The following is a 72,089-nucleotide window of genomic DNA, read 5'->3' as shown; positions in this document are numbered from 1 at the left end:
TGAATACACCTCTTCAAAAATGGACTCAGGCCTACAGGTCGATTGCATTTTTACTGATTTCAGTAAAGCTTTTGATCATATAGATCACCTGTTGCTCCTCGAGAAACTGTATAAAGCCGGTATACCTACATGGCAACTTATTTAGATGGTTTACTTCTTATATCAGTAATAGATCCCAGGCGCTTGCAATAAATGGTTTTACGTCTTCGTGGCTATCGATTCCTTCTGGCGTGCCTCAAGGCTCTTTGTTAGGGCCTTTGCTTTTCATCATATTTATTAACGACATCGCTTTATGTTTCAAATCTGCCAAAGTTTTATTATATGCGGACGACACTAAAATTTTTATGGCCACTAACACTTCTGGTGATCTTAATAATTTTGTGCAGTATTGCACTCAAAACAAGCTTGATTTGAATGTTTCCAAGTGTTTTGCTATGACTTTTTCTGGAAAATATAACACTATAAATTATCTGTATAAAAATCAACACTAAGCCGCTTAACAAAGTTACATCTATGAAGGGCTTGGGGCTCATTCAAGATTCTAAACTTTTATTTGATAAGCACATTGATTACGCAGTGAAAAAGGCCTCCAAGGCTCTTGGTTTCATTATAAGGTCTACACATGAATTTAAATCTATTAAATCGATTAAAATACTTTATTGTGCTTACATGCGCACTATCCTTGAGTATGCCTCTATGGTTTGGAATCCACAATATAACGTGTATATTTCCCTTGTTGAGTCAGTACAGAAAAGGTTCTTGAGGTATCTACAATACAAGTGTGAGCAATCGGATCGCGGTTATGAGGCGAGATGCAATAGATACCACTTCTTACCCTTGGAAAAGAGACGGCGACTTTTTGATATTACGTATCTCTTAAAAATTGTCGATGTCATCATTGATTGCCCTGCTTTGCTGGAAAAAGTTAGCATCTGGGTTCCTCGCAGATTGCCAACTACACGTACCCAAACGCTGGCAATTCCTAAAGTTAATACTAATTACCGCCGCAATTCATTCATTATTCGAGTGAGTGAGTTTTTTAACAAACTGTCAAAAATAATGACGAATTAGAATTGTTCCGTACTAAGCCTCAGAATGTGAGTAGATTGTTTGCTTTGGAGTTCTTTGGCCCCCGCGTCGGGGGTGCAACAAATTCTTAAATACTGAAACATTCCTCATCTTCAGGGATTTTTGTTCTGTTTTGTAGATTTATTGTCATTATTTGATGGTCTCATCATTTAAATAACCATATGCGAATACCTGTAAATGGCTTAGTCCAAATGTACAATTTGTACTCATATAATGTTTTATGTGCTGTTGGTGTACCAAATAAAATAAAATAAAAGAATAAAAACAATAAATAAATAGTATCCGGACTAGGACTGCAATTGCTGCTTTGCGATAGTACTGACAATAATTCGTGCATAGAAGTTTCTTTGTTAATTGGATCGGTATTAGTACTTAATTCATAATTTGTTTTATTTTCTTCAGTGAATTTATATATCTTGAATTGGTAATTAATTTTGACTACTTGAATTTGCTGCAAAGTTATTAGCAAGTAGGTTAGAGGTTTCTTTTGGATTGGCTGTAAGCGAATCATCGCTGTTGTTAAGCACAATTGAGTACAAAAAGAAACTATACTTGGAATCAGGGTTGGCTTTAGCATGTTTCTTAAAATTTCTGAAGGCTTTTTTAGATTCTTTTACAGCTATTTTACAGTCATCATTCCACCAGGGCACGTTATTAGTTTTGAAGCTTTCTGAAGTTTTTGGTATCGATTTATTTGCTGCATCAATTATTAAATTATTTAATCTAGAACTACTTCGTCTATAGAAGTCATATTACAATTTAAATTATCTAAGTCAAATAAGTTGAAAATATTTTTATTAACTTCATCCTGAAATAAAGACCAGTCTGCTTTATCAAAAATCCATTTTTTGGGGACTTGAATCTTTTTTGGAATTGTTTGTCGTGAATAGGTTTGTGTGAAAATAGGAAAATGGTCACTATCGTATAAATCGTCTAAAGCATTCCATTCAAAATATGTTGCAATATTTTGTGAAGCTAAAGTCAAATCTATGTTATTGGTGCGGCCAGTGTTATTGTCAAAATGTGTTGGTTTACCGGTATTTAAGATTATTATGTCATGGCCTTCTAGCCAATCTACTATTATTTTGCCCCGAGTATCACATTTTTCAGAGCCTCAGTAATAATGATAACTGTTAAAGTCGCCCAGAATAAGAAACGGTGCTGGTAATTGTTTAATAAGATCATTAAGGTCGTTTTTAGTAATTGAGGTACTATTTGGAAGATAAACGTTACATAATGTTAATGTAAACGGAAATTTTATTTTCATGGCTATTATATTATATTTTATATTTGATTTATTTTTTGTTGCGTACGTATGTGTATAATGTATGCATATTGTTATATATTCTATCTTTTTACTTATTTATATTTATATACCACCTGCCCATCTGAAAAGTAATATCCCTTTCTTTATCAGGTTGTCTGGAAGGGATTGCTTTTTAGCAATAAGATCGCCTGGTTGCACAATTTGTTACTATATAGCTTGTAATGTAAATTTTGTTCTTTATTTAAATGTGCAATAAAGTATATTATTATTATTATTATTATTATTAATTAGTCCAAGAAGAGTATATGGTTTAATATAAATAGCAACGCTACCAGCGCGCGCCAGCTCTGTTATTATGTGTACGATTTTTATAAAAGCAGTTAAATCCCTTTATGGCAGCATTGTAATTAGCAGAAAAATTTGTTTCCTGTATACAAATGCAGGTTGGATCTAACTCATTCATAAGTAGTTTAATATTTTCTAATCTTTTGAATTAACTATTTACATTCCATTGCAAAATATTCATCTGAATTCATCCTCAGTCTTTCATCCACTATTACAAAATCAATCATACTTCTAGACTCACCCTCAACTATTGTATTCAAATGGATCTTTTTGTGGTCAAACATTGTGTTGGCCACGCAAAGATTCCATTCCAAGCATACTTCAAGCAGGCTTCTCCCATTGTCATTCACTCTCTCATCCCCAAACGTACCCAGGACTCTTTCATACCCATCACGCTTCACTCCAACCCATCCATTAAAGTCCCCTAACATCATTCATAACATTATTATATAAACCAATAATAAACCAGAATTTAATGTATAATGTATTTAAATGATAAATTTCAGAATATTTCTTTATTATGAAAGAGATTTGATGAAAACGAAATTTATAAAACAATAAATAAACTACTAGATCGTTCAATAAGTCCCGAGACTAACCTGGAAATGGCGCATATATTAAAAACTCTTTTGATTTTTAAAAAGTACTGGCTATCAATACAAGAATATGTGTCAAATTTTTAAAAATGGAACAATAAAATTAGGAAAAAACGAGCGGGAAACTTAAACGCGCGCGGTTGTGTTTTTTCTTGCTACTGCTAAAATTATTTTAAATATAGTTCAGATCAGGTGTAAAGTGTATATATTTAGTTATTTAGTTTAAGTTTTGTATTTAGTTTGTTTTTCTTCTATTTTTGGTAAGTCTATGTAAATATTTATAGAATGAACGAACCTCCGGACCCGGGTGGCGGGAATGATTTTAATGCACAATATATTCCGCAACCTAGCAATTTTATTACCATTGATTACGATGAATCGAGTATTGAAACTGATCATTCTATGACTAAAAAGCCACTTAAGAGATCTCGTCTTCATAAAATTTGCAAACAATGTAATAAAAAAGTTAGAAAAAACGCGGGAAACCAAAAAGTTGGTTGTCATTGTTCGGAGTCTGAGAAATCAGATGAGACGAATAAAAATGAAATTAATAAAAATGTCCCCGTTTCGGTACCACAATCACAGCTCCAATCTGATAACACTGTCTCTAAAAATCCCATAGGCAGAAATATTTATAATGAAAATGACGTGTCTCCATATTTAATTCATGTTCAAAAAATTACAAAAGGTGATAACGATGGAACGATTTTACACCCAATCACATTCGGAGATTTCCTTATGAAAAATAAAATATATAATATTATTAACGGCAGCTTGAAAAAGATAGGACGAAACCGAATTTCTGTAGCATTTAATAATTTTAAAGATGCGAATTCTTTTTTAAATAATAGCCTGCTTCTTGAAAATGGTTATCACGCTTTTATACCATCTTTTAATGTTATTAGAATCGGTATCGTTAGGGGTGTGCCAATAGAATGGTCCCCAGAAGAAATTATAAAAAATATTTCTACACCTATTGGTTGTGGTAAAGTTGTAAAGGTTAGACGTTTAAATTACAAAACTGTTGTTGAAGGCGCTACTGTGTGGAAGCCCACACAATCAGTAGTAATTTATTTTGATGGTAGGGTCCTCCCAAAAAGAATTTTTATATGTTACAATTCTCTTCCAGTCGAGCTTTACATCTTTCCCACAATCCAATGCTACAAATGTTGTCGTTATGGACACACAAAATTGCAGTGCAGGTCTAAGCCTAGGTGTTTAAAGTGTGGTCAGGAGCACACATCAGAGTCATGCAATGCCAATGATGATAATTATTTTTGCTGTTTATGTTCTGGCAACCATATGGCAAATAGTAAAGCGTGCCCTGAATTCAATAGGCAAAAATCTATTAAAGTACATATGGCTGAAAAGTGTGTATCATATGCAGAGGCTAATAAAGAGATACCAACGTCATACAAATCTTATTCAGAAGTTAGTAAAGAAGTAAATATTAGCCAAAATCCTAATAAATCATACAAAAAAACATTTATATCTAGACCTCGGGATCCTATTAAGCCTAATATAGGTTATGATAAAATTGCTCATAAAAATATAATAAAAGAATTTTCATTCAATGAATTTGAAAAAAATTCAACTCCAATAGATATTATTAACTCTAAAAATAATTTTGCCAAAATTTCAGATGTGCTTTCACTATTACAGAGTTATTTACAAAACAACAAAAGTTTACCGTCCATCGTTGCCCCTTTAATACAGTGTATCGTAAATATAATTCAAAATGGACAGTTCCCAGATAATTATACAGTGGAACGCCAGAAGTGTAATTAATAAAAAAAACGACATAATTTATTTATTAAATAATTATAAACCTTTTTTATTTAGTATTTCAGAAACTTGGCTTAGGCCAAGTAATAATCTTAGGTTTCAAAATTACAATACCATCAGAGAAGATAGACTAGATGGTTTTGGCGGAGTAGCCTTTCTCATTGAGAAAAACCTTCCTTTTAGTTTAATTAATATTCCTGTACATAGTTCTGAACTTTCTATTTTAGCTATAAGTGTACATAACATATGTTTTGTGTCTGTATATATTTCTCATATTTCTAATAATATTTTAAACGAAATAAATAATATTTTAGCATCACTTCCAAAGCCGTTAATAATAACAGGGGATTTTAACTGCCAGCATCAGTCCTGGGGTAGTTCAGTTAGTAACAGTTATGGTAATAAGCTTTTAGATATTCTTGATGTAAATAATTTGTGTATTATAAATTCTGGAGAGCCTACAAGGCGGACTCTGCCTTTTGAAGGTAAAAGCGTGGTGGACCTAACTATTTGTTCACCACAGTTTGTGCCACAATTAACTTGTTCTGTATTAAGTTCAACCTATGGAAGTGATCATTTTCCTGTAATCACTTCTTGTGCTTTTAATAATGTAAATGTACCAAAACAGAACATAAAACTGCTCCCTAGATATAATCTTAATAATGTTACATCAGAAACATGGGAGCAATTTAGTAATAAAGTAGATACAAAATTGCTACAATTATTGTCTAATGATGCACTTATTGATGCTCCTGTTTTCACGGATGTCTTGATTGAAAGTGCTAATGAAATCTTTCCAGTGAAAAATGAACCTTCTCATATTCCTAGTCCACCTTGGTGGGATAAAGATTGTACGGAAGCTATAAAAAAAAGAAAACAGGCTGAAAAAAAATATAATAACAATATGTGTTTGGAAAACTATCTGTCATTAAAAAATATTGTAAATAGTACTACATTACTTTTCAAAAGAAAAAAATGTGATGGTTGGAGAAATTTCTGCTCCTCCTTATCTCCTCATACTCCTCCATCAGATGTATGGAAAAAGATAAGAAGATTCAAGTCAGCATATAATACAACCCATTCTGTATCACTCCCCAGTAGTATAGCAAATGATTTTCTTGATAAACTTGCTCCTCCAACAGTTAACATAAATATTAACCTATTAGACAAAAATAGCATAGCAGACGAACATGACAAATCTCCAGGATTAAATTCTTCCTTTAGCAAAACGGAATTAAAAAATGTATTATCTTATGTCTCAGACTCTGCCCCTGGACCTGATGGTATATATTACTCATTTATTTCCCATCTTAATGACAATAGTTTGACAATATACCTAAAAATAATAAACATTATTTTTCAGTCTGGCAATATCCCATCAGAATGGAAATGTCAACTTATTATCCCTATATTAAAAACAAACAAGGATCCTCTCCTCCCATCCTCATATCGCCCCATAGCTCTTTCATCAGTCCTTTTAAAAATAATTGAACATTTAGTTAAAAATCGCCTTGAGTGGTTCGTAGAAAGTAACTCTCTTCTTTCTTCGTCCAATTCGACAATATAGGTATATATACTTCGGATATAAGATTAGCTTTTTCTGTAAATAAATTTGTGCTTTCAGCCTTCCTAGATCTGTCGAATGCCTATGATAATGTCATTGTATCAATACTAAGACAAAAATTATTCAGTCTTAAAATCCCCAGCAAAATTATTTCATTTATAATAAATATGCTTACTGATAGATCAATTATTTTTTACAACAATAACCAAAAATATTTAAGAATCCTCACCAACGGTTTACCTCAAGGGTCAGTTTTAAGCCCCTTGTTGTTCAATTTGTATACCCATGATTTAGACTTAGCAATTGACAAGAATGTTGATGTTTTGCAATATGCGGATGACTTACTTTTATACATAAAAGGAAATAATATTGATGATGCGTCTTCGAAATTAACGGAATCTCTGTGTTATCTTAAACGGTGGTTAGATAATCATGGTCTCGATTTATCACCATCAAAAAGCTCCGTCGTTCTTTTTCATCGAATGCGTAGAGCTCCATTACTTCAAGTGACTTATGACAACAGTATTATACCGCAAAAAAACCATCATAAATTTCTAGGTATTATTTTAGACGAAAAGCTTTCAGGAACTCCTCACTTTAATTTTATTATAAATAGATGTGAGAGAAATTTAAATATTATGAGATGTCTTGCAGGTGTATGGTGGGGTGCCCATCCTTTTTACTTAAAATTGATATATAACGCATTAATACGTAGCATATTAGAATATGGCACCTTCTTGCTAGAACCTGGGTCTATGTCGGGATTTAAAGCATTGGACAAAATTCAAAGTAAATGTCTTAGGATCATCTGTGGGGCCATGAAAACTAGCCCTATTAATGCTTTACAGGCTGAATGCTGTGACCCTCCTTTGCATTTACGTCGTCAATATTTGGCAGACAAATACCTTTTTCGCTGCCTTCAAGTCACTGATCATCCAATTATTGCAAAGCTCCAACAACTTGCTTACTTTGTTTCTAATAGTTCGTATTGGACAAATAAACCAAACCCGTGTTTAGTTACAAGTTATTTTAAATTGAAATCTCTTTCCGCTCCAATTCAAAGCTCTTGTAATTTACCAATTTTCTCTTGTTCATACAATGCCCTTATTTCTATTCCTAATGTTGTAAACTTTGACATAGAAAAAACAAATTCTTTTAGGGCTGATGAAAAATTTAAAAGAATAATTAAAACACGATTTAGCGATTATCATTATATTTTCACAGATGCGTCAAAACATTTTGCCAATAGTAATGTCGGAGTAGGAGTTTTTCACTTTCAATATAATATTGTTCAAAAAATCAAACTTCCTCCTGAATGTACAGTATTCTCTGGGGAATGCTTAGGCATTTTAAAAGCTTTAGAATATATAAGGTTAGCTAAACTTAAAAAATCCATAGTTTTCACAGATTCATTAAGTTCTATTCAAGCTCTTGTCAAGAATCCTTTTAAAATTAAACAACAGCATCCTTATATATTTGGCATTAGACAATTATTAACGGAGTGCACTGAGAAAGGCATTTTAATAACGTTTGCTTGGATCCCTAGCCATTGTGGAATAGAGGGAAATGTTAGAGCAGATACTCTGGCTAGAGAAGCTACAATAAGTGGTGACCTTTTTCCATATAAAATTTCCTACCCAGATTTATTAACTTTGCCCAAACTTTGTAGGGATAAGTCGTGGCAAGAGTCTTATGATCATAGTAGTAGGCAAAAAGGAACGTATTATTATAGTTTACAATCTGAAATTTTGGTAAAACCATGGTTTTATAATATGGATTTTAATAGAAAAGGCTGTAGCATAATATCGAGACTAAGGCTTGGTCACACTTGTTCTCCACACCATCTGGCTAGATTTAAAATTATTTCCAGTCCGTTCTGTTTTTGTGGTTATGAAACGGGGGATATTAACCATCTTTTATTCTCTTGTCCACTTTTCAACCGCTCCCGTTTCCTAGAGTCACTGATTGAATATAAAATTCCTTTTCCTACATCTATAAATTGTTTATTGTCTTCTAGAAAGTATGATATATATAAAATTGTATTGGATTATATATTTCTTAATAATATAGACATTTAATATAATGTATATGTTTTTTATTTATTTTTATTTTTTCCTTTTCATCATAAAATATATTATTTTGTTTCTTCCTATCCTGTTCTGAATCCTCTCATAAATTCCTCTTGTCCGTTATCCACAATTTTTGAACATTTTTCTTAATTCCTGCTCGTCATTGGCAATGCACTAACGTGCAGTCCATAAAAAAAAAAAAAAAAAACAATAAAATTATTGATTTTGAAACATTTAAGTGACGCTACGGTTGTAATTTCGATACAATGGAAAAAAACGAGTTTCGCGTGTTAATAAAACATTGTTTTTTAATGGGAAAAAATACCGTTGAAGCACAGCAATGGCTTATAAAATGTTATGCAGGATCAGCTCCCTCTAAAGCAACCATTTGTCGGTGGTATGCCGACTTCAAACGCGGTTGCATGGACACCGATGATGGGGAACGCTCAGGTCGTCCAAGTGACTCAACAAAGTATTAACCAAGTCCTCAAAATCGTATTGGAAGATCGGAAGGTAAAAGTGCGAGAGATAGCCGAGATAGTGAAGATTTCAGCTGGTAGTGTTTTCACTATTTTACATAAAAATTTGGCCATGAAAAAGCTTTTTTCTAAGTGGGTGCCGCGTTTGCTTACAACTAATCAAAAGGAACAACGTATTAATGATTCAGAGCGATGTTTGGCGCTGATGAATTATAATAAAAAGGATTTTTTACGTCGGTATGTAACAATGGATGAAACCTGGATATACCATTTCACTCCGGAATCTAATCGGCAGGCAGCGGAGTGGAGAGCGGCTGGTGAAAGCCGCCCGAAGCGTTCAAAGACTTGTGGCGTACACACAAACTTTATTTTTATATACAGTCTTTAAATTAAAACCTTCATGTTGATTTATATAATTATTTTATATGGAAGAAGAAATTTGACATGTCACTAGAATTATTTAATTTGATTGTCATTCTGTAATTTCTTAACTTACTGAAGAATAAAAGATAGTGGATTTATATAAGATTTTTATTTAATCGATAAATAATAACAAGACTTAATTGCCACTACACTGGTGACCCCGTATTGAAAAATAGGAACGGACTAAAAAGTAAGCATTTAAACTTTATACAAAATGGAAAGAAAAAATGTCGAACCTGTGGTCGAACCTACAGAAACTGACGTTTTTCGTATCGGCGTAAAACCACCTCCATTTTGGGCCGAAGAACCTACAGTTTGGTTCTCACAGCTGGAAGGAAATTTCACATTATCTGGTATCAAAGATGACGATACTAAATTTTACTATGTTATTTCTACTTTGGAACAAAGATATGCTGCTGAAGTTAAAGATATAATTGTATCACCCCCAAAAACAGGCAAGTACGAATTATTAAAATCCGAATTAATTAAACGACTATCTGCGTCTCGCGAGAAAGAAGTCAAGCAGCTACTCATTCATGAGGAACTGGGTGACCGTCGACCTAGCAATTTCTTACGTCATCTACAGCGCTTAGCAGGACCTTCAATTCCAGACGACTTTACAAAAACGATTTGGATTAGTCGCCTACCTATAGCACTTCAACCCATTATTGCGGCCCAGAAAACATTAGATCTACAATCTCTCGCTGATTTGGCTGACAGTTTGCATGAGATAGTACCACGTACACCACAAGTTGCGTCGACGTCTACGTCTCAATCCGTATTAGAATCCATGGCTAAACAGATCGATGAGCTGTCTATGCAAGTTAACGCACTTAATACATATAGTTATACAACAAGATCAGGACGTAGACGTCATCGTAGTCATACTCGCGATACAAGCAGTACCAGATCACAATCCAACCATCAGAAGTTTCCAGTTTGTTGGTATCATTACACTTTTGGAAAAAATGCGAATAAATGTATTAAACCATGCGACTTTAAGTCGGAAAACTGCAAGGGCAGTCGGTAATGGCGACATCCGACAGCCAAAATAACATTCCAGGTCGCCTTTTTGTCACAGATCAACGCACAAAAATGCAATTTCTTGTCGATACTGGTAGTGATCTATGCGTTTTTCCTCGTACGTGTCTTAAAGAACGACGCTCGCCAACAAATTACCAACTATATGCTGCCAATGGATCAACAATAGCTACATATGGTTTTGCTCACCTGGAATTAAACTTAGGGCTTCGTCGAGACTACAGCTGGCGTTTTATCGTGGCGGATGTAACCAAAGCTATAATTGGAGTGGATTTCTTATCACATTATGGTCTTATAGTCGACTGTCGTAACCAGCGTCTCATCGATAGCACTACGACGTTGACAACACAAGCTCATTCGGTATCATCAAGCACGATTTCATCAGTCAAGATTTTTCTGGGTAACTCGCAATACCATGAACTACTACATGAGTTTCTTGACATCACCAAGCCAGCGGGAATCGAACGTGTTCCTAAGCATAACACTGTTCATTATATTAAAACTACTCCCGGACCGCCAGTTTCTAGTTCACCACGTCGCTTGGCTCCAGACAAACTACTCATTGCTAAGAAAGAGTTTGAAGCCATGATCAAGAATGGAACAGCGCAACCGTCAAAGAGCCCATGGGCGTCACCGCTACATCTAGCACCAAAGAAAGATAACGGTTGGCGGCCATGTGGTGATTATAGAATGTTAAATGCAAGAACCATTCCTGACCGGTACCCGATCCGCAACATACACGATTTCACGCACAACATATCTGGTTGCCATATCTTCTCCAAAATCGATTTAGTAAAAGCATATAACCAAATACCAGTATATACTGAGGACGTTGCGAAAACTGCTATAACTACTCCTTTCGGCCTATTTGAGTTTCCATACATGACATTTGGACTCAGAAATGCCGGTCAAACCTTTCAAAGTTTTGTCGATGAAATGACCAGAGGTATGGACTTCGTTTTTGCATATTTAGACGATTTTCTTATATTTTCACCTGACGAAACAACTCACAAGAAACACTTACGAGATATTTTTAACAAATTTCGAGATTATGGAATAGTTATAAATACTTCCAAATGTATCTTCGGAGCAACAGAACTATCATTTCTAGGATACCACGTCTCGTCGAAGGGAATCAAGCCTCTGGAATCAAAAGTAGATGCAATTAAACAATTTCCTGTGCCAAAAAACGTTAAAGAGCTGCGTAGGTTTTTAGGCATGGTAAATTTTTACCGTAAATTTCTTCCTAATGCAGCATCTATTCAAGCACCACTTCATGCCTTACTTACTGACAATGTGAAAGGCGCAAAACCTATAGATATATCAGGCAAGTCATTAGAGGCATTCCAGAATTGTAAAGAAAGTTTGTGCCGCGCCGCTCTTTTAGCGCACCCAGACTTCAATGCAAAAATCGCAATGGTAACTGATGCCTCTGAAAACGCAATTGGCGCAGCGATACACCAGCGCAGGGGAGATTATTGGGAACCTCTTGGTTTTTTTTCACGAAAACTTAGTCCATCTCAATGTAAATACTCTCCATATGATAGAGAGCTTCTAGCGATTTACGAAGGAATCCGTTATTTTCGCTACATGTTAGAAGCTCGACATTTCACCGTTTTCACGGATCATAAACCACTATGCTACGCGTTTGCTACGCAGAAAGAAAAATGTTCACCACGACAATTTCGCCATCTTGATTATATTGCTCAGTTTACTACAGATATACGACACATTTCTGGAAAGGACAATGTTGTTGCAGACACGCTGTCACGCATTGAGGAAATCTCACAACCAATCGACTTAACACTTCTGGCGCAGTCACAGAAGAACGATTTAGAATTGAATCAATTGATTCAAGGCAAAACATCGTTGAACTTACGGAAAATAGATATTCCTGGAACTCAGCTGCAATTATACTGTGATGATCATAACAACACATTAAGACCTTTCGTTACAAAGTTGTTTCGCTACGACGTATTCAAAAGTTTACATTCCCTAAGTCACCCAGGAACGAATGCGACAGCCAAGCTGGTTTCACAACGTTTTGTATGGCCCGGAATAAGAAGAGATTGTCGTAAATGGGCAAAATCTTGTCAGGCTTGCCAGCGGTCAAAAATAACCCGTCATGTAACAACAACCCCTGGGACATTTTCCTTACCACGTTCGCGATTTACGACAGTCCACTTAGACCTGATAGGACCCATGCCTATTTCTAACGGCTACAAATACTGCCTTACAGCCGTGGACCGTTTCACAAGATGGCCAGAAGCTTTACCTATAATGGACATTGCAGCAGAGACGGTGGCAAAAGCCTTTATATCTGGCTGGATATCTCGTTTCGGTTGCCCTACCACTATTATAACAGATAGAGGAAGACAATTTGAATCAGCTCTTTTTAAGCATCTATCTGACATGGCTGGTTTTGAACACAAACATACAACTGCATATCACCCTGCATGTAACGGCATGGTTGAAAGGTTTCATCGACAGTTAAAAACAGCTATTATTTGCCATTCCAATGCTAGTTGGACGGAATCACTACCATTAGTACTGCTTGGTATTCGAAGTGCACTTAAAGAAGATATCGGAGCATCCTCTGCCGAATTACTATATGGCGAAAGTCTTAGACTTCCTGGAGAGCTATTTCAATCTTCTTCAAATAATACTCAAGACGTAACGGAATTTATAACACGATTAAAATCTATCACTAAAAGCGTCAGACCTCAACCAGCTTCCAGACATTGTAACAAGTCTGTCTTCATTTTCAAAGACCTTTTTCGGACGAGTCATGTTTATCTTAGAGAAGAAGGCACAAAGGGAGCTCTTCAACCTGCTTATACCGGACCACACGAAGTGTTAGAAAGAAGCAGCAAAGTTTTTAAGATCATCATAAAAGATAGACCAGTTACTGTATCAATCGAAAGACTCCAACCTGCTTATATTTTAACAGAAGATTTCGAGCACAGAGACGATAAACAGCCCATTCCTACTCCACCTCAGATAAAAAACAGTGAAGAGGATAAATGCCAAAACGTGAAATCACGTTCAGGAAGAACAGTGCGCATACCTAAGTATCTAAGTATTTATACCTAAGTATCGCCCGTAACGGTCTCTGGAGGGGGGTGGTGTGGCGTACACACAAACTTTATTTTTATATACAGTCTTTAAATTAAAACCTTCATGTTGATTTATATAATTATTTTATATGGAAGAAGAAATTTGACATGTCACTAGAATTATTTAATTTGATTGTCATTCTGTAATTTCTTAACTTACTGAAGAATAAAAGATAGTGGATTTATATAAGATTTTTATTTAATCGATAAATAATAACAAGACTTAATTGCCACTACAGACTCAGAAATCGGCCGGTAAGGTTATGGCGTCTATATTTTGGGATGCGCATGGAATACTTTTCATCGACTACCTTGAAAAGGGGCAAAATATAAATAGTGACTATTACATGTGCTTATTGGAGCGATTGAAGTACGAAATTGCGGATAAACGGCCTCACATGAACAAAAAGAAAGTGGTGTTTCACCAGGACAACGCGCCTTGTCACAAGTCCGTGAGAACGATGGCCAAAATTAACGAATTGGGCTTCGAATTGCTTCCTCATCCCCCTTATTCGCCAGACTTGGCCCCCAGCGATTACTGGCTGTTTGCAGACCTCAAAAAAATGCTTCATGGTAAGAAATTTGACTCAAATAGTGAAGTTATCGCAGCAACGGAGGCTTATTTTGAAGCCAAAGACAAATCGTTCTACACACATGGGATAGAAAAGTTAGAAAAGCGTTGGAGGGACTGTATCGCTCTTGGAGGAGACTATGTTGATGAATAAAAATTAATTTTATAAAAAGACCTTTTTTTAGTACTTAGTCTCGGGACTTATTGAACCACGTGTTATGTAGGTACATGGTCGACCCATCATCATCACTCACTTCAGCCTACCGCAGTCCACTGCTGGACATAGGCCTCCACAAGTTCGCGTCAAAAATGGCGTGAACTCATATGTGTTGCCCATAGTCACCACGCTGGGCAGGCGGATTGGTGACCGCAGGGCTGGCTTTGTCGCACCGAAGACGCTGCTGCCCGTCTTCGGCCTGTGTATTTCAAAGCCAGCAGTTTGATGGTGATCGGTCGGCTTTTTTAACCGACTTCAAAAAAGGAGGAGGTTACTCAATTTGACCGCATACATATATTTTTTGTGTATGTTTGGGGATAACTCCGTCGTTTATGAACCGATTTCGAGAATTTTTTTTTGTTGGAAAGGAGATAACCCCTAGTTTAATACCATGATAAGAAAACCAGGATCTGATAATGGGATCCCAGAGAAATCGAGGGAAATTCTCGAAAATCCGCATAATTTTTTACTGGGTGTACCGATTTTAATGATTTTTAATTTAATCGAAAGCCAATGTTTATGATGTGGTCACATTTAAATTTCATCGAGATCTGATTACAACTTGTGGAGTAATCTTTGATAATGTGTATTTACTTGACTATTTTTCCTCTACCTATGTTGTATTTCTTGTCGATATAATTGAAATCGATTTTTCTTCGTTTGCCTGCAAACACAATTATTAAGTTCCCAGGTGTAGTGGTGGTTTACTCATAAGTCGACGGTATAATGCGTCGTTCGTTATGGCACATTTTTTTACATATATTGTTGCACAGCGTATACGGACGTCGACGTTATGATACGTTGTTCGCTACTACCCAGATTTTTATAAACCACTAGCTGCCCTGAACGCGTTGCTACGCTTTTCTTTTGTTTTTCTTCTTTTTTTGGCCGAACCATCTCGGAAACCTTTGTTGGCTCGATGATTATACGCATAGTTTACGATTCTAAAAAGGACATACAGGCAAACATTCATTTATATACATAGTTTTGAAGCATAGCGTCGACGTTTTAGAATGTCAGCGAGTTATATTTAAATACTAACATAATCAAGCCAGTTGCACAACGTCATTAGACGCCGCTTGAATTTTTATGAAAGTTGAATTTATATGTGTAATATATATATATAAGTATATATATACAACTGAAGTAGGGCACAGCAGGAATTTCCTGCTCAAAATATGGAGCAGCCCTACTGGGGTAGTAACTCGACCTTACAGAAGACCACAGCTAAATAATACTGTTTTCAAGCAGTATTGTGTTCCTGTTGGTGAGTAAGGTGACCAGAGCTCCCGGGGGGATTGGGTATAGGGTCGGCAACGCGCTTGCGATGCTTCTGGTGTTGCAGGCGTCTATAAGCTATGGTAATCTCTTACCATCAGGTGAGCCGTACGCTTGGTTGCCGAACTAGTGACATAAAAAAAACTCGTATATTAAGACAAAGTAAAATTGAAAAAAGAGCTAAGAGATTGTTTTACATGGAACGTAATCTATGCGTATGAATGTATAAACACCTACAGAACCCCTATTTGAAGGAATGCAGTCAGGAGTCGGACAGCCCTATATTGTTAGTAGGTATACTTAAATAAATAAATGGGAGAGTTTGTTATATGGTAAGAATTTTGAGGTCAATTAAAGACGGTTCATAGATAATTAATAACCATAATATTAAATATTATTACTAAACTTATTTATCAATTAATGAAAAATAAAAATCACAAAGGTACATAGTTACAAAGTTTATTTAAAAATATATTAAAAGACAACACTTAACAATACTATTTTCTTAATAAAAAATAAAAAAACAAGCCCTCAAGTGACCTTGGTTGCTGTAAAGTACGCCCGAAAGGTCGGGCATTTAAAAAAGTTTATAGGCCGCGATAAAATCCGAGAAAGTTGTTTCATTGCAAAAAAAAAAACAAACTTGTAATAATCAAAGACATATAAAATATATTCATAAAGATAATCTTATGTTATCATATATATATATATATATTAATACGCTACACACAACTCAAAAATTTAAACTATTTAAAAAGGAAGGTTAGTTAGCTTTAAGAAGAAGGAAGCGCGGCTGAAACCACGGGGCCAGCTAGTAAAATATATTTGTTAGTGACTGTAATTTAATTAATTTGCAAATATGGTTCCAATGCTGGACCAAATAACTTTCGTGTCATATCGAATTTGATTTCTAAAACCGTCGTCCATAGATGTAAAACCCACGGGCGCTCCACAACTTTGTAATGCGTTACAGTATTTCATAATTGCATCACTTTCAGACGATTCTTCAACAAGGACAATAACCGCACTGCCTTGTAAAATAAAGTTCATGTGCTTTAACAAATCTTGCAATGATTTTGTTTTGACGTATAATATAATTGGAATTCTGAAGACCGTACATATTTTGTTTCCAATATTTGTCGTGCTGTTATTGGAGCATTTGAATACGATATCCAGTTTAGAACCTTCGATGTCTGCTCGAGTTGTTCTGGTCGCCTTCCAAACCTTCAAATTGCGGTCAATTACATCCAATTTATTCCAACTGTTTCTTATTTTCAAGATTTCTTCTATTTCCTGTACTAGTGTGTCTGGTTCGTCTGCATAATTGAAGACTGACGAATAGTACGCCTGGGAAGCTACTGGAGGACCATCGAAACGACCAAAATCATTTATCCAAACAAAGTTTGCTTTTATATTTAAGGCTATTTCATTAGACTCGGCGACATCGCTCGACCAAAGCGAAACGCCTAGAGTTTTAATTTCCGACATAATAGATATTAGTTCCTTGTTTGTTCTGTAAGCTTCAATTATGATTGAATTTTTGCTGATTTTTTTAATATTTCCTACAAACTCGAAAAGGTACATTTTGTCTTCATAGACCCTGACTGAGGAGCAGTATTTGATGATCATCTTGTCAACGTCGGAAGCCGGTTCCTTTGTCTTCCATTCGATGCGTTTCTTAAATTGATCGAGGACACATTCCTGGACGTATATTGTTTCAATATGCCATGGAAACTAAAAGAAAATGAAAAATATTTATATTTTATTACTCTGATGCTTACTAACATTATAAATTGGACCAAAACAAAATTATTTATAATAACATTGTGCTGGCAGTTGCAGGTTCGAGCCCCGCATATGACAAACATTTGTATTAGCCATACAGATGTTTGCCGTGGTCTGGGTGTTTTGTGCAGTCCTTGTGGGTCCCCCCGCGGTGCCTCGGAGAGCACGTTAAGCTGTCGGTCCCGATTGTTATCATATACACCTGACAGCGATCGTTACTCAAAGTAGGCAATATTATTCGGCAACCCGTATTGGAACAGCGTGATAGATTAAGCTCTGATCCTTCTCCTACACGGGGAAAGAGGCCTATGTCCAGCATTGGGATATTACAGGCTGAAGTCATACACCGCTTATAGGCAATGTTAATGTTGAAGGTCTGCGTATCTTAAAGCCCAATGCACCTCTCCCCCTCAAATTTCAAGGTGGATTTTAACGACTCCCTTAAAGGAAATTTTTTACCATGGAGATATCACTTGATATGCAATAGCATTATTATTACTTACTCGGCGTGTCGCGTATAGAAAGGTGTCTATGGCAGAGTCTATGTCTGCTTTCTCTGTGACGATCCCCACACAACCAGAGCGTAATTCTGAAATAAGCAAATCGTCAATCATTTAATTTAAAAAAAGTACTTAAATATTATAAAGCCTATGTCCTTCCTCTATGCAAAACAAAAAGAGTTTATCAAGTTGCCAGTAGTTCCTGAGGTTAGTGCGTTCAAACAAACAACAAACAAACTTCAGTTTTATATTAACACAAAATTGTATAATTTTTAGAACACAAATAATACTAATGACCATAAATGAGACTTTTGAAGTGTTGAGGTCAGTAGAAATAAACAATTAGTTAACTGAGGTAGGGCACAGCAGGAAATATCCTGCTCAAAATCTGGAACAGCCCGACTGGGGCTACTACCCCTCGACCTTAATGAGGACACAACTGAATAATATTGCTTTCAAGCAGCGCTGTGTTCCTGTGGTGAGTAAGGTGACCAGAGGTGCTGCGGAGAGTCGAGGGTAGGATCGGCAACACACTTGCGATGCTCCTAGTGTGCAGGCGTCTATAGGCCACGGTAAACACTTACCATCAGGTGGGTCGTAGGCTTGATTGTCACCATCATAGTATAAAAAAATATATCGAGAAAAAATTTTTGCACAACAGTGGTCCGTTGACAGGCTGAATCAGTTCAGTCTAAGTTCTGCATTTTGTATATGTGTACAATATACTCTATTATATATATATATATATATATTTATTTATGTATATCTTTATGCTTGTTTCGAAATATATACTATTGAACCAATGCAAAATAATTTACTTTACAAAAAAAAAACTTATATGAAACTAAAATTATTTAGCATGTGTGATATTCCTATGGAGTGCCGCAGTCCTTATGGACTGAAACTTGTATAAGGAAGAAAAACACTATCTACCTTCATCGAAGAACGTTGAACATTTGAAATATCTGTTGAAATGATCATATGGAACAAATTCTAAATAAACATAATCTTCGAGACTGAAAATGGAAAAAAAATGTGAGATATAATATAGCCTATCTGCATTTTGAATAATTTTGTCTGTTTATAGTAGCTAAATTACTACTCTGCTTTCTACACAAGTCTTTTAACTGAAAATGGCCTTATACAGACAGTTAACTTTTTGAAAAAGATAAATATGTACAAGACTATATAAATGTTATTATTGTAGTCGCTTAAAATAAATAAATTAAAAAAAAGAATTGTGGGTTTGATTCCCGCCCTGAGTTTCGGTGTACGAAATATTTATTTTAGCTTTAATTTATACGTACAATTATAATAAAAAAAAGTGTATCAACAACAACATAACAGGAAAACGGATCTGTACGTTACATATATTTATTAATTTGTTTATACGTATGTATAAATCTTTTATATCATATAAATTGTGTAATGGATGTGAGTGTGAGTGTAATTTGTTATATTTTATTTTTATGTTTTTATTTATTATGTTTGATGGTATAGATCAACAGTTAGACTAATTTTGCGCACCGCACACACATTTTTTCGTAGGTAGTAAGTGAGGCTGATCCGTCACGCTTTGAGGTGAAAGGCTCGATCGGGTGAACTCGGGATCGCCGAGCGTACCCGAGCGTACCCGAGCGAGAAAGATACAGTCAGCTGCTCTTAGCTGTTGTGCCGATGTGTTTATTATATTCAATTAATACATAATAATTGTCATTATTCATTTAATAGTTATTACCTATACTAATAAATGGGGAGCCGGTTTTTGTTCGGTTATAGTGCGAAAACTACTGAACCGATCGAAATAATACTTTAACCATAAGACGCAGCGTGTTTCGGAGAGGATTTTAGTATGTAATATGTTGGTGATTACTTAACGTGTAAAAAAATAATATATATGGCAAAACAACGTTTGCCAGATCAACTAGTTATATTATAAATCGATTGCCAACGTGCCTCCTATGCATATACTCATTTTTTATTTAATTTTTTTTAAATTTAGAAGTAAAGTTATCGACATAGATATAGAGTGCTAGGCGAAAGAGTCATCGCTTAGCGCATCGTGCAGGGGCTTCAAATCGTGGATAGAAAACAAAAAATAGTTTTATAATAACATTAATTGTCAATTCTATTAGTATTTGTAGTAGATAACTGTTAACTTACATTGATAAATTAATTGAAATTGTTTACAAATTGAGGTTGATAAAATATAATTAAAATAAAATTTTTAATGAGTATATTTAGCCCCCCCCCCCCTCCAACTGTGAGACGTAACTGTCGAAGTGTGAACGTGTACATCACTAGTTAGGGGTCATTCAAGTATTATGTGACTGTGTGGTTACGGCAGCAAAGAATATAGCCACCCCCTCTCTTCCCGTGGGTGTCGTAAGAGGCGACTAAGGGATAACCACTATCACCTCGGAACTTGAAAAGCCGACCGATAACGGGATATCCATCCAGCTGCTGGTTTTGAAATACACAGACCGAATACGGGCAGCAGCGTCTTCGGTGCGACAAAGCCAGCCCTGCGGTCACCAACCCACCTGCCCAGCGTGGTGGACTATGGGCACAACACATGAGTTCACACCATTTTTAGCGCGAACTTGTGGAGGCCTATGTCCAGCGGTGGACTGCGATAGGCTGATGTGTGTGTCAAGTATTATGTAAGCACCGAAGGGTGGTGGGGTCTTTGTTTTGCTTATTTTTGATGACGGGGGCCTGGGGGGGGATTTAAATAGTGGTTACGTAACCAATATTTATTAATTATTTCTAAATAGATATATATGAGTATATACCGATTTTTACGTAAGCATAGGTGGTAGGGCTTTGCAAACTTTCGCTGACAAGAGATGGGGCTACAAATTACTAAAATTCTGCTTACGTAATACATGAATGACCTCTTAACTGAATGTATAAATAAATCATAAATAAATATCTCTACACAATAACACAAACACATACGGTCGTTTGTTCCTAAAGTAAGCAACTTAATACTTGTGTTACAGGTAATAGCCGGTATAGATACATTTTTTCTTTTCGATAAACATACTTTTAAAGAATCCATATGATGATGAATAAATATTTATATTACACCTAGACTCGAGGTGGGAATCGCGCCCACAACTCTCGAAATAGAAAGCAGGGTTACTACAAACTGCGCCAACGGGCTAGTCTAGTGTATATGATTGAAATCTTAACGAGAAGCCATTATGAGACTTATGAATTTGAATATGTTAGATGCTGGAATGTTTAGCGGTATACTCGCTTGTTCAACATCTGATGAGGCCACAATCTTATCCAGATTCACAAGCTTCATATGACTGTCGAGTTAGAATGAGGTTACGACGGGACTGGCGTGTATTTGTGTATAAAAATTCCTAAATAAAATAAAATAAAGAAATAAAAACCATAATTACCCGACTTTATGGCAGAGTTTGACGAAGAGTGAGCATATGACAGCTGTGTGCTTTGTAGTAGTAATTATGAAAGGCACTTGATTTGATACAGCGATAAGGCCCAGGTTCGAAAGGGGAATGTCATCGTGCATAAATATTTTGAATGCTGAATCTGACAATTTTTTACAAAATTCATCATGTTTTAGTAAAGTTATTATTGTTAATCCTAATGAAATGTAGCGAAAAACAAATCACATTTTAAAACATATTTTCTGAAAAATAAGCTTCATGAACTAATGACTCTTTGTACAATTTCCATTTACAAGTAATAAAATGAGACCATCGTCGTCTCAAAGTAAATTACGTTCGTATTGTTAGAAATAATAATGATTATTTAATTGACTTTGGTCTAATTAAGGTCAAAGATCATTTATTTCTCAAAAAAATACAATATGTTGGGTACATCGACATCGCAATACAACATATAATCAATTCATAGTTGAGACAAGAAATAAACAAAGTGTAGGGTAGGATTAAAATATATATACATAAGTTAACAAAAATATGTGCAACTGGAAGTGTCATTCTTAGGGATTGTAAAGCACTAGTGGGTTTGTAAATTAAATAGCCAAGGCAATTATCACAATCTCTCTATAATTTTGAAAAGCGTAACGTTGTTAACAACTCGAATAATAATGAATGTTTATAATGATTATCTACCCTTTTTATACAATTTTACCGATGTGTCAAATCAGAGCTAATTATTGATTTATTTGTAATATTAAACGAATTTATTTATAAATAAGAATATTTAATATTGATTTAAGACATTATTACATGTATATACTAAGCTATATCATAACAATATGAACTACGTCACAACCGTTGGGTGACTATTGAATACTTGATAACAGGATTTATTTTGCTTCATTATATAACCTTTTATTAACCGACTTCAAAAAAGGGGGAGGTTACTCAATTCGACCGTATATATATATATATATATATATATATATATATCTTTTTTATCTATGTTCGGGGATATGATAAGGAAACCAGGATCTGATGATGGAATACTAAGGAAATCGAAGGGAACCAACCAACGCATAACTTTTTACTGGGTGTATCGATTTTGATCATTTTTAATTTAATCGAAAGCCGATGTTTATCATGTGGTCACATTTAAATTTCATCGAGATCTGATTACAACTTTTGTAGTAATCTTTGATAATGCGTATTTACTTGACTAATTTTTCGTCTACCTACGTTGTATTACGTGTCGATATAATTGAAGTCGGCTTTTTTTCGTTTGCCTGCAAACACAATTGTTTTAATTGACTAATTTATTGATTTCCCATTCATAACATTATTATATAAACCAATAATCAACCAGGTTTTAATGTATAATGTATTTAAATCACAAATTTCAGAATATTTCTTTTTATGAAAGAGACTTCGTCAAGTCATCACTTCGAAGATTCCGCAATGCTTGAAGACAAAAGTCATGTCTGTTGCCCATAGTCACCACGCTGGGCAGGCTTATTCTAATTGAGAAAATCTAATGCCCAAAACAGGAAATGTCAGGAAATATATCTTTTTTTATGTATGTTCGGGGATAACTTTGTCGGTGGTACCATGATAAGGAAACCAGGATCTGATGATGGAATCCTAGAGAAATCGAGGGGAACCCTCGAAAATTGTAGTGACGACTAGTGAGTTTGTTAATTTTTTTCGTCTACTTCCGTTGTATTACTTGTCGATGTAATTGAAGTCGGATTTTTTCTTGTGCTAGCAAAAACAATTATTAAGTAATAATGACTTTCAAAAACAAAAATCGGTACACCCAGTAAAAAGTTATGAGGCAAAACACTAAAATGTGCTTGTTCTTTTTAGATCAATAAAAAAAACAAGTTGTAATAAGAAATACATTAATACTCACAGCCATATTCATCTCTTTCCTCACGAGAACTGTGGTAGATTAAGTTTTGTACCAATAACTTAATTTCAACATCCCGTGTTTCCTCTATCGGTGTTTTTCTTATAAGATAATCTAGCTGACATAATAAATCCAAATTTTCTAGAACAACTTCTGCTAAATCCAAGAATTTTGCTGATAATTCACTTTTTGTTAAATTGTTTGAACGATACTGCAAAGTTTCGACAGATGATAGAAATATTTTGTTGTTGCAGGCATCGTGTTCAATTAAACCGCTGTCTTCACAGCCCATTGAATGGAATTCTTTGTTGATCATTAAGTATTCCTAAAAGTTTAATTACATTATTATAATAAATTAGTCATATCATAATTTATACATAACTAACTTTATAACAAAACAGTTTTTTTGACAGAGTTATGAAAGTTTATTGTTGTTTCTTCTTTTATTTCCGTTATAATTACATTTGTTCGACAGAATCCTGAGATATTTAAATTATCACCAGAAGCTATGCTAGGAACATTGATTACTAAAAGTTCCTTAAAAGACACATTTTGAAACAAAGTCCACCTTATGATTATACAATAAAATCCGAAAGCCTGAATAGGTTAAAATTAAAGCATAAAGAATACTGAAATGACTAAGATTAAGTTATAAGATAATTTAATTATTATATGAACTTACTTCAGCCTTTTGAACATCAACCATTTTAAGATCGATCTGTAAATCACTGGACGACATGTTTCTGAAACATTCAAATGAACTTATTTAAAACAATATTATTTTAATGAATATATTGATATATAAAACACCAGAATAAAAATTAAACAAAATGTAAAACTTTATAAGTTAAACATTTTATATTTGATTATAACTTGTGACTATATTATGAAATATAAAAGTTCAACATTACTAATATTGTCTGCTTAACGAGATAAACGATATCACTTCTTTAAGAGTTCAAAAAAATAATCAAAAAACAGCAACACTTTGTTAACTTAATAAGTGATTCGGAGGATTTGAAATAGAATGAAAATAATAACAACTGACAAATCTGTGAAACTGAATTTTAAATGTAGGTACTCTAACAAGAAGCAGTGTTTTCTTTTATTTATTTGATAATTCAGGAGGTAGTTTTCAAAATTGTTTTCACTCAACTTTCAAAGTCTACAAATTTAAACTTTTTGCACAATGTTCTCCAGATATATCTACTAACAATCGGATCCAATTTAATTCATTTCAATTCTTATATATTTATTATGTAAATACTAATTTCAATTTAGTTTCTATTTAAAAATATGATCGTTTACCTTCGAAGTTCGAATGTTGTCGTCGCTGGAATTATGAAAAAGTGGACATGAATATTTTTTAATTACCGTCTAAATGTTTTATCCCATTGACATATTATGTAAAGGCCAGAGGCCAGACAAAGAATTGAATTGAATTTCTTGCCATTTTTTAACCAATTTCAAAAAAGGAAGAGGTTAATCAATTCTCTCACATCTCTATATATTTATATATATTTTTTTTCATGTATGTTCGGGGATAACTTCATCGTTTATGAACCGATTTTGATAATTCGTTTTGTTGGAAAGGACATATCCCGTACGTACGTGTCGTACTTATGATAAGGAAACCAGGATCTGATGATTGGAACCCAGAGTAATCAAGGGAAACTCGAAAATCCGCATAACTTTTACTGGGTGTATCGATTTTGAATAGTGTTAATTTAATCGAAAGCCGAAGTTTATTATGTGGTCACATTTAAATTCCATCGAGATCTGATAACAACTTTTGTAGTAATCTTTGATAATGCGTATTTACTTGACTAATTTTTCGTCTACCTACGTTGTATTACGTGTCGATATAATTGAAGTCGGCTTTTTTTCGTTTGCCTGCAAACACAATTATTTTAAATAAATAAAACTAAAAGATTTTTTAAAATATAATACAAGGGTTAACAAATACGTCAATGTTAGGTAAATTTTTTACTATTCTATAATAATTTAAACACAGTTTAACCTTTTGACCGCCATAGTCACCTATACTTGACAAGGGCTCGCGAGTCCTGTGCGCCAGCGACGTCTATAGGTGACAAAAAACACGGACCACAAAAATATTAAATAAAATTATTAAAAAAATATTTCTAGTATTTTAATTCAACATTTCTGAAAATAGAATATCCCTGCAACATTCGAGTATAAAAAACAAGTCTTTTAGAGCTACACGTACTGAGAAACATTGAAATAAAAACATGCATTCTTATTCCACGTAAATGCTATGTCCAGAACGCCGAAGTCGTCTATAGTTGACTGCTAGGGATGTGACGCAAGGGGTATAAATAAATAAGAAATAAATAAATATTTATAATATACACACACCGTCATCTGTTCCTAAAGTAAGCAACTTAATGCTTTTGTTATAGATAACAGCCGACTGGTAAAACTACATATTTTATTTTTGATAAACTTACATATAAATAATAATATATAAATAAATATATATTACACCCAGACTCAGGGAATATCGAACCCACAATACCCGGAGTAGAAAGCAGGGTCACTACAAACTGCACCAACGGGCTGGTCATAATGGTATAGATGTTTTTTAAGCTTTTCAAAATTGAACTCAAACGTGTTATATTTTCTATAAATAATTTGATATTTGAATAAAACAAAATGTAAAAAACGTAAAACTATCAGCTAACACATAAATAGCAAATAAATTAAAAAATCAAATCATCTAAAATCAATCAAATCGTCATAATAAATCTGATATCTCAAATTGGGCGCATCCCTAGCGTTTAGTCATTAATCCGTTCTCTACACGCCGTTGTCAAGTATAGACGACAGCCTGGTGACGTCATAAGCGAATAGAGAGAAAACTAGTGCAGTGCAACATGAGCGATACCTTAGAACATCGTTGCATTTTGGAAGGCGTCGATGATTTTTTTTTTTAATTTACAATTATAAATAAAATTGTTTTATTTTATTTTATTTTTCATTTTTTTATCTAAGGTTAAGATCAAAATTACGATTTTCTTTCTCATTCTCAAAATCATCTGGCAGCATCAATATCATCTTTAACCACCACTCTCATAAAAGCTTTTCTTCTGAGACCCATGGCTTTGGTGTCGTGAAATCAAATGGCAGGCGTATTACTCAGTACTGTTTTAGTACTATTTGCTACCTAAGCGAAAAAAAAAATTTAACGTAAATATTTCTTCTAACTAAGGCTGGCACAGACCGCACCGATTATATTAATTTCCTTTTAGTAGTGTGTAGGTAGATTTTTTTAAATATTAAACTTTTATTACTCCCTTTTTAGTTATTAATTATCTAATAAGATAATAATTGTGTTTGCAGGCAAACGAAAAAGACCAACTTCAATTATAATGACAAGTAATACAACGTAGGTAGACGAAAATATAGTCAAGTAAATACGGATTATCAAAGATTACTCACAAAGTTGTAATCAGATCTCGATGAAATTTAAATGTGACTACATGATAAACATCGGCTTTTGATTGAATTAAAAATCATCAAACCCGGTGCACCCAGTAAAAAGTTATGCGGATTTTCAAGTTTCCCTCGATTTCTCTGGGATTCCCTCATCAGATCCTGGTTTCCTTATCATAGTACCAAACTAGGGATATCTCCTTTCTAACAAAAAAAGAATTATCAAAATCGGTACATCCAGTAGAAAGTTATGCGGTATAATACAACGTAGGTCGACGAAAAAAGCGTCAAGTAAAAACGCATTATTAGATATAATTCGAAAATTAGTTGTTAGATCTCAAATAAATTTAAATGGGACCAAATGACACACACCACTTTTCAATCAAAAGAAAATTTGTCGAAATCGCTCAACCCAGTCAAAAGTTCTGAAGTAACATACATTAAAAAAAAATACAGTCGAATTGAAAACCTCCTCCTTTTTTGGAAGTCGGTTAAAAAATAATTATCAAAAGTGGTTCATAAACGACAAAGTTATCGCCGAACATACATAAAAAAAATATAATATATATACTATACTATACGGTCGAATTGAGTAACCTCCTCCTTTTTTGAACTCGGTTAAAAAATTACAAATTTGAACTTGGTTAATTTTTTTAAAATTACTTTTCATGTATATATCGATTCGATTCGAAATCGATATAAAGCGTGCGGCTTCCTTTCGTGCGACACAGCACATCTCTTAGAGAGTTTTAAAACCGTAGGTCAGCTGCGCCGTAGTCGTCCAGTCGTGACAATGACGTCATGGCGATAGAAAAGAGTGTTGTGCTTTACTACGATTATTTTTGTAATGTTTGTTTTTTATTTATGTTATTGTAAGTATATATAACGAGTGCAAGATAACACAATAAAAATATCGAAAAATAAACCTTCCTAGATTATATAAGTAGTCATTTATTGCATAAAAACCAACAAAAACAAGCCACTGTGTGGTACTCGATAACGACTCTTGGCAGCACTATTTTTTTCGTAGGTATTTTAGTTTATTTTATGCCTTGGCGTACAGGGCACGGGAATGGATTTGAGGTGTGGCGGTCAAAAGGCAACGGGCGCCTGATTTCATATATGAGTGTATAATTTTGTGTTATGAAAGATGATATGAATTTTATTTCTCGGGTACGTGGAACTGAAAGAGACCTCGACCAAGCTGCTACAATGTAGGTACAACTTCATGATGCAGAATATTAGGTAAAAAACACAGCTCAAAAGACAATCGCTGACTGTATTGCTGCCTGTGTGATATGCCGCTGGTAGAAAAGATACCTCGTCGAGATACCGCGTAAAGGTACGTTATATAGGTACTTTCGATGCGCTGAGAGTGGACATTATAATTGCAGGGACTCCAAACTACAGTAAACCGTTGCGCCAACGCGGCGTAAGTACGTTGCCAGATATATTATATAAATAAATAAATAAACAAACGCTTCTCACTCACCGCCCCCAGTAGGATTTTCTTATGCGTTGAGGGTCCGGAATCACACACAATACACATGCATTAACGCCCAGACCACAACAAACATCTATATGGCCAATATCTGTCGTGAGCGGGGATCAAAACCGCGACCGCCAGCGCAACAGTCATACTATAGCGCTATATACTATGACCGCTGCGCCAACGCGTCGTCATATATAGCTCGTATATTAAGACAAAGCAAAATTTTAAAAAGGGCTAGGAGATTTTTTTACATGGAACGTGATCTATAACACCTACAGAACCCCCATTTGAAGGAACGCAGTTAGAAGTCTATATGTATATTGTTATAGGTAAATAAATGAGAGAGTTTGGTATATGGTAAGTTTTGAGGTAAATTAAAGATAGGTAGGTATTATTTCTTAACTAAGCACTACTGAAATATTTGCTGCGGTTCATAGATAAAAGACCATGGCTAGCCTTTGAAAATAGTAAAATTATACTAGGATGACCATATGGCGTTCTTATCGCTTTTATAGCGATAAAACCGCCTTTGTACACTGTTCTTTATTTGTCATATGTTGTTGTGTACAATAAAGAGTATTATAATTATTATTATTATTATGAAACCCATTGGAAAAGGAAAAGAATACAACGAAAATAAAAGGAAAAATTAATTATGGGCGATTTGAAGTCGGGAAGGGGTTAAGGTCAAAAACGGTTTATTTCGATTTCCGGCTTTTTTCCGGAAAAGGTAAATGGCAAAGTCGTAAGTAATAAAAAGATCTACAGCTTTTGTATTTACACTTTTTTCACATAACCTCAAACTTCATGTGAAATATATATATATATTACTGTGGTTAATGTTTTCAGAAAAAGCAAAGAAACGCTTAGAATATTAAAAGAAAATTTTATAAGACATCTACAATATTTTAAGAAAGTTGTAAAGTATTCTTTAAATTAAATACGTAGAGCTTATTTATTGCTATTTTAAAATACCTTATATACCTAAGTGACCTGCGGAAAATATTTGCCCATTAAAAGGTATTTCACAGAGAAGTCGGGAAGGGGTTAGGAGGGTCTGGGCCTTACCACCTGTTATTTATTTATAAAACCAATAAAAAATAAAAATCATAAAGGTACATAGTTAAAAAGTTTATTCAAAATTTATTAAAATACATCACTTAAAAAATATTATCTTCTTAACATAGATTATTTAAAAAAAAGGCATCAAGTGATCATGGATAACGAGTATCCGCAACGTCAGGCGTTTAAAAAACTTAATATACTGCAATAAAATCCGAAAAAAATGTTTCATTATAAAAAAAACTTCTTAAGGGCTCAAAGGCCTTGCGTAGGCAATTCTTAACACGTTCAATGCCACTACGATTTTCATGATGTCTTCGCGGATGCCGCATACATTTCACGTTGGACTCGCTAAGCGAGTCGCCGGCACTACAATATAATTTGAATGGACTCGTCACGCGAGTTCACTGGCATTATGTAGGGGTAAAATTTATCTTTTGTTATTATTGTGGCCGGCTTAGTCTCCCTAACGTTTGTATGGGAAGTATAAAGTATTTGAGGACTATTCAGTATGTTCTAACTTAAAAAGATGACAAAAAACTCAAAGGATAAAATAAAAGGTAAAGTTTCGTAATTTAGGCAGTGGTTCTCAACTTTTGATACAGTTGTTAATTTTAAGGTTATATTTTATACTAATAATATTTCTGAACAGAAATTTCCTATCCTATTGAGCACTTATGGGATAAACTAAAAAAAAAAAGAGTAAGGGCAAGAAACGCACCGCTTACAGGTCTAAGAGAGCTCCAAACCGCAATCAAGGAAGAATGGGACAGCATACCGCAAGTGTTTGTAATAAAAATATTTCTACAATGAAAAATCGAATGGCAGCGGTTATTCAGGCTGGGGGGGGGGGGCAATACCTCATATTAACAAATTATTGTCTTTTTTTTAACCTTTTATACCTGCTCAACGTCTTACAAACCGAACTACCCGAACGAGTGAATTTGGGTAATTCTATTGTTTTGTTGCTATTGTAATGATTTCGAAGTTCAAAACTGCACATATGGGTTTTTGGAAAGCTAACAATGTGTACTTCAATTTAATTCAAGTTGTATTTGCAAACAACATTAAATTAAAAAATACTTGCGGTCAAAATTAAAATGTAGGGGGTGTGCGATTTCTTTGCTCTCGAGTGTATTTCACTCACTCACATTTCATATCATGAAATTAAAAAAAAATTATGTTACTAAAAAAAAATCTTTTAATTTTCTTCTAAACGAAACTTGTCCTAACAATAACAAACACAAAAAAAAAGAATTATCCAATTTGATATTAGATTTACAGTGAACGCCACATCAACCCACTAAAAATCAAACATAAAACCATATCTGTTAATAAAACCGTAATTTATCTGTTATTTAGATGTTTGTGATGCTTTCATTCTGTTTTAGGTTCATATTATAAGTACTATCCAAGCTATTAATTTGATGACGTTAAAGTTTGAGAATCTGCGGCATTGAACTCGCCTAGCGAGTTCGTGGCATTGCAGAATATTTTTTTTCTTTCAAATGTAAAAATGTTCGTTACATCCAGGCCACCATGTAAATGTTTAAATAATGTCATATTAAATCTACAATATAATTTTGAACAGAATATACAGAAGTGTTTTGAAAATATTACCGAAAAACACTGAACTCGCCACGCGAGTCACCGGCACTGGAATAAAATTAACGTAAACACGCAGGGCGAGTCGGTGGCACTGAACGTGTTAAGGTAAATTTTCTTTATTTATATTTTCTCTCATTTACAGCTAGATATGTATACAGGGTGCAAAGGTTAATTCGTTTATTAACGAAGTTTACAATCTGTATAACGGATTAACTTTTACGTTAACTTAAAAAATATTAACGCTCTTGTTAACTTCCGTTAACTTAGTCCGTTGCTTTTTCTTTACAATAGTCGTTTGTTTGTATCGTCATTTATGTTTCAATAACGCACCACACTACGGCTGAGGTTCGGCGAGGTCGGTGAGTCGAAGAATACAAAGGACGAGACGATATTAGGTGAAGTGTACAGTAGCGCAGTACAGTAGCAAGTGACAATATCAAAACTGAATTGGGAAGGAAACTGGTTATAGCAAATACAACATAATTGTGTTTGCTCGCAAACGAAAAAAAAACCGACTTCAATTACATCGACGAGTAATACAACGTAGATCGACGAAAAAATACTCAAGTAACTACGCGTTATCAAAGATTACTCAAAAAGTAGTTATCAGATCTCAATAAAATTTATATGTGACCACATGATAAACATCAGCTTACGATTAAATCAAAAATTATCAAAATCGGTATACCCAGTAAAAAGTTATTGCGGATTTTCGAGAGTTTCCCTCGATTTCTCTAGGATCCCATCATCAGATCCTGGTTTCCTTATCATGGTACCAAACTAGGGATATCCTCTTTCCAACAAAAAAAGAATTATCAAAATCGGTACATCTAGTAGAAAGTTATGCGGTATAATACAACGTAGGTCGACGAAAAAAGCGTCAAGTAAAAACGCATTATTAGATATAACTCGAAAAGTAGTTGTTAGATCTCAAATAAATTTAAATGGGACCAATTGGCACACACCACCTTTTGATTAAAACAAAATTCGTCAAAATCGGTCCACCCGGTCAAAAGTTCTGATGTAACATAAAAAAAAAAAAAAAAAAAAAAAAAAAAATACAGTCGAATTGAGAACCTCCTCCTTTTTTGGAAGTCGGTTAAAAATGAACTCCACCTATGATGTTCTTAATTCTCAACTCAATTTTGGAAACAAAAAGACCTGCTCTTCATCGAGTTATGTTAGCTTTTAATCATCAAGATGTAGCTTTCATGAAGGAGTATGTGAAGATCCATGAAACATAATCTACATAACCTTACCTAACATTTTATTTTTATTTAGCTAATTTGTTGGAAATGTATCTGTGGCAGGTTGACATCTACTGTCAGTGTAAAACGTAAGAATAGATAATTGTCTTCAATTTCTTTTTTTTTACTATTGCTTGAGAAAATATGGCGTCTTGGATACTGTGTCTATTTGTACTGAAATAAAGAATATTGAATAATAAATTGAGTTTTCTACTGCGCATTACTAATTTCATTATAATTCAACCATTTACTTTACCTACTCTAAACTAATCGTAAGTACTACATTTAATTTTAGTAATTTTAGATTTAATATACAAAGTGAAGCCCAGGCATACTTTGGTACCTTGCTGCCAACAATTGCTACAACTGTGATCAAATAATAAGAGCTTGGAAGACAGGTGTATTCCTGTGCACCTTTGGCCAATGACCTGTTAACAGGAATAAAAAAATTTGAAAGGCTTCTAAAAGACGAAGCTAGACTAGCTGGCTGCGGCCTTCCAGCCTAAGTTTCGACTAATGTGGCTGCAGAAGTATGACAGCAGCCACTTCCATAACGTTAAGAAGCTTATGGAAGCAAAAGTCAAGGAGGCTCTGATTAAAGAACGGTAAAGTGAAGCAAATGAAATGGACAACGTTAGTGTCCGTGTATCAGTGGAAGCAGAATAATGAAGAAGATGATTTTTAATGCACAGTTACCCAGTCTGAAGAAAATAGGTCTACTGAAAGCCAAAGGCAAAGATCCCTATAAAACAAAGCTCAGAATTTGATTAGAACTTGGCTAGACATAAAGTCAAAATAATCTTTTACAGATGTGGCTTTTTAAGTGAACCAGTTTTATTAAATATCCTTATTAAATATGTGGCTACCACAATATTACTACAACTTACCTGAAACTTTTACCTTTTAAACGCTTCCCTGTTACCTTTACTGTCATAACATCTGAACGCAGAACTGTTGCGTTCGTGAAACAAGTGTGTAGCTCTAAAAAGAGCTGTCTAAATGTTCGTGAAACGAGATTATTAGTTATGCAAGAAGCGGATGCATCAGCAATCATATGCACAGAAGTCTTCGAGCCAGCTTGCACGTGTTTGTAGCGACATCTATCTACGAACTTAAAACTGATGTATCCTACATCTCGATATTATAGTTAACCGAAGATTGAAAATAATTACAAGAACCCGACAGCAACCGTCGGGGCAGTAGCCCACCACACACAACACCCGTCTGGTCTTAGGATCCTCCCTTTACGATGGCGGATGAAGAATTTCACCCCTGTTCTTAACACTCCCCAAATTGTCTTCGCGTATTTAATTATATTATCGTCCTGCGCTACCACGCCTACGACTCTAATGAGTTTCCGACAGACGCGCTTGAAAGAGAGAACCACGACACCTAATTTTTTGGCAAATTTTTTTATTTTTGTGTACACATATTAGAGCACCAGCTAGTCGTACTATTAGGCGCTCCAGGATTATCGATTCTTTCTGGGACAGCCCTGTATATAAATATATAAATACATACAAAATATATTCATAAAGATAACTTTTTGTTATAAAATATATTTGTTAGTAATTTATTTAATTTGCAAATATAGTTCCAATGCTGGACCAAATAACTTTCGTGTCATATCGAATTTGATTTCTAAAACCGTCGTCCATAGATGTAAAACCCACGGGCGCTCCACAACTTTGTAATACTTTACAGTATTTCATAATTGCATCTCTTTCAGACGATTCTTCAACAAGGACAACAACCGCACTGCCTTGTAAAATAAAGTTCATGTGCTTTAACAAATCTTGCAATGATTTTGTTTTGACGTATAATATAATTGGAATTCTGAAGACCGTACATATTTTGTTTCCAATATTTGTCGTGCTGTTATTAGAGCATTTGAATACGATATCCAGTTTAGAACCTTCGATGTCTGGTCGAATAGTTCTGGTCGTCTTCCAAACCTTCAAATATCGATCAGTTTCATCCAATTTATTCCAACTGTTTCTTTTTTCCAAGATTTCCTCTATTTTCTGGTTTAGTGTGTGTTGTTCTATAAGACTGAAGACTGACGAATAGTACGCCTGGGACGCTACTGGAGGACCATCGAAACGACCAAAATCATTTATCCAAACAATATTTGCTTTTATATTGAAGGCTATTTCGTTAGACTCAGCGACGTCGGTCGACCAAAGCGAAACGCCTAGAGTTTTAATACCCGACATTAAAGATATTAGTTCCTTGTTTGTTCTGTAAGCTTCTATTATGATTGAATTTTTGCTGATTTTTTTAATGTTTCCTGCAAACTCGAAAAGGAACATTTTGTCTTCATAGACCCTGACTGAGGAGCAGGATTTGATGATCGAATTGTCGACATCGGAGGACGGTTCCTTAGTCTTCCATTCGATGTATTTCTTTAACTGATCGAGGACAGATTCCTGAACGTATATTGTTTCAATATTCCATGGAAACTAAAAGAAAATGAAAAATATTCATATTTGATTACTCTAATGTTTACTAATATTGTAAATTAGACTAAAAAATTTATTTATAATATACTCATACACTGCTTACAGCCAATGTTAATGTTTTAACAATAATTTTAACAATTATAAAAAAGGAAACAAAATGTCGGCTCAGTAGTGTAGTGTGTGTATCTATATTCCGTTTTTTTTTTTGGAAGAGTCTTATTTGGTAAAGAAACCCCTGTCAATCGTAATTCACGTTTTTTCCACCTTTATCACCCACTTTCACAACACAATAGCTTACAGACATAGATCAAGTAAAAAAAGGTAGATAATGCGCGGCCTTTGTTGTTAGTGAAGTCACAAAACTCGGCTCCTTCAAGTAGACACACGCGCTCACGCACACATATGCATCAAACTACGCTCATTTTCGTTAGTATCTCACGGGGCCTCGTACAGTAACTTTGCCTTCAAAATGCCGTTCTTATGTAATTAAATGGTGCAAAAACAATACCAAAGTGAATAAAGTCTGAAGAAATATCGTTTCACACGTAAGTACATACAAAACTTTATATTTCTTGTTATTCCAAAATAATATTGAGGTTATTCGGAACTTATAATTTCGATGTCCCGAAATGACGTACCGAGGGAGTGTTACCAGTAATTTTTATTTTCATTAGCCCATAATGCGGGTAAGTAAATTGTAGGCAATCATAGAAAAATAATTAAGTAGAAAGTGGACAACATTATTGTTTTTTTTTATCGTGTGATTTTTATGTTTTTCCTAAATTGAAGTCAAGTTAAATATGAATTTTTAACTCGTTTGTTTCTGTTTAAATTTGTGAATTAACTACTCATATTTTACTACTAAATATCATGGTTTTAGGTTTCCAACGAATATTTTAATAGGAGATGAATGGGTAGCTGCTTTACGACTGAGCCGAAATGAATTACAACGACAGCCACCCTCATCTAGTTGGTTTGTTCAAACCATTTTGATAAAGCTGACATGTACGGTACAAAACGTGGACTTCGCAGAGTACCATCAAGTACATACTGCTACTTACTACTACGTATTTTAATGTTATATTTTTTGTTCTAGGACCTACCGGATGAGTCTAAATCAGTCGTTAACCAAGATTCAATCTTTGATACACCTAGAAAACATAAACTAAGAGAAAAGTTAAAAAAACAGGAACTTAATTTTAAAAAAAAATGTAAAAATAAAATCAATTTATTACAGCAAAGAGTTAGACGTCTTTAAAGCAGGAACTTGCCCCTCAGAGGAATCATCAATTACTTAAAAACGCAAGTTTTCATTGACACAGATTTATATAATTAAATAAATCAAAACACGGCTACAATAGATTTATGTAACAATTTGAATCGAAAAAAGGAGTAAATATATTTAAAACTATAAACAGGTTTTTATTTCCACATACCCATTTTACCTATATTAAATTAATTGTTTAATAAATATTTTAGGGACTTTTTTTAAAAAGTGTCAACACTTCACTCACTCACACATCTTTAAAAAAGTGGCTTCACTTTTCTGTTCTAGGTGCGTTATCTATTTTTTTTTTTACTTTATCTATGCTTACAGACATTTGTAAAACTCCATTTATTTTAAACACATAAAAACTACTAAAATACGAACTCCGAGAGTACAGATAACTAATATTTATGAATATGATATTTCAGTATATTTTTTTAAAAAAGCAAATAGGGATGTGGTCCATAATATTTTTTGAGGTGAATGTGTATATGTGAATGAACAGCATGAGCGATAAAATAGGCCGTGTTCTTTAACTATACTTTAAATTTTCACGAATTATAATTTGTTAAATAATGTTACTGTAAAGCGATTGTTATTAATTTGTTTTTGTTTTTAAGTTGAGCGCAAAAAAAATGCTTACAAAATATTGCAAATGTCAATCTTTTATGGTAAAGTGTTCATTGTAAAGATTTTATTTTATATTATGAATATTTCTGAATATCAATTTCACCCTGAACATTTTTAACGCTATTCCATATAATATTAAAGTATACCACGTAGCAATTGCATAAAAGTTTAATGTAGTTCACAGGAAAACATTTTGAGACTTTAGGATGAGACTTAGGATTACCCAATCAGAGCTTCCTGGAGAACAATGTTATTAGTCCTTTTTTTAGATGTTAGAGAGTGTGTCACCGCTGCAAGATTTTTTATTCATAGTAAATACAAATAATGTGACAATAATATTTATAGGGTCGACTTTTTTTGCTAGACACAGGCGGCCCATTGTGTTGTAAATTTTATTCGTGACGTCTTTTTTACCAATCAGTTTACAATAACAGAATATAAATTTGTTGTCCTTTATAAAGATACTCGATTTATATCTTTTTTTCGTAATTCTGTACCTCTACTAATTCTTAGCATAAATATTCAATATATTATCATATCAGTTTTTGCAATAATTTTAGCAATATGGTATCGTTAAATATTTGAACATAAAATGAATTTTACTTTCGTCTATGGCTTATTAATATTGTTCATTCTTTGCTCTTTGTGTCACTTTACTAAGCTTACAATATTACTCTATTATCTGTGGTCGGAAGTACGACATATTTGTTTACTAAATAAGACTCTTTCAAAAAAAAATAGAATATTTAGAGGTGACAAAATCGGGAGCAGCCCGACTGGGGAAGTCCCTCAACCTTAGAGAAGATCCCAGCCACACTGCGTATGTTAAATGGACCGGATGCACCCCCCTCCCCAAACTCCAAGGTTGATTTAATTATCCCCTTAAAGAATATTTTTTTATCATTGAGGTATCACTTGTACTGCAATAGTATTATTATTACTTACTCGGCGTGTCGCGTATAGGAAGGTGTCTATGGCAGAGTCTATGTCTGCTTTCTCTGTGACGATTCCCACACAACCAGAGCGTAACTCTGAAACAAACAAATCATTAACCATTTAATTAAAAAAAACGTACTTAAATATCATATAGCCAATGTCCTTTTTTTATATATAACTAGATCAGCAAACAAGCGTACGGCTCACCTGATGGTAAGTGATTACCGTAGCTTATAGACGTCTGCAACACCAGGACCATCACAAGCGCGTTGCTGATCCTATCCCCAATTCCCTCCAGGAGCTCTAGTCACCTTAATCACCAGAGGAACACCACACTGCTTGAAAGCAGTATTATTTAGTTATGTCCTCCTCTTTAATGTCGAGGTACTACCCCAGTCGGGCTGTTCCAGATTTTGAGCAGGAAATTTCCTGCTGTGCCCTACCTATAATATAAATTAGTATTGTGTTCCTCTGGTGATTAAGGTGACCACCCTATGGAAAAAAACTCATAAAACTTCATAACATGGACAAATGCAGACCAAATTCTCATAACTCGGTTTAAGAATTTGGTCTGCATTTTGTCCATGTTTTATAAGGTTTTATGAGATTTTTATCCGTAGGGCAGAGTAGAAGGGGTCAGCGGTAGGGTCGGCAACACGCTTGCGATTCTCCTGGTGTTGCAGGCGTCTATAAGCTACGGTAAACACTTACCATCAGGTGGGTAGTGGCTTGTTTGTCACCTTTATAGTATAAAAAAGAGAAAATATTTTGGACAACAGTGGTCCGTTTACAGGCTGAATTAGTTCAGGTCAATATAAGTTATGCATTTTGTATATATGTAATATAATCTCTTTAAAAGAACTATCCGCCAACCCGCATTGGAGCAACGTGGTGGATTAAGCTCTGATCCTTCTCCTACATGAGGAAAGAGGTCTATGCCCGGTAGTGGGATATTACAGGCTGAAGCGAAAAGAACTATTGATATTAAAAATAATCTATATGCTTGTTTCGAAATATATATTATTTGTTAACCTTATGCAAAATTGTTTATACAATAAAATATAATATAATTAAACATTATAAAATTATTATTAATCTTATATAAAACTAAAATTATATATAGTGTGATGTTTCTATGGAGTGCCGTAGTCCTTATGGACTAAAAATCCTTAAATAAAGAAGAAGGAAAAAAAAGCAATATCTACCTTCAGTGAAGAAAGAGGGATATTTGTTTATATCAGCATTTGAAACAAATACTAAATAAACATAATCTTCGAGGCTGAAAATGGAAAAAAAAATGTAAAATATAATATATCCTATCTGCATTTTGAATTATTTTGTCTATGTCTATAGTAGCTAAATTATTACTCTGCTTTCTGGTACAAGAATTGTGGGTTTGATTCCCGCCCTGAGTTTCGGTGTACGAAATATTTATTTTAGCTTTAATTTATACGTACAATTATAATAAAAAAAAAGTGTATGAACGACAACATAATAGGAAAACGTTATATAAATTTATTAATTTATTTATACATATGTATAAATCTTTTATATCATATAAATTGTGTAATGGATGTGAGTGTGAGTGTAATTTGTTATATTTTATTTTTATGTTTTTATTTATTATGTTTGATGGTATAGATCAACAGTTAGACTAATTTTGCGCACCGCACACACATTTTTTCATAGGTACTAAGTTAGGCTGATCCGTCACGCTCTGAGGTGAAAGGCTCGATCGGGTGAACTCGGGACCGCCGAGCGTACCCGAGCGAGAAAGATACAGTCAGCTGCTCTTGGCTGTTGTATTCAATTAGTACGAAATAATTGTCATTATTAATTGAATACTTATTATCTATACTAATAAATGGGGAGCCGGATTTTGGCTAAGATCTAGATTAGGTAAAACCGAATTTCGGGACCGTGGGGGGTTGGGGGAGGGGAGGGTGGGGAACACTACCCATGGTACCACTATCACACCTCGGAACCCCATGGTTATGGAGATATCGATGGTTAAAGTTTTAAGGTTAGAAGAAGAATTGGTCATTTGTTAGTTAAGTGGCCTCCAATTTATGGGGTGAAATGGGGGTGGGAGGGTAAAGGGTGGTGGGGAGGGTGGGTTTTTTAGCCCCCCGTAGTGTGCGTTTCGCGTAAACCCCGTGGTTTCGAAGATATCGTGTTTGAAGTTTTGGGGTTAACTTTACGTGATTCAGAGATATTACAATACCTTAGAGCTCCGTGTCTGACTCCACCTTAACTCCGGTGCAGCGGGAAGTGCACTCATATGCTCCATTCACCAACTTTCACATTTTATTTTCGAACAAATTTACGTAAAAACGATCTCGATTGCAAGATCAACAAACGATACGAACTGACGCTTAACGACAGACAAATCGACATTTTTAAACAAAATAACGCGTCAGACATAATATTCTAATAAAATTAGTAACATTGCATGCTAGAATATAGGTTTAGAAATTCGAAAAATACCCAAAACCGAATCGGAGCACCCCACTGTCCACGTGGTCTTGGTTTGTCCTACCCCTAGAGTGTTTTTTTTGTGCCGCGGAGGCGCGGAGGGAGGGCAGCCCGGAAGGTCTGCACTTCCCGCAGCGCCGGAGCCAAGCGTTCCTCTAACTTTCGAAATTCTTCTTCTAACCTCAAAACTTTAACCATGGATATCTCCATAACCCTGGGGTTCCGAGGTGTGACAGTGGTACCAGGGGTAGCGTTCCCCACCCTCTCCCCCCCCATCGCCCCACGGTCCCGAAATTCGGTTTTACCTAATCTAAAGCTTTACCCGGATTTTTGTTCGCGAAAACTTGTGAATCGATCGGAATAATACTTATACCATAAGATGCAGCGTGTTTTAGAGGTTTTAGTATGTAGTATATTAGTGATTACTTATTGTGTAAAAAAATAACATATGCCAGGTCAGCTAGTTATATTATTAATTTGATTGCGAACGTGCGTCTTAAGCACACACTTAATTATTATTTTTTTATTTAGAAGTACAGTTATCGACATAGATATAGAGCGATAGGCGACAGACTCATCGCTTAGCGCATCGTGCAGGGGTTTCAAATCGCGAGTAGCAAACAAAAAATAGTTTTGTAATAAAATTAATCATCAATTCTATTAGTATTTGTAGTAGATATGTTAACTTACATCAATAAATTAATTGTGATTGTTTAGCAATTGAGGTTGAAACCATACTTTTATTTTATTTTTTTATTCTTTATTTATAAAGCTATACATCTATATAAGGTTAAATCGGCTAAACCATAATTTAAATAAATTTAAATTTTTAATGAATATATTTATCTCCCCCAACTGTGACACGTGTAATTGTCAAAGAATTACATCACTAGTTTGGGGCCTCGTAACTGAATGTACATGATTGAAGTCTGACAGACATACCGTTATGAGACTTATGAATTTGAATATATTATATACTAGAATGCTTAACGGTATACTCGCTTGTTCAACATCTAACGAGGCCACAATCTTATTCAGACTCATAGACCTCACTTGATTGTCTAGTTAGAATGATGTTACGACGGGACTGGCATGTATTATATAAAATAAAATAAAGATATAAAACCATAATTACCCGACTTTATGGCAGAGTTCCACGAAGAGTGAGCATATGACAGCTGTGTGCTTTGTAGAAGTAATTGTTAAAGGCAGTTGACTTAATGCAGCGATAAGGCCCAGGCGCGAAAGTGGAATGTCATCGTACATGCATATTTCGATGTCTGTATCTGACAATTTTTTACAAAATTCATCAGTTTTAGTAAAGTTAATAATATTAATAAATGATAATTATTTATTTGACTTTGATATAATTAAAGTTAAAGATCATTTATTTCTCAAAAGAATACAATTCACTTACATGAGAAATTACAAACACTAAAATTAAACAAATTTATATGTTGGGTACATTGCAATACAATATATAATTAATTCATAGTTGAAACAAGAAACAAACAATATGTATTAACAATAATAATGTGTACGTAGGATAAAAATATCCATACACAAGTTAGCAGAAATATGCGCGGCTGAAAGTGTCATTCTTAGGAATTTATTTTGTTTCATTGTATAACAAAAATGAATACTCCTTTTTTTAAAAGTAATACTTGACTTTCAAATACAAAAAATTATCATCAAAATCGGTACACCCAGTAAAAAGTTGTGAGGCAAACAAATAAAATGTGTTTGTTCTTTTTGGACCAATAAACTGAAAAAAAAACAAGTTTTAATAATTCATACATACATTAATACTCACCATCAGATTCATCTCTTTCCTCAAGAGAACTGTGGTAGATTAAGTTTTGTACCAATAACTTAATTTCAACATCCCGTGTTTCCTCTATCGGTGTTTTTCTCACAAGATAATCTAGCTGACATAATAAATTCATATTTTCTAGAACAAGTTCTGCTAAATCCATGAATTTTGCTGATAATTCACTTTTGGATAAATTGCTCGAACGATACTGCAAAGTTTCGACAGATGATAGAAATATCTTGTTGTTGCAGGCATCATGTTCAATTACACCGCTGTCTTCACAGCCTATTGAATGGAATTCTTTGTTGATCATTAAGTATTCCTAAAAGTTTAATTACATTATTATAATAAATTAGTCATATCATAATTTATACATAACTAACTTTATAACAAAACAGTTTTTTTGACAGAGTTATGAAAGTTTATTGTTGTTTCTTCTTTTATTTCCATTATAATTACATTTGTTCGACAGAACCCTGAGATATTTAAAATATCAACAGAAGCTATGCTAGGAACATTGATTATTTAAAGTTCCTTAAAAGACACATTTTGAAACAAAGTTCACCTTATAATTATACAATAAAATCCGGCAGCCTGAATAGGTTAAAATCAAAGCATAAAGAATACTTAAATTTATTTATTTAAGTAATGGTTGGGAAAGAAAAAGATACACATAATATAATATACATTAACACAAATTAACTGTACAAAAACCAGCAGTTTACACATATTAATATTACATAAAAGCACTAAAGGAATGATAAGCTACCTATATGTAATAAATTAATCGAGATTAAAAACTTAAAACAAATACAAATCACCAATAAAATCCAAAATTCAAATCAAAGCATAAAGAATACTTAAATAACCTAAACAAATTTATAATGTAATTTAATTATTGTATCAACTTACTTCAGCCTTTTTAACATCAACTTTTTTTACATCGAAATGTAAATCACTGGACGACATATTTCTGAAACATTGAAATCTTTATTTTAAGCTACCTATATTATTATTTTAATGAATATAGTGATATATAAAACATACCAATATAAAAATTAAACAAAATGCAAAACTTTTGTAAGTTAAATATTTTATTGTTTTATATTTTAGAACTATTTCAAGTAGCTTATTAGTTATAACTTATGACTGTCTTATTTGTTTAACATTACTAATAATGTCAGCTTAACGAGATAAACGATAATTAGCATTTCTTTAGAGTTCAATAAAATAATCAAAAAACAACAACACTTTGTTGATAAGCATTTGATAAGGATGATTTGAAATAGAATAAAAATATTAAAAACTTATAAATCTGTCAAACTGAATTTTAAAATTTTAAATGTACACTAAGTAGTTTTGTGTTTTTGATAATTCAGATTCAGAAGTTAATTTTAAAAATATATTTACAATAAATTTTTAAATCTACTTTTTGCAGAATATTTTCCAGATATGTATATTAAGAATCGAAATTTGGAACCAATTAATTCATTTCAAGTCTAATATAGTTATTACTAGCTGCTCCCCTTATAACATGAGGGTATGAAAAATAGATGTTGGTCAATTTTGAGACCAACCCAATATGAACACAAAATTTCATAAAAATCGGTCCAGCCGTTTTAAAAAAGTATTACAGTAACTAGGGAAGCAGCGAAAGCATCGATATTTACAATACGATACATCAAATCGATCATCGATACGATATATCTTGCAATACACCAAATGTATACCAGATTATGTACTTAATTTTTTAAATTTATAATAAATTGAATTTAATTTTTGTGCTTTTTATGGGGATCCGTAAAGGAAAACTGGAACCCTTATAGGATCACTTTATTATCCGTCTGTCTATTATGACCCTTTTTCTTAGGAACGCGTGAAGGTACCAAGCTGAAATTCATATCTAATTCTTGCGTCTACTGTCCCCTAAAAAAACCAAACTTCTAAGCTAACGCATTCAAAAGATGCAGCCGTTTATGCTGCAAATTTTCGACCCTCGGAAGGGAATCAAAACCTACAGAATTATAAAAGACATTTAATGAAAATGAAATTTATATTTATATATATAAATAAATAAACTATGTATATACTACCCATGGCTATTACCATTTCTTGCAGTAGTTGAGATGTGGCGGGAAGTCAAAATTAATGATTATTCTAATTGAAATATTCTAATGGCTAAAACAGAAAATATCCTGTTAAAATCTTATGAAGGTTAACCTTACAGACGTTTGTATACAGTACACACTGTATGTATAAGTATGTAATGTAATGTGATGTGATCTAATGCAATGTATGTATGTCTGTCTGTGTACACGTATGAGTTTGAGTGTATGCATATACATAAAAAAAAACGTCAGCGTCGGAGCATGTCCTTGCATTACTAGGCAGACACAGGACTATCAATTTGTAGTTCTAATGATAAATCAGTAATAAATGATACAGCAGTGGCGTAGCGTAGTGGGGGTGGGGCGGTAGGGATGGCTCCCTCCGGGCGGCACTTTTTAGGGGGCGGCAAAATTTAACAACACTTAAATAATAAAAATATTTTGTAAATATTTAAACCATGTTTTGTTGCATTATTTTTATCGCAACTACAAATTCGAACCGATTGAAAGGAGCACGGAATTTTTAAATACTTATTTCGTGGCGAAGTCGGGGAATCCCTTTTCTTTGAATGATATTATGTAGCGACTGGCAACGTCTTTACTTGTGAAAATTACACGTTTATGACTAATAATCAGCGAGAATGACTTCTTCATCATCATTACATACAAGATGTAAGGGACATCTATCCTTTAATTGAAACCATTAATTCGGACCATTATTCTCAGTACCAGACAACAAGAATTTTTTATCGCAAACCATAGAGAAATAATCTGGAGGTTTTTTATACCTCTCCGGTGAGTGAAAAATCGCTCTTATTCATTTAGAATCATATTCTGTTGTTAATAACTATTTCTATTGCACTTATTCTAGCCACAAAAATATCGTTGTTGACTTTGGAACCACGTAAAAAATTTACAAGCCAAAAATAAACCTACCAAAAAAATCACAAGAAATTCCACTAGTTCTAAATTCAGAATAGTAGTTATGAGTATACTAGCGAAGTTAAAAGATAGCTGTTCCTTGCATTTTGTATACATATTAAGTTGAATATAGTTTATTTCACGTACGGGGAAGTCCCTTTATGGTACGGGGATGTACGCGATTCTTTGAAAAAGATTGACAATTCGAAGAAAAATTGATGGATCATCAGCTGTCCATTTCACATCGTCTCGTATCTTAATTATGTTACGCTTTTCAAATTATTATTTTTGTGCCAATAAGTACCTGTAGTATTTGTAAAATAATTCAACAAAGTTTGTGAAAAATTAAAATTTTCAACTGTGTATTAAATATTATATTTATGTAATTGTAGCGACATCTATCTGGCGACATACAAACTAGAGAAAAATTAACGTGTCCTACATCGCGATATCAAAGTTATCAGAGTAATTGAGTATATATACAAGAATCCGACAACGGCTAAGATCTAGATTAGGTAAAACCGAATTTCGGGACCGTGGGGGGATGGGGGAGGGGAGGGTGGGGAACACTACCCCTGGTACCACTATCACACCTCGGAACCCCATGGTTATGGAGATATCGATGGTTAAAGTTTTGAGGTTAGAAGAAGAATTTCGAAAGTTAGAGGGAACGCTTGGCTCCGGCGCTGCGGGAAGTGCAGCCCTTCCGCCCTTGCGTGCGAAAGCACGCTCACTCATGCTCCGTTCCGCAGATACTTCACACTCCTCCAAATAATTGTATGTTGGAATGTTTATTGTGTTGTTCAAACTTTAATTTATTAAAATTAAAAAAAAACCGCCGATGCGCGAGTTTTACACTCGCGTACCCAGGGTTTCGTACAAATAGTCTAGTCAACAAAGTTCAAAAACGTGTTCAATAGAAATAAAGCTCCTAAAAATATGTGTGATAGCTCATTCTATTCGGAATGCCTTCTAGAAAAATGTTTTCTAAGGGTTTACTAGCACATAAAAAATTGCGATTGTTATGACCAAAATAAGATAAAAACGTATTTAGTTTTTCATTCATAAAATCTAAAATAATGATATTTGAGGAATTTTGAAAAAATACCTTGAAAGAGGGGAAAGTTTACAATAAAAAAAAATTTCGCCTCTCGGAACTATTTCTATTATTCACACACATATATATATATATATATTTTATTTTTATTTTTTTTTTACTCTGAAAATAGTGCTAGAAATGTTATTTTGGAAAATATACCATGTATTGTATCCATCGGTTATTTGAATATTACAAACAGACACTCCAATTTTTTTTATTTGTATAGATGTATAGATATAACCTGTACAATGCAAAATTACGATGACTGTTTTTACCAAAAAGTTCTCTATAATAATGTATCTTATGTATAGTATAGATTAAATTGAAATATCTAACAGACTTATAGGTTGTAGCACACACAAATATTTTAATATATTTCTTTTCTTATTGTGAGTTTTAAAATTTAAAACTTCGAATGTAAATATGCCAAGTCAAAGCCAATAAGGGTTTAATGGCATTGTTACTGTTGAAATAAAAATATATATATAATCTACTACAAAAAAAACAAAAACTAAATAAGAGGGCGTCAAAATTTTCTTCCGCCCCAGGCGGCCGACAGCCACGCTACGCCACTGTGATACAGCCAAATAATACTGATCTGAAGTATAACAGAAGAGAACAGAGAGCTTGGATCTCTACTAAAGAAAAGAATCGAACTGTGACATATATCTTTGTTGTCCAACCTAGAATTTTAATCAGCAACCTAACGGCATAGGGTGGGCACTAGATCATATTGAGCTACTGAGGTGGACTATACCCTCTCTTATCTATATATGCCTATACAGGATAATAAGTAACATGTTGCTCTTTTGGTTGAAGGCGTCTGTAGGCTACGCCAACAGTTTACCATCAGGTGAACCGTACGCTTGTTTGCCACCTGCTACCTCTAAAAGAGAAAAGAAAAATATTGCAAATATATAAATCTAACATCTGACCAATGATCTAAGCTTAAAAAGTTGTAGTGTACCGTCCAAATGGCGCAGAAGTGAGTTATGGCATAGCTTACTCCTCAAGGCTTAAATAAATTTATAATGCCATGATTTTATATGTTAAATACATTCCAAGCGTGCTGGTCGCTATCGGTCGTTTAAAAATAGTTACGTTAAATGTCACATGCCACTTAATCGTTCCAATTTTGAAGACCAAACAATCGATTGTGCTCATGACGTTAGTAACGTATTTATTTTGTAGTGATTGAATTATATGTACTTTTGCGGGACGTGATTTTTAAGCGAGAGATGCTTCGAAATTAGGAGTAAAGTTGATTATGAAAATGGCCAGTATGACTCGAAGCAAGGGTCAAGTTTATAGTGTCGGAAACTATCTGATGACCGGTAAAGTTCTAGGGAAGGGACATTTTGCCAGAGTGGAAGAAGCAACACACAGAATCATCGGAAAAAAGGTTACCATTTTTTTTTCTACTTAACTTTTCTGCGATCCTGCGAACGAATGGTATCTTATATACATTTTTAAACTAAGAACGTCATAAACTTATTTCACTTATACTAGAAGGCCGAGTATTAAATAAATAAAAAAGGACTTGGTATGGTATCACCAAATTTCTTCTTATTTTTCTTAATTTTAGTTTTTAGTTTCAAATCTTTATTTTGAAAAAAGTCATTTTATTTATTTATAATGTCACTAACAATTAAAAACTATACAAATTATTGTGAATTGTAAAAGCTTTTCCTAAAGAATATAAAGTAAATTGTAAAAAGCAAAAGTATTTCTATCTGTATGTACTGTACCTTTACTAATTGTTTAATTTTTAGCGTTTTATTTGAAAATTAATCTCGTGCTACAATAGCGTCTCCTATTTATTGACTTTGAACGGTCACTTTCTGATATATAAAGATGATGCTTCTTTCTTCTACAATCCATATAGAAAGGTCTAAGTACTTTCGAAGAATCAGTCTGCACCAAATTTTGGGCAGGATACGTTTTACTGAGTCTTACCTAAATAAAAATATGTCGTCGTAACTGTAAGCTATCATATAAAAACTTTAAATTGAATTAACATGGTGGTTTGATAATCTTTGCAACATATGTTTTATTGTTGCTGTATATCATTTTATAAAATTAAAATTATTTTTAAAATTTTTCGATTCCCGCACATGACAAATATTTGTATTGGCCATACAGGTGTTTGCTGTGGTCTGGGTGTTTGTGCAGTCCTTGTGGGTCTCCCCACCGTGCCTCGGAGAGCACGTTAAGCCGTCGGTCCCGGTTGTTATCATGTACACCTGATAGCAAATTTGGATATAATATTATTAATATATCCGCCAACCTGCATTGGAGCAGCGTGGTGGATTAAGCTCTGATCCTTCTCCTACATGGGGAAAGATGCCTAAGCCCAGTAGTGGGATATTACAGACTGAAGCGATAAAATTTTCGAAAATGGGATCAGCTTTCCTATGTCAGACTATATTTATATAGAATACAGAGGAAATAGATTATATTACTAAAGTTTTATAAGGATAGCGTCACCAATCAATTAAAAAAGGTATATATTTTCCAAATTTCAGGTAGCAATTAAAATAGTCGACCTCACTTGTATTAAGGAAGAGTATGCACGTAGGAACTTGCACCGAGAGCCGAGAGTGATGTCTAAGCTTCGACACCCTTGTATTGCTGCGTTATATGAGACAATGATGGTAAGTTAGATATCTTTTGTTCGCGAATGATTCTAAACTTCTGAATTTGGTCTGCATTTGTCCATGTTTTATGAGATTTTTTCCATAGGGAAGGTATAAAATTATTGAATATATATTTGGTTAGATATAGGTACGTTACGTTACAGCACGGGCCTCGATTATACGTGGTGATGGAGGCCGCGTGTGGTGGTGACCTTTGTTCGCACGTGTTACAAGCGCGCGGATCTGCGCGGGGACTCCCCGAGCCCAAAGCTCGCGCGCTTGCGGCTCAGTTGGTGTCTGCCGTGCGGCACATGCACTCGCGTGGAGTTGTACATCGGTGAGATAACATAGTTTTAGCTAAATTCGTGTAATATTTTTTTTTATTAGGCATCACAGGTACTTTTATAAAATTTGTACGCAATAATATCTTTCTTTCTCTCTTTCCGTGGGTGTCGTAAGGGGCGACTAAGGGATAACACAATTCCACTACCACCTTGGAACTTAAGAAGCCGACCGATGGCGGGATAACCATCCAAAAGTGGCTTTGAAATATACTGACCGAAGACTGACTGCAGCGTCTTCGGTGCGACAAAGCCAGCTGTGTGGTCACCAATCGCCCTGCCCAGCGTGGTGATTATGGGCAAAACACATGAGTTCACACCATATTTGGCGCGAACTTGCGGAGGCCTATACCAATAGAATCATCATTACAGCCTATACAGTCCACTGCTGGACATAGGCCTCCACAAGTTTACGCCAAAAATAACGTGAACTTATGTATTACCAATAGAATACATATATTTAAAACTATGTAAGAGTTAAGTAGTATTTGTGCAAACGATTTTTAAAAATATTTATACACTCTGCTTGACGGATGTTATTGGGCAGGGAATTCCAAAATTTGATCACTTTAGTAGTGAAGTAATTACTATACGCATTAGAGCGACAAAGAGGTACCACAAGCAAGTTATTACTACGGGAACGCAAGTTACATTCCGTGTCATATCCTAAAAAACTAAACCTTTCCTTAAGATAAGATGTTTGTCGTGGTTTGGTCGTTTGTGCTTGTGAGTTGTGTGTGTTTCCCCGACACGGGAGAAATCCTAATGGATGGCGTAGTGTGGAAAAAAAAGATCTAAAGATCCGCCCCAAATCAATAAATTTGTTATCCCACATTTAAATTTATTTGGGTTTGCTTGTCACTTTCGCTTACAAACTGGCCAGGTTTTTGAGCACGCTTGGTGTTTTGTTACGCGATTCTACATCTACTTCGGAAAAACAAGTTGACGTGTCAATTATGAATGTTTTTACAGGGATTTAAAGATGGAAAACATCATGTTGGACAGCACTAAGCAGTATATCAAAATTGTGGGTAAGTGTATAAACTTGATTGAAGGGTTATTCTTCGAAGTCATAATTATCCAAATTTAACTCCTATACATATAAGCAAAATATAATCACTGTCACTATTTACAACATTTCTAAAATTCGGTAGAGAACAGTTATTTTAGTAAGTTTAATTCCAGATTTTGTACCAATTGAAAAAAGTTTTGTCCTGCCTGTCATACTGTAGTAGTGACCTAAAAATTTTAACATCAGAAAACAACCTGCTCCTTCATTTTTAACCCTCAGAATTTCACTATTCCGCTAAAGATGATTTTTCTTGTTGGACGAGCGCTTTTAAAGTTTCATCTCTCTCAATAATTTTCATTTTGTGGGCATTTCGATGAAAAAATCCGCTACCTACTTAGGTATAAATATCTATATTTAATTAGTAATATCAATATTTTAGTGCAATAGGCACCTACATAATTGTACATGTTTAAGATTTCGGTTTATCGAACGTATGGCGCGCGGGAGGGGCGCTGGCGACGCCATGTGGTTCGCTAGAGTACGCGGCACCCGAGTTATTCGAAGACGGCCGTCGGTACGGACCCGAGGTCGACCTGTGGAGCATGTTAGTGGTACTTCTAGAATAGGTTCCTATTTGTGGTTATTCATACACTTCAGCCTGTAATATCCCACTACTGGGCATAGGCCTCTTTCCCCGTGTAGGAGAAGGATCGGAGCTTAATCCACCACGCTGCTCCAATGCGGGTTGGCAGATATATTCCCTTGTATGAGTAACGACCGCTATCGGGTGTACATGATAACAACCGAAACCGACAGCTTAACGTGCTCTCCGAGGCACGGTGGGGAGACCCACACAAGGACTGCACAAACACCCAGAGCACGGCAAACACCTGTATGGCCAATACAAATGTTTGTCATGTGCGGGGATCTAACCGCAACCGTGGTTATTCATGGTTTGAGGTTATCACGCCCTCGCTCCCATTGAGTGTGATTCCCGTATAGATAGAATTTTTTATGGACTATTGCAAATTTATAAAAAAAAAGGACTAGGGAGGCAAACAAGCAAAAGGACACGTGTATAAGGTACAATGACGAGTATACCAATGTGTAAACAGCGATCTAATATTTTTTTATACCACTAACCATAGATCAAGTAAAAATAGGTAGATAATGCGCGGCCTTTGTTGTTACTGAAGCAACAAAACTCGGCTCCTTCAAGTAAACACACGCGCTCACGCACACATATGCATCAAACTACGCTCATTTTCGTTAGTATCTCACGGGCCCTCGTACAGTAACTTTGCCTTCAAAATGCCGTTCTTAGGTAATTAAATGGTGCAAAAACAATATCAAAGTGAATAAAAAGTCTGAAGAAATATCGTTTCACACGTAAGTACATACAAAACTTTATATTTCTTGTTATTCCAAAATAATATTGAGGTTATTCGAAACTTATAATTTTGATGTCCCGAAATGACGTACCGAGGGAGTGTTACCAGTAATTTTTATTTCCATTAGCCCAAAATGCGGGTAAGTAAATTGTAGGCAATCATAGAAAAATAATTAAGTAACAAGTGGACAACATTATTGTTTTTTTTTTTTATCGTGTGATTTTTATGTTTTTCCTAAATTGAAGTCAAGTTAAATATGAATTTTTAACTCGTTTGTTTCTGTTTAAATTTGTGAATTAACTACTCATATTTTACTACTAAATATCATGGTTTTAGGTTTCCAACGAATATTTTAATAGGAGATGAATGGGTAGCTGCTTTACGACTGGGCCGAAATGAACTACCACGACAGCCATCCTCATCTAGTTTGTTTGTTCAAACCATTTTGATAAAGCTGACATGTACGGTACAAAATGTGGACTTCGCAGAGTACCATCAAGTACATACTGCTACTTACTACTACGTATTTTAATGTTATATTTTTTGTTCTAGGACCTACCGGATGAGTCTAAATCAGTCGTTAACCAAGATTCAATCTTTGATACACCTAGAAAACATAAACTAAGAGAAAAGTTAAAAAAATAGGAACTTAATTTAAAAAAAAAATGTAAAAATAAAATCAATTTATTACAGCAAAGAGTTAGACGTCTTTAAAGCAGGAACTTGCCCCTCAGAGAAATCATCAATTACTTAAAAACGCAAGTTTTCATTGACACAGATTTATATAATTAAATAAATCAAAACACGGCTACAATAGATTTATGTAACAATTTGAATCGAAAAAAGGAGTAAATATATTTAAAACTATAAACAGGTTTTTATTTTCACATACCCATTTTACCTATATTAAATTGTTTAATAAAAATTTTAGGGACTTTTATAAAAAGTGTCAACACTTCACTCACTCACACATCTTTAAAAAAGTGGCTTCAGTTTTCTGTTCTAGGTGCGTTATCTATTTTTTTTACTTTATCTATGCCACTAACGTGGTAAAAGTATAAGATCTGATGGTAAGTGGTTACTGAGGTTATAGACGCCTGCAATCAGAAGCGTCTCAAGCGCGTTGCCGACCCTACCCCCGGACTTCCCTAGGGGCTCTGGCATACTGTATAATTAAGGTATACTCGCCACAGGAATACAACACTACTTGTGAACAATATTGTTTAGCTGCGATCTTCTGTAAGGTTGAGGTACTTGCCTTTAGTTAAGCTTATCCAGATTTTGAGCAGGATATACCCTGCTGTATCCTGCCTCAGTTTCGGGTAGTTCAGAAAGTAATGATTCTTCCAGAGGTGTGATAGTGTACGGAATGGTGACTGGTGGGCTGCCGTTCTCAGCGACTGGTGGGGGCGGGGCGGGGGTAGGGGCAGTGGAGGGAGGTTCTCGCTCTCACTTGCGCGCTGCCATTGCGCGGGGCATGACGCGGCGCCAGCGCTCAGCGCTTGCTTGCGTTTCCACAGGTGAGTTAATTTATTTACCTATTTGTGGTACACCAGTAGATGCAATACTATGGGTTTTAATCCTTATAAAATAAATGACAGTCCGGCTTGGAAAACAGAGCGTGAGATACTGGTCAGAATACGACAATACAAAAATATACATTTAAAAAAATACATTGATATAAATATTAATTATGCAGGAAAATACTATAAAATAATGAATAACTTGATTTTACGAAATAATTTTTCTTGTTTATAGATTGCGTATAGAAAGTTTTATTCGCGCCGTATTACACAGCATTTTGTTTTAATTTTTTTACTTAAAAATTTGGTATTAATTTTTTTTTGTTTTTTATTATGTGTAATATGACAATAGTAACAACTTCGTATATTAGCAATATATTATCTATAACTTGTCTATAATAATTCTTGTTTATTAAAAATATATTTTTAGGAGAAACAAACTTATTTATTTAAAAAAAAGACAGAAAACCGAACACTTAACTTCTATTTATTACTCATTTTTACAAATATAACAATTATCACAAAAATTAACCTTAACCACTAACTTAACCGAAAATAATGACCGAGAATTACAATTTAAATTAACCAAGCAAACAACCGTTACTTTGAATATAAAAATGATCAACGCACTCGTCATGAAACAACGACCTATAGTTCCGAAAGCCGAGAAGCAAATGAGCCCTCTGAACGGGTAGGGACTGCTTTTATAGACGTTGTTGCATGACGTTACAAAACGTATTAGCGGGTAGGGAACTATTTTTATTAACACTGTTGCACGACGTCACGAAACGTATTAAAATAATCGATATTATGCTAACACGGCCTCTCCTGACCGTGCGCCGTCCCCGGTGCACATTTTCACCACGAGCGCTGGCTAATCGGTGGACGCTGATAAGGACTCGAGCTCGCCGTCTCCAGGGAGAACTCCTGGGGAAGCAGTAGCGGGAGCCGTCGAAGGCCCAAGCTGAGCATTGTCACATTCATCGTCTGTAGCAGACTTATGTGATCAACGGACAGAAGCAGCATTACACGATACCTACTATGTGATCAACGGACAGAGGCAGTATTACGCAATATCCACTATATGATCAACGGACAGAAGCAGTATTACGCGATATCCATCATGTGATCCAGGGACAGAGGCAGTATTACGCGATATCCACTATATGATCCAGGGACAGAGGCAGTATTACGCGATGCCCACTATGTAATCAACGGACAGAGGCAGTATTACGCGATATCCATCATGTGATCCAGGGACAGAGGCAGTATTACGCGATATCCACAATGTGATCCAGGGACAGAGGCAGTATTATGCGATATCCACTATGTAATCAACGGACAGAGGCAGTATTACGCGATATCCATCAGGTGATCCAGGGACAGAGGCAGTATTACGCGATATCCATCAGGTGATCCAGGGACAGAGGCAGTATTACGCGATATCCACTATGTAATCAACGGACAGAGGCAGTATTACGCGATATCCATCAGGTGATCCAGGGACAGAGGCAGTATTACGCGATATCCATCAGGTGATCCAGGGACAGAGGCAGTATTACGCGATATCCCTTGGGCAGAGGCTGTATTACGCAATACCCATCACACAAAATTTACTTTATTTTACGGGCAGAGGCAGTATTACGCGATACCCACGATGTGATCCAGGGACAGAGGCAGTATTACGCGATATCCCTTGGGCAGAGGCAGTATTACGCTTGTCTTAAATAACAAAACGGTCATTTTGTCACGTCGTGCCACCAACGTGCAGGTGCCATCGCACGTGTACAGCTCCGCACCACACCGTACACGGAGCCACCACACGCATGACTACGCCGATACGCGTGTCCACACGTAAAGACATCTCACATACATGATTCATGTACATTTCTGTAAAATACGGCAATTGGTTAGCTTGCTAATTCATGAAAAATATAGCAGTGTGGCTATGGCACTAAGGAACATAGCCACCCCCTCTTTTTCCACGGGTGTCGTAAGAAGCGACCAAGGGACAACACAGTTCCGCCACCACCATGGAACCCAAAAAGCCGACCGGTGGCGGGACAACTATCCAACCACTGGCCCCGAAATATACAGGCCGAAGATGTGTATCAGCGCCCCCGGCGTGACAAAGCCAGCCCCGCGGCCACGAACCCGCCTGTCCAGCGTGGTGACCACGGGCAAAACACACGAGTTCACGCCACGCTTGGCGCAAACTTATGGAAGCCCATGTCCAGCAGTGGACTGTATAGGCTGTTATGATAATGATAGCAGAGGCTTCACGCTTGCTTACCCGTACTGCTACCATGGCGGTGTATACCAACCGCTATCGAAAAATACGAAGCACGTGTCCGGCGTCCACTCGCCGAGCCACTGAACCATGTGTTCAGAGGCTGCTCGTATCGTCTTACCATAGGAGCCTGCCAGCAACTTCAACTCGTATCGGTTATGCGGGAGTGCGCTAAGCACACTGTAAGTGCTTGCTAGATTTTAATCACAAAGACAAGGTCCTCTACAGCAAAGATTCGCCGTTTCTTAATAATTTGGCGATACAGATATAGCCTGTAAGACCTAGAAATTGGTTAACCTGTCTTGCGTTGGTAGGCTTCGGTGACTGAATAAGTGCCTCAATTTTACTAAAGCTCGGCCTCACCTGACCTTGGTAAATTAATCAACCAAGATATTCTACCTGTTTCTAAAAATATACACTTCTTGAGGTTAACCGAGAAACCCGGCGTCCTTAAGTGTGGTTAGAACCTCTCGTAAATATTGTAAGCTCTCATCTATCGTGTTAGATAAAATTAAAACATCATCAATATACGTAAGGACCTTCCCATAATCTATCAGGGACTTATTATTATTTTAGTTATATTAGTATTTTAGTTGCAATTCTCCGATACACCACTGGAGCATTAGCCAGACCCTAGGGCATTTTCATAATGTCGCTCTGGTGTGACGAGCACGGTTTTACTTATAGGATCATCGTCTGTCTACATTGGAACTTGGTGAAAGCCATTTACCATATCTAAACTAACGAAGTATTTAAAGTTCCCGAATTTATCAATATGGTCATTGATAAGCTGCAAGGGAAACTTTTCATTAACGGTGATAGCATTAAGCGCATGGTAATCGACGAATATCCTGTCACTTCCGTCTTTCTTTTTGATTGTGACTCGCGAATTAAGGGGTACTGAGCAAATTGTTGACAATATTGCATACACTACACTTCTCGTCAACAGATAACTTATAGGGGCGATGAAACACTGGCGTAGGAAAAGTTAATTAATTCTCACACTACCCGTATTAACTGTAGATGTAGCAGTACCCGAGTCTATGTAACGGGGACATAACGACTCCTGCGTCACACAATCACTTAACCACGACCGCGCTTCATCCCGTAAACAACTACCCACACGACCTAAACTCGCGACAGAAATTGAACGACGAACGATCATTACTGGTCCATTCATTTAATCAAGTTTTGGCATCGCCCTTAAAACAATTAGCGACTCGCGATAAGCCCTCAAAATCTTCTCTATAACACGTCTACTTCACGTCAACTTCACTATACCACGCTCTAAAATTGTGTACAGCTGGATCAAAATTTGATACATAACTCTGCGGCTCTCGTGGACGCATCGTTCTCCACTACAGATATGTTACCAGTTTCGTACGTAAGTTTGCAACAAATTTCGTGATGAGTTGACTGTCGATTACTCGGTAGCAGACTGACGAGTCGTAATCGCATTTATCGTATGATTAATTGAACTACTATCACTGCGCGAACGATATCTACCCGAAAGTAACGAATACTCACTGCTACTGCGTGATAACCGTTCGCGATTCTCCGAACACAGCCTGCGTGGTCGCAGGGAACGTTCAGTAAGTTGACACGGCGCCCACTCGCGACGATTGCACACACCAACCTTTCATCGTCAGATTCACTTCGCGATCTATGACGACGGTGATTTACCCGTGACGGCCTATTGCGCATTTGTTCGTTCCTTGTAGATTTACCGCGGGACTGCCTATTTTCACGGCTAGGAGTCCTGTCTGATCGACTATGTGTACACGAACCGCACGATCGTAAACGCGGCATGACGATTTCAAATTAACGGCTGTTTGCTTATGAAGTGGTGTCGTAAGGAGCAATCCCACTTCTGATTTTAGGAGAAACAAACTTATTTATTTAAAAAAAAAAGACAGAAAACCGAACACTTAACTTCTATTTATTACTCATTTTTACAAATATAACAATTATCACAAAAATTAACCTTAACCACTAACTTAACCGAAAATAATGACCGAGAATTACAATTTAAATTAACCAAGCAAACAACCGTTACTTTGAATATAAAAATGATCAACGCACTCGTCATGAAACAACGACCTATCGTTCCGAAAGCCGAGAAGCAAATGAGCCCTCTGAACGGGTAGGGACTGCTTTTATAGACGTTGTTGCATGACGTTACAAAACGTATTAGCGGGTAGGGAACTATTTTTATTAACACTGTTGCACGACGTCACGAAACGTATTAAAATAATCGATATTATGCTAACAATATATATATTATATTGTAGTAAATAAAATATTCAACAGATATCATCAAAATTTTATTTTATTTTATTTTAGTCTTACATATATAATATATACAAATTTATAAGTAACCATTACTGCATTGGAATAAGCTTAACTGTGGTAATAATTTTAAAGTTCATCCATACAGGATGAAACTGTAACAATGTTTTAATTTCACTCGTAAAACAATATTTAAAAAAAATGTATGAAATCAATCAAATGTACACACATAACCGGTCAATTTCAGTCTATGCTGATAAACATTCTCACATTTCTTCTATGCGACGGTTCAACCGCGTCATGCCTGAAAAAAAAAATACATGATGAACAAAGGTTACACAATAATACTAAATTTTTTCAAATTTTAAATTTTTCTTAGTCTATACTGAGTGACTCTCTGTACCCAGACAAACCCGCGAGGTTTTCGTGGTACTTAAATTGAAAATTATAATGTATTTGTTATGTATTGGCCAAAAATAGAAAGAAAAAAAATTTCAGCGCTTGTGGATAAAGTTTATCCTGCACATAAATGCGCTTAGATTTTAACAGCAGAAGGATTAAACTACAACTTTTGTTCATATTTGTGTTTAGAAATATGCCATGAATATAGCGGAATTCGGTGGACAACAAGAATTATATATCAAAAACTCACTGATATTATCATCCTTCAAATAGCGTTATCAACAACCGGTGAAATAGGCCCTTAATTAAAAAAAAAATTCCAAACCTATGAAAAGCGTGTCAATTTCTGAGGCAAAATAAACCTTTAAAAATTTGGATTCAGTTGCATTTTGTTTTCAGAATGTAAGAACTTTATTCAGCAACTACTGGAACCGAAAGTGGACCTTCGGATGAAGATAGAGGAGGCCGCGAGACATCGGTGGGTCAAAAAACCCGGGATGAGAATGAGAACTCACCCTCTTGCCGCTGTCGACTCGAAGGCTAACAGAGAGGTATCAATACTGAGATGCGCGTATTTGGGAAATATTTAAGGCACCCCTTACTACCCCACTACCCATTTCGATATATAACAAGTGCTACCTTGCTCTATGTAATTTAATTACGAAATAAATATTAGCAACAAAAACAACAGTTAAAGGTAACTCCAGTTGCTGGAGTAAGTTGGTTGATTATCATATTCTAAAGATAGTCTTAATCTGTAGTGAAAGAACTTCTTGTATAAATCTCCAACCCTGACCCTTCGTAAGTAAAAAGGCCTATACCCAGCAGTAGAACGTCTAAAGATAGTTTTTTGGACTTTGGTTTCAGACATATTGTGTTTTGAACATACGTCTGTTTGATATTTCAGATATACAGACAGATATCAGAGCTATGCGGTCAAACGTTTATGGATGTAGTGGCACATATAAAAGCTGACCCGTTCGGCGCGATCGCAGGCATGTACAACATTAAAACTCATCTGCATCAACTACAATCTACATCTATAGCGGATCTACTCTGGTCTGCCAACCCCCAGGAACCAAGACCTCAGACTCCGCCAGAATATCGAGCTAAATATGAAGTAGAAACGGCTTCTAACAGTCCAAATGCGCTCTCCATTCCCAATATTATTCCAAAATCTACAAGAGTTAGTCAATTCATACAAAAACCTGATACAAAGCCGACCATACCAAAAATGTTTGACAGAACTAACGGTACAAATAATTCCAATTCCTTCTCGAATGCTAACACGTCTCAGAGAATTGCTCGAGCGGAAGTCTCTAACTCGATGACCGAATCGAAGAAAAGTCCAAGATTAATGAGATCATTTGGCGTTTACGGTCTAAAAAAGCCCGTTTTCAAAGTGTATGAGAATGGAGACGGTTTGGACAGACGTTTGCCGAGTATTGACGAACATTCCAACTTAGAAGTGACCAAGAATTCGTGGCGTATCAGGAACACATCTGGTAAAGTCGGTTTGGATGAGCCAATGAGATTAAACAGCTGTCCAAATAGAATGAGCGATGTTAAAAGAGATTGCTTTTACAAGCGAGCAGGGGATGGATTTCAAAGGTAAATTGTTTTTTTTTTTTTCTTATCACACATCTACAAATTTCTGAAGATTGTTCTCGTTAATTTTGAAAGAGTTATTAGTCTGATAGTGGAGTTTAAATGTAACTATTGTTTACTTTTAGTTGGCGAAGCAACGTCACCAGTCCAACGACTAGAATACTTCTTCAAAACGCGGCAACAACAATCAAGCGTGCTTCTTTGGGGTAAGAACTTACTTTGTAATGCAATATTTAGACATTTGGTACAAAGTCATGGCATTCTTCTAAAAGTAGATCTAGAATTTGTATCTAGATGGAGAAATTAATTTAATTTTCTTGTATTCACAGAAAGTAATTCTATTTCCAGGAACATCGTGAGTCCACATTCATCGACGAACAGTCATTGTAAAAGTGAAAGAGCTATGCCGGTAAGAATTATTTGATCCCTTAGATTTTTTGGCATAACTGAAACTTTTGTTAGGTATCGATATAGGTAAAAGGGAACGTACCCATACTACGTGACCCGCTTTTACAAACTTTTAACCCTTAGGGAACACCCGCAATATTTTTAAGACCCCTAACTTTCGAGTTTTCACGTAGTAATTCAGAAGTATGTTTTCAATAATTTTTTTGGAAAATGTTTTCAATATTTTTTTTGGAAACAAAGTTAAAAAATATATTTTGACTCACGTTTGTTCTTTATTATTAATACCATAAAAGCAACATATTTGAATATAGCTCGAAATAGCGCGAGAATTTTCTAGAGATGCCCCCACTCCTGTGACCAAGCGTGGTACTTTTAAAAACCCCCCCCTGAACGTGTCAAGTAGTATGGGTACGTTCCATAACCGTGTTGACACATTTCTTGTTTCAGGTCGGATGGTATCCTACGAGACCTGTCAGTAAAGAGACTCAGTCACGGCTGCGGCGGACCGCGCTAATGAAATAGATATTGAACTGTAATAATATACATTTTTTCGAAGAACTTATTTTTTTAATACATTTAAATTCTTTGAGCGACGTTCATTGTAACTTTAAGTGAATAAATTTATTTTCTTTTGATAAACATCAGTGTTAAAATTTGTATGGTAGAAATTTGTTCTAATGCTATGTCTATTGAATAGACAAATATATTACACATATAACCGAATTTTATTAATGCACAGTTATAGATGTATAGAAGTAGTATCAGTGTATGGAAGAGTAGTGTGCGCGCGAGTGTACCGACCGCTGTCAGTGGAAGGGCATGTGCGCGGGGTTGGCCATGGCGGCGAGGCGCGTGTAGGTGGTGTGCGCGCGACTGTACCGACCGCTGTCAGTGGAAGGGCATGTGCGCGGGGTTGGCCATGGCGGCGAGGCGCGTGTAGGTGGTGTGCGCGCGACTGTACCGACCGCTGTCAGTGGAAGGGCATGTGCGCGGGGTTGGCCATGGCGGCGAGGCGCGTGTAGGTGGTGTGCGCGCGAGTGTACCGACCGCTGTCAGTGGAAGGGCATGTGCGCGGGGTTGGCCATGGCGGCGAGGCGCGTGTAGGTGGTGTGCGCGCGACTGTACCGACCGCTGTCAGTGGAAGGGCATGTGCGCGGGGTTGGCCATGGCGGCGAGGCGCGTGTAGGTGGTGTGCGCGCGAGTGTACCGACCGCTGTCAGTGGAAGGGCATGTGCGCGGGGTTGGCCATGGCGGCGAGGCGCGTGTAGGTGGTGTGCGCGCGACTGTACCGACCGCTGTCAGTGGAAGGGCATGTGCGCGGGGTTGGCCATGGCGGCGAGGCGCGTGTAGGTGGTGTGCGCGCGACTGTACCGACCGCTGTCAGTGGAAGGGCATGTGCGCGGGGTTGGCCATGGCGGCGAGGCGCGTGTAGGTGGTGTGCGCGCGACTGTACCGACCGCTGTCAGTGGAAGGGCATGTGCGCGGGGTTGGCCATGGCGGCGAGGCGCGTGTAGGTGGTGTGCGCGCGAGTGTACCGACCGCTGTCAGTGGAAGGGCATGTGCGCGGGGTTGGCCATGGCGGCGAGGCGCGTGTAGGTGGTGTGCGCGCGAGTGTACCGACCGCTGTCAGTGGAAGGGCATGTGCGCGGGGTTGGCCATGGCGGCGAGGCGCGTGTAGGTGGTGTGCGCGCGACTGTACCGACCGCTGTCAGTGGAAGGGCATGTGCGCGGGGTTGGCCATGGCGGCGAGGCGCGTGTAGGTGGTGTGCGCGCGAGTGTACCGACCGCTGTCAGTGGAAGGGCATGTGCGCGGGGTTGGCCATGGCGGCGAGGCGCGTGTAGGTGGTGTGCGCGCGAGTGTACCGACCGCTGTCAGTGGAAGGGCATGTGCGCGGGGTTGGCCATGGCGGCGAGGCGCGTGTAGGTGGTGTGCGCGCGACTGTACCGACCGCTGTCAGTGGAAGGGCATGTGCGCGGGGTTGGCCATGGCGGCGAGGCGCGTGTAGGTGGTGTGCGCGCGACTGTACCGACCGCTGTCAGTGGAAGGGCATGTGCGCGGGGTTGGCCATGGCGGCGAGGCGCGTGTAGGTGGTGTGCGCGCGACTGTACCGACCGCTGTCAGTGGAAGGGCATGTGCGCGGGGTTGGCCATGGCGGCGAGGCGCGTGTAGGTGGTGTGCGCGCGAGTGTACCGACCGCTGTCAGTGGAAGGGCATGTGCGCGGGGTTGGCCATGGCGGCGAGGCGCGTGTAGGTGGTGTGCGCGCGAGTGTACCGACCGCTGTCAGTGGAAGGGCATGTGCGCGGGGTTGGCCATGGCGGCGAGGCGCGTGTAGGTGGTGTGCGCGCGACTGTACCGACCGCTGTCAGTGGAAGGGCATGTGCGCGGGGTTGGCCATGGCGGCGAGGCGCGTGTAGGTGGTGTGCGCGCGACTGTACCGACCGCTGTCAGTGGAAGGGCATGTGCGCGGGGTTGGCCATGGCGGCGAGGCGCGTGTAGGTGGTGTGCGCGCGAGTGTACCGACCGCTGTCAGTGGAAGGGCATGTGCGCGGGGTTGGCCATGGCGGCGAGGCGCGTGTAGGTGGTGTGCGCGCGAGTGTACCGACCGCTGTCAGTGGAAGGGCATGTGCGCGGGGTTGGCCATGGCGGCGAGGCGCGTGTAGGTGGTGTGCGCGCGAGTGTACCGACCGCTGTCAGTGGAAGGGCATGTGCGCGGGTTGGCCATGGCGGCGAGGCGCGTGTAGGTGGTGTGCGCGCGAGTGTACCGACCGCTGTCAGTGGAAGGGCATGTGCGCGGGGTTGGCCATGGCGGCGAGGCGCGTGTAGGTGGGGTGCGCGCGGGTGTACCGACCGCTGTCAGTGGAAGGGCATGTGCGCGGGGTTGGCCATGGCGGCGAGGCGCGTGTAGGTGGTGTGCGCGCGACTGTACCGACCGCTGTCAGTGGAAGGGCATGTGCGCGGGGTTGGCCATGGCGGCGAGGCGCGTGTAGGTGGTGTGCGCGCGAGTGTACCGACCGCTGTCAGTGGAAGGGCATGTGCGCGGGGTTGGCCATGGCGGCGAGGCGCGTGTAGGTGGTGTGCGCGCGAGTGTACCGACCGCTGTCAGTGGAAGGGCATGTGCGCGGGGTTGGCCATGGCGGCGAGGCGCGTGTAGGTGGTGTGCGCGCGACTGTACCGACCGCTGTCAGTGGAAGGGCATGTGCGCGGGGTTGGCCATGGCGGCGAGGCGCGTGTAGGTGGTGTGCGCGCGCGTGTACCGACCGCTGTCAGTGGAAGGGCATGTGCGCGGGGTTGGCCATGGCGGCGAGGCGCGTGTAGGTGGTGTGCGCGCGAGTGTACCGACCGCTGTCAGTGGAAGGGCATGTGCGCGGGGTTGGCCATGGCGGCGAGGCGCGTGTAGGTGGTGTGCGCGCGACTGTACCGACCGCTGTCAGTGGAAGGGCATGTGCGCGGGGTTGGCCATGGCGGCGAGGCGCGTGTAGGTGGTGTGCGCGCGAGTGTACCGACCGCTGTCAGTGGAAGGGCATGTGCGCGGGGTTGGCCATGGCGGCGAGGCGCGTGTAGGTGGTGTGCGCGCGACTGTACCGACCGCTGTCAGTGGAAGGGCATGTGCGCGGGGTTGGCCATGGCGGCGAGGCGCGTGTAGGTGGTGTGCGCGCGACTGTACCGACCGCTGTCAGTGGAAGGGCATGTGCGCGGGGTTGGCCATGGCGGCGAGGCGCGTGTAGGTGGTGTGCGCGCGACTGTACCGACCGCTGTCAGTGGAAGGGCATGTGCGCGGGGTTGGCCATGGCGGCGAGGCGCGTGTAGGTGGTGTGGGCTCGCGCCGGTGCTGTGGACTCGCTGCTCGCTGCGTCGCTCTTAAACACGGCTACGCCTTTCCATTGGTTCATGTATTGCACTAGACAAGAAAAAGTGTTTGTCAATTGTTAATTATTATTGTAAACTGTTTTAACTGAGGTAGGGCACAGCAGGAATTTCCTGCTCAAAATATGGAGCAGCCCGACTGGGGTAGTACCTCGACCTTACAGAAGATCACAGCAAAATAATACTGTTTTCAAGCAGTATTGTGTTCCTGTTGGTGAGTAAGGTGACCAGAGCTCCTTGGGGGGATTGGGGATTGAGTCGGTAACACGCTTGCGATGCTTGTGGTGTTGCAGGCGTCTATAAGCTACGGTAATCGCTTACCATCAGGTGAGCCGTACGCTTGTTTGCCGACCTAGTGACATAAAAAAAAAACACGCTGAGCAGAAGCTTTTTAAAGCATTCAAGTACATCAAATCAAAACACTTTACCTCAAGTCATTTTATTGGGAGTATTTAAGTTAAATCCATAAAACACTTAATACATTAAAATAATACATTACAAGTTTAATATCTCAAATATATAAGTTTTAGTATTCTGCAGAGTACTAATTCATTCGGATAGTTTTACACAATGTTTAAATACACCTTAACCAATTTAGAAAAATCTTTCCCCATCAGAAACCTTGAGCATGGTATGTTATAGGCTACAAAATATCAAGTTATGAACCACAAGTACTGAGGTGAGGAAATGATACTAACTCTTCCACAAGCGTACGCAGCAGTCATCCCCGGAGGAAGCCAGTAGTGTGCCAGTGACGTTCCAGGCCACTCTCCATACACACGAATGATGGTCATCGAAAGCTGCCAACACTTCTGTTTTGAACCGGACACCACCACCGTTAGTTGCACTTGATGACTCTCTGGAATTAGTTTGTATTTTGACACATTTTAATGCCATTTACCTGTAACTCTTAATGACTCAAATTTCAATTTGTAAAGTGACGTTTAATATGACAAAAGTGGTTTTAAAACCTACTGGAATAAAGTAATTTTTTATTTTGATTTTTATGATGTAAAAAGTAAACTTACGGCAGTGGCTCAATTTTGATGATCCTAACATCCTTAGTAGCTACGGCCAGGAGGTGGAAAGATCGTCCTAGGTTTGGTGCAAACGCTAGGTCATTCACCGGTTCAACTACCGATGATAAACATTCGGTCCTCGTCCATCGACGTGATGATTCACTGTATCTGGAATTACAATTAAATGTATTGGTAAAGCTTTAGATTAGGAAAAACCGAATTTCGGGACCGTTGGGGAAGGGGGGGAGGGTGGGGAATGCTACCCCTGGTACCACTGTCACACTTCGAAAGCCCATGGTTATGGAGTTTTGAGGTTATAAGAAGAATTTTGCAGCTTTCACACGTTATTTTCACATTTCCCACGCGTTTTTTACATTTCACACGCTATTTTCACATTTCACAAGTTATTTTCACATTTTACACGTTATTTTCACTTTTCATAAGTTATTTTCAAAATAAAAACGATCTCGACTCCAAGATCAACAAACGATAGGTACAACTTACGTTACTCATGCTCCGTTCCGTAGTTTTTACATGTTATTTTCACATTTCGCACATGATTTTAACGTTTCAAACTATCTAATTTAAAAATTACACTGTTTATTGACATAGTTTTGTTACAAAACTTTTACCATGGATATCTCCATAACCATGGGGTTTCGAAGTGTGGCAGTGTTACCTTGTATAGCTTCCCTTACACCCTCCGCCCTCCACACCCAAAAACCCCATAATTCGGTTTTTCCTAGTCTAAATGTAAGTGTGATTGTATGTATTAATTAACAGACAAATGCTATCATAAACAGGAACAGAGGATGTTACATAGGAATGTGTTCACATGTGTCATGAACTCAAGAAGCAAGTTTTTTTTTTTATATGACTAGGTTGGCAAGCGTACGGTCCACCTGATGGTAAGCGGTTATCGTAGCCTGTCACCTGTGTTGCTGAGCTCTGATCTTCTGTAAGTTTGAGGTACTTCACCAGTTGGGATGCTCCAGATTTTGGGCAGGATATCCTGCCCAAAATCTATATCCTGCTGTGTCCTACCACTATAGCTCCACACACTTTTTGTGTCTGAAAATATTTGTCTTTATAATAGTAACAATAATAGTTTAAGCCCACTCACTCATATATAAATACTTTTTCATTGTTAGCAACTTTGTCACTTTGAGTACCCGTAGCATTTACATTATTAGGTTCATCGCTGCCGACAGCCAGCATCGGAGGGTTTGAGTTACTTCTGTAAGGAAAAGAAAATGTTAATAAATGTAGATGTACAGTGTGGATACAAGTGCTTGAAATAAAACACCAATAATATTAATACTATTTCTAAGCCATACAAAACCAAAATAAAAAATAACTTCATTCAAACAGGTCTCAAAAGCAATTTCGAATCGTCATTTAACAAATTTAAATTTTTTAGTGATAATTATTTTTTAAACTGAGCTACCGCGGATTCGGAATGCAGATTCTGCAGAGAAGAATCGGCAAGAAACTACGCAGTTACTCTTTTGAAACTTCAGCCTATTGCAGTCCACTGCTGGACTTAGGCCTCCACAAGTTCGCGCCAAAAATAACGTGAACTCATGTGTTTTGCTCATAGTCACCACGCTGGGCAGGCGGGTTGGTAACCGCAGTACTGGCTTTGTCGCGCCTAAGACTGATGCCCTGATGAAGACTAAAGCCAGCAGTTGGATGGTTATCCCCATCGGTCGTGGCGAACGGAAGTGGAGAGGAAGATATAAGTTAGCGAATATCGATAGAGAAAGAGTTACGTTTTGTAAGTTTTACTTCCATCGTGTGGTCTATAGAACATTAGGTTTTTTTGGGGCTTTTGTTTTTAGACATATCAGCCCCATTATATCTGTTTTTGGGCACTACGGCCGCAAATTCAATAATAACGAATTATTTATGAATATTACAAAATATTTCTACCCACAACTGTTTCTTTTTTTTTAAATACTTAAAAATGGAAAATAGTGTATCCGAATTTTTTATGATAAAGTTTGAGCACCTGTTGTATAAAAAAAACGTAGGGGGACCTAGGTGGCCTATAGTTTAAAAAATATGCCTACTTCATGACTAAATATCATTTTTAAATGGTATTTTACTCATTTTTGTTATTGTCAAATTACCGAGTTATTGCTACCTGTTTCTCTAGCCCTATTTTTCTTATAACCAAAACAAATAATAAAATAAGAATTTTATTACGAAAATCAGTGAAAGTGTATTTTAGAGTGGTTAGGGTGTTGTTAATAATTTAAGCAACAATTTCAAATAGGTATAATATATATAATAAACGTTCAAATTGTTTGCCACCTACTCTAATATAAGCTGTATATAAATATCGTATTTATTTGTGTCTAATTGTTTCATCAATGATTCTGTTTCCATTTCATACTACATGATGATTAATCACAATGTAGTCATAGTAGGGCATCATAGTACTGTGTGGCTACGGTACTAAAGAATTTAGCCATCCCCTCTCTTCCCGTGGGTGTCGTAAGAGGCGACTAAGGGACACCACAGTTTCACTACCACATTGGAACTTAAAAAGCCGACCGGTGGCGGGATAACCATCAAACTGCTGGCTTTGAAATACACAGGCCGAAAACGGGCAGCAGCGTCTTCGGTGCGACAAAGCCAGTACTGAGGTCACCAACCCGCCTGCCCAGCGTGGTGACTATGGGCAAAACACATGAGTTCACGTTATGTTTGGCGTAAACTTGTGGAGGCCTATGTCCAGCAGTGGACTGTATAGGCTGTAATGATGAGGGCATCATAGTAGCCATAGTTAAAATCAACTCACCTTGACAACGACGGGTTCCATGATAAGCAACTAATTGAAACTTTAGTTGGTATTTCATGTTGCAGTGTCCATTGTGCTAAATTCATTACATCGGGTGCTTCGTATATTCTACAACAATTTTATTAAAGTTAAGTTCTATATAAATAGAAATCTCTATTATAACTTCGTTATATTAAAAATTTTGTCACTTTTCTGGTCAAGGGGTGTCAACCAGTCACTATGACTTGACTTTTATGACTTATGACGATTATTGAATTTTATTATTACTATTTTTTTTTTTTTTTTTTATTATTTTTAGGCAAATTTACAGCTAGACAGTTATATTATAGTTTTGGAATTACCACTAAACTAGAATAGCACAACATTTTTGAATATGATATCAAAAATTGACCGCTCCAGCGGGGTTCGAACCCGCGTCTCCGACTGACCGTATCGGCGCTCTAGCCAATTAAGCCATGGAACGATGTACTCGCTAGAGCGAAATTTTTGATATGATGATTTTTATTTTCGGTATATATTAGAATAGCACAAATTTAATTGTCAAAATAAAATTAAAAACTTAAAATAGACTTAAATAACAAATTATATGTGTTTATGGCAGTGTTTTCACCTTGGACCTACAAGATATTTCTATAAAATATAATTATTAAGAGTTGGTTACCACCACGGGTATGTAAAAAGAACAACTTTCCTTTGTCAGTATCTTAGAATGTGTATTAAATTGACAATTTTTCTGTTAACCCATGTTGTTTTATTGGTCGAAATTGAAGACAGATTTCAATTATATCACTTGTTGATGTAAATTTATGTATGTGCGTTTTTTATTTTATTTATAACAAAATTATTGTGAACTAATTACCTTATAATACCATCAGCGGAGCATGTCACAAGTAGCAGTCCTAAATGTTTGGGCCCAAATTTGACGTCTGTCACTGATGTTCTGGAGTCTACCAGGTTGGATCTCTTTACCCATGTCCGAAGACCTTTCTCTGCACCTGATGCTGTAGTGTCTCCTGTGAATAAGTCCTACTAATATTATAGATGCGAAAGTTTGTGAGGAAGGAAGGATGGATGGATGGATGTGTGGATGGATGTATGTATGTTTATTACTGTATCACGCAAAAACGAGTGGGCCAATTTTAATGAAATTTGGTACGTAGATAGCTCGAGATCTAGAATAACTCATAGGCTGCTCTTTAATTCGACATTCCCACAGGATCGGAAATTACGCAGGTGAAATCGAGTGGCGTAGCTAGTTTCATTATAAAATTTCAAATAATGTACGTCGTATTTAAAATATTACTGTTACTGCACTGTTACCGAAATATATTTATTTACTTATTAAGGTTTACTAGCAGTTGTTACATTTTATAATAGATTACAATTTTAATTTTATTAAAGACTAGACATTTCTAAATTTACAATCATATTAAAGCAATCACGACATGCAAAGTTATCCTGTTAGAGTAACAATAAAAGAAAACTTGATCAAACAGTAGCAAATACTTAGAAGAAAATAAATTATAAAAAAATGAAGGATGATTATAATAAATATATATATTTTTTGTAGTGCCCAACAATAACATATTAAGATTAAATTAATATCAAGATAATGTGCTGAAATTTAATTAAAAAATAAATAAATAAATAAAATTAAACAATATTTAAGATTAAGAAAAACGGACCCTGTCTCCGGACTTTAATCCACTTTCAGCACTTTCATTGGCAAAATCATCGGCGAAAAGCTGATAGAGCCATAGTCTTTAAAGAAGAAGAATAGGATAGTAAAAATCATACAATGAAACGACTACTCACCTTATGTAGAGTGATTACTATCTCATTAACATGTACCAGTGGAATCTTAGTTATATTCCTGGCTTATACGTTAAAAGGGAGTCAGAATGACTCAAAGTTTTAAACTCTTTTTCAGAAAGCTCACTTAGATATTGGCTTCTGGTTAGAAGCCAATTCTTAAATCTCTTTCCTAATATAAATTATATTTTGTAAAATAAAATAACCGCTCACTTCTGAAGCTTAATTGGACATAGAAGTTTTGGATATGATTTGACTTTTATTTATTCCAATTTTCTGTTAAATTCTTGTAGCTTCTGTATCTAAGTTGGGGTAATCTGGGGCAATCATAATACAAATGAAACATACCGACTTCTTCCCAAATAGCAGCCGTTCTGTCAAAGGAGCAAGTAGCTAGTACTTGACCAAATTCTGGATGTGCCCAGGTAACCTTCCACACGGAGCCATGATGAGCTTTCCAGCTGGCCGTTAGCCTCCAGCCTCCTTGACCGTCCGTATCCCAAACCTGTAAATAATTTTGTTATTTTTTAGAGATTATTGGTGTTACAACAATTTTATGTTTGTATGTGTATATGCGGATGTGTAATATACAGTATACTCATCATCATCATCATCATTTTAGCCTATTACAGTCCACTGCTGGTATAGGCCTCCTAAGTTCACGCCAAAAATGGAGTCAGCTTATGTGTTTTGCCCATAGTCATCACGCTGGGTAAGCGGGTTGGTGAACCCCAACAGTAAACAGTATATTAATTATATTATATGTGAAGTTTAAACATGGTAGTAGTTAGTATATTAAGACATGGTAAAGTTTAAGAGGGGCTAGGAACTTTTTTTTCACGTGGATCTATTACACCTATAGAACCACCCATTTGAAGGAACATAGTTAAAAGTCAAACTACTGTAGACATAATTATGTATGTATAGCGAATTAAAAAAAAAAAATAATAAGCTAAATAAGACAAATTTCACAACAACAACAACAACAAACAAAGTGTGTTTAAAAAACAAACAACAAATTAAGTTTTTGGACTTACACGGTCTTTATGAACAATTTTGATTCTACGAGACTTACCACGATTGTTGTTATGAAACTTCAGATATTTTCGGTGAATCGCCCACGAACGTGGCATCTGCAACGACGCCGAAAATCGGGATTTTCAGAATAATAACAACATAACCTACCTTTACGTATTGGTCACTCGAACAAGTGGCCATTCTTTCACCGTAGAAGTCGTACGCGACATCGTGGATGAGATCTTTGTGATCCGCAACGATAGTCTGAGATTCGAAAAAATTATTGGTCGCTAAATCACCCATTTTACATTAAAATGCCGATTTTTTTTAAATAATCGAATGCTGGTTTGCGATAACGGATGAAATGAATTGACATAATGACAGTGACGTGATATACTTTTTAAAAACCAGGTTGTAGTATGGGTGTTGCTCTGCATTACCTAGTTTTGCAACATACGAAGTTTGGAATAAAAATAAATTTTGATATCAGCACCTTAATAAAAATTTAATAACACTGTAATATTTTTTAATTTTTAACACACACACACACACACACACGGTCGTCTGCTCCTAAGGTAAGCAACTTAATGCTTGTGTTATAGGTAACAGCCGACATAGCCTACATAATTATGTATACTTTTTTTTCGATAAACACATAAATACTACATATATAAATAAATATATGTCGGTACCTGCGCTGTCGTAGGCAATTAATTAGCAAGGAATTTATAAACAACAGATGCACCGATCACGCCACTTAGCACATCGTTCGATACTTACCTACCCTCGTGTCATTCTGATGTGTATAAACGTCCGAAGCAACCGCGGCTAAGGCATTTAAAAAAACCAACTTAAATTATATCGATAAGTAATACAACGTAGGTAGACGAAAAATTAGTTAAGTAAATACGCATTATCAAAGATTACTCCAAAAGTTGTAATCAGATCTCAATGAAATTTAAATGTGAACACATGATAAAACATCGGCTTTCGATTAAATTAAAAATTATAAAAATCGATACACCCAGTAAAAACTTATGCGGATTTTCGAGTTTCCCTCAATTTCTCTGGGATCCCATTATCAGATCCTGGTTTCCTTATAATGGTACCACACCAGGTATATCTCTTTTCCAACAAAAAAAGAATTATCAAAATCGATTCATAAACGACGAAGTTATCCCCGAACATACATTTAATATATATATATATATATATATATATATATATACCTAGTCCAGCCATAAGTTCTGTTACAAATGAAAATGCATTTTTTTAAAATGAAGTAATGTAATATTATTAAAATTTATACCTCATATTTATTAACGTCTCAGCAAAAAATATAAAAATATTCCATACGAAATGGCCACCTTTAGTTTTTATACAGGCCTTTAATCTGTTTGGCCACGAATCTATGGATTTACGCACTGTTTCCAAGGAAATTTCATTAGTGCTTCTAAACATTTTTGAATATCATATCAAAAATTGACCGCTCCAGCGGGGTTCGAACCCGCGTCTCCGACTGACCGTGTCGGCGCTCTAGTCAATTAAGCTATGGAACGATGTACCCGCTAGATCGAAATTTTGATATGATGATTTTTATTTTCGGTATAAGCGAACCGTGGCGCCGTCTATAGTGA

The 72,089-nt window shown here is 36.6% G+C and overlaps 4 protein-coding genes and 1 long non-coding RNA gene across 5 annotated transcripts; 2 read left to right on the top strand and 3 right to left on the bottom strand.

Moving 5' to 3' along the window:
- Positions 1 to 5,102: 5,102 nt before the first annotated feature.
- LOC123661507 lies at positions 5,103 to 6,270 on the bottom strand. Its single transcript, XR_006744343.1, has 2 exons — positions 6,042 to 6,270; positions 5,103 to 5,963 (listed from the first exon to the last, which is right to left on the bottom strand). It is a non-coding gene; the product is annotated as an uncharacterized LOC123661507 (long non-coding RNA).
- A 3,561-nt stretch (positions 6,271 to 9,831) lies between these two features.
- Positions 9,832 to 10,647, top strand: LOC123661787. Its single transcript, XM_045596726.1, has one exon. The coding sequence runs from the start codon at positions 9,832 to 9,834 to the stop codon at positions 10,645 to 10,647; it is 816 nt and encodes a 271-aa protein (XP_045452682.1).
- Positions 10,648 to 16,686: 6,039 nt separating this feature from the next.
- Positions 16,687 to 42,873, bottom strand: LOC123661785. The gene is made up of 6 exons (XM_045596725.1): positions 42,817 to 42,873; positions 41,905 to 42,226; positions 41,227 to 41,377; positions 38,822 to 38,895; positions 37,626 to 37,711; positions 16,687 to 17,574 (listed from the first exon to the last, which is right to left on the bottom strand). Exons 1-6 carry the CDS (start codon positions 42,871 to 42,873, stop codon positions 16,687 to 16,689), a joined length of 1,578 nt encoding a protein of 525 aa, XP_045452681.1.
- Positions 42,874 to 47,305: 4,432 nt separating this feature from the next.
- LOC123661640 (hormonally up-regulated neu tumor-associated kinase homolog A-like) lies at positions 47,306 to 60,647 on the top strand. Its single transcript, XM_045596592.1, has 12 exons — positions 47,306 to 47,434; positions 48,558 to 48,686; positions 48,833 to 49,005; positions 49,982 to 50,040; positions 50,496 to 50,625; positions 52,763 to 52,932; positions 58,316 to 58,467; positions 58,824 to 59,036; positions 59,214 to 59,527; positions 59,650 to 59,730; positions 59,873 to 59,933; positions 60,380 to 60,647. Exons 1-12 carry the CDS (start codon positions 47,306 to 47,308, stop codon positions 60,452 to 60,454), a joined length of 1,686 nt encoding a protein of 561 aa, XP_045452548.1. The 3' UTR covers positions 60,455 to 60,647.
- LOC123661784 (nucleoporin SEH1) lies at positions 57,537 to 70,755 on the bottom strand. Its single transcript, XM_045596724.1, has 9 exons — positions 70,621 to 70,755; positions 69,784 to 69,940; positions 68,483 to 68,636; positions 67,624 to 67,731; positions 65,941 to 66,054; positions 64,827 to 64,985; positions 64,497 to 64,657; positions 63,685 to 63,832; positions 57,537 to 57,818 (listed from the first exon to the last, which is right to left on the bottom strand). The coding sequence occupies exons 1-8, from the start codon at positions 70,753 to 70,755 to the stop codon at positions 63,690 to 63,692; spliced, it is 1,131 nt and encodes a 376-aa protein (XP_045452680.1). The 3' UTR covers positions 57,537 to 57,818; positions 63,685 to 63,689.
- Between the last annotated feature and the right edge of the window lie 1,334 nt (positions 70,756 to 72,089).

The sequence above is a fragment of the Melitaea cinxia genome, chromosome 17 (assembly GCF_905220565.1).
Source record: "Melitaea cinxia chromosome 17, ilMelCinx1.1, whole genome shotgun sequence".
NCBI lineage: Eukaryota > Metazoa > Arthropoda > Insecta > Lepidoptera > Nymphalidae > Melitaea > Melitaea cinxia.
The sequence above is the reverse complement of the archived record's forward strand: the minus strand, read 5'-3'. Positions and strand labels throughout refer to the sequence as shown.

What these genes read in the sequence shown, in the direction of transcription:
- LOC123661787 (XM_045596726.1), top strand. Translation starts at nt 9,832, where the DNA reads ATGGAAAGAAAAAATGTCGAACCTGTGGTCGAACCTACAGAAACTGAC.
- LOC123661785 (XM_045596725.1), bottom strand. Translation starts at nt 42,873, where the DNA reads ATGTCGTCCAGTGATTTACATTTCGATGTAAAAAAAGTTGATGTTAAA. An exon ending in GGAAAGAGATGAATCTGATG is followed by an intron (nt 41,378 to 41,904) that starts GTGAGTATTAAT and finishes AAAAATTGTCAG; the next exon opens with ATACAGACATCGAAATATGC. An exon ending in TCCCTCTTTCTTCACTGAAG is followed by an intron (nt 37,712 to 38,821) that starts GTAGATATTGCT and finishes TGTTTGTTTCAG; the next exon opens with AGTTACGCTCTGGTTGTGTG.
- LOC123661640 (XM_045596592.1), top strand. Translation starts at nt 47,306, where the DNA reads ATGGCCAGTATGACTCGAAGCAAGGGTCAAGTTTATAGTGTCGGAAAC. An exon ending in GAGGTCGACCTGTGGAGCAT is followed by an intron (nt 50,626 to 52,762) that starts GTTAGTGGTACT and finishes TGATTCTTCCAG; the next exon opens with AGGTGTGATAGTGTACGGAA. An exon ending in GCAGGGGATGGATTTCAAAG is followed by an intron (nt 59,528 to 59,649) that starts GTAAATTGTTTT and finishes GTTTACTTTTAG; the next exon opens with TTGGCGAAGCAACGTCACCA.
- LOC123661784 (XM_045596724.1), bottom strand. Translation starts at nt 70,755, where the DNA reads ATGGGTGATTTAGCGACCAATAATTTTTTCGAATCTCAGACTATCGTT. An exon ending in TCCGCTGATGGTATTATAAG is followed by an intron (nt 67,732 to 68,482) that starts GTAATTAGTTCA and finishes AAATTGTTGTAG; the next exon opens with AATATACGAAGCACCCGATG. An exon ending in TGGAACCCGTCGTTGTCAAG is followed by an intron (nt 66,055 to 67,623) that starts GTGAGTTGATTT and finishes TTTTCCTTACAG; the next exon opens with AAGTAACTCAAACCCTCCGA.